General features: G+C 49.9%; 3 protein-coding genes and 1 non-coding gene across 4 annotated transcripts; 1 reads left to right on the top strand and 3 right to left on the bottom strand.

The window, feature by feature from the left end:
• Window positions 1-17,473: 17,473 nt before the first annotated feature.
• EI90DRAFT_3126495 (uncharacterized protein) lies at window positions 17,474-18,313 on the bottom strand (the record flags this gene model as incomplete). Its single annotated transcript, XM_039063922.1, has 5 exons — window positions 17,474-17,693; window positions 17,753-17,820; window positions 17,892-17,920; window positions 17,985-18,126; window positions 18,188-18,313. 5 exons carry the CDS (start codon window positions 18,311-18,313, stop codon window positions 17,474-17,476), a joined length of 585 nt encoding a protein of 194 aa, XP_038913825.1.
• A 4,402-nt stretch (window positions 18,314-22,715) lies between these two features.
• Window positions 22,716-24,880, top strand: EI90DRAFT_3126494 (uncharacterized protein; the record flags this gene model as incomplete). Its single annotated transcript, XM_039063921.1, has 4 exons — window positions 22,716-23,397; window positions 23,521-23,580; window positions 23,644-24,100; window positions 24,742-24,880. 4 exons carry the CDS (start codon window positions 22,716-22,718, stop codon window positions 24,878-24,880), a joined length of 1,338 nt encoding a protein of 445 aa, XP_038913824.1.
• A 15,128-nt stretch (window positions 24,881-40,008) lies between these two features.
• EI90DRAFT_t158 lies at window positions 40,009-40,082 on the bottom strand. Its single transcript has one exon. It is a non-coding gene; the product is annotated as a tRNA-Ala (tRNA).
• A 4,823-nt stretch (window positions 40,083-44,905) lies between these two features.
• EI90DRAFT_3017891 (uncharacterized protein) lies at window positions 44,906-46,534 on the bottom strand (the record flags this gene model as incomplete). The annotated part of the gene is made up of 7 exons (XM_039057157.1): window positions 44,906-45,036; window positions 45,201-45,290; window positions 45,345-45,479; window positions 45,585-45,737; window positions 45,791-45,923; window positions 45,987-46,209; window positions 46,416-46,534. The coding sequence occupies 7 exons, from the start codon at window positions 46,532-46,534 to the stop codon at window positions 44,906-44,908; spliced, it is 984 nt and encodes a 327-aa protein (XP_038913823.1).
• Window positions 46,535-71,628: the final 25,094 nt, after the last annotated feature.

The following is a 71,628-nucleotide window of genomic DNA, read 5'->3' as shown; positions in this document are numbered from 1 at the left end:
TCTTCGGTCACCATAGCAGGGGAGGCGGGGGAGATGAGGTTGAAGCCTTCTTCTGCTGTCAGGGACAGCTCCGAAAGCAGCGAGGTCCCTGTGCGTGGGACTCGGTGGGACAGATAGCGGCTGTGCGTAGCGGTGATCCCGTCGCGGGGTGAGCATCCCCGACCACTTAGGCTGAAGTGGGAAGTTGAGAAGAAGGCTGCTTCTTCTATTCCCACCCCAGGTGCTATTATATACATGCGGTCAGGGTCACATGGGAGGAGCCACATCATCCCCGCACACAGCCACACTCCCCTGGGTATCTCCGTGGGAGATCCCGGAGGTGTGCCGCTCTGTGAGCAGGAATGCGCACGGTGGGCACGGCAATTGGGGGAGCAGGGTTAGGTGTGTTAGTAATACATAGAGAAAGGGAAGTCGACCATAGAAGGAAATAGAGAAGAGATAAAGGGTGATAGTGGGGAAGCGGAGTAGGGCGGCGCGGCGCGGGGTCAGGTGGGGTGTGCCCTGACAGTAAGCGATTGAATGGATGAACAATATAGGCACTCGGCAAGGAATGAATGGTATGCCGCCGAGTGACAAGATGGCCAGAGAAAAGCAGAGGTCAGCACGCAGTGCCGATACAAGTCTGCAAATAAGCGGGGTCGGTGCGGTGCCGACACAAGTCCGCAAACTGTCAGAGGCCAGATTCGAGACGAAGGAATGTCTCCGTAACGGAGGGCTTCGGCCTCAGCGACTTCTGCCAAGAGCACTGTGCCTAGTGACACGTCCGTGCCCTAACTTACTGACTGGCAATTAGAACCTAGGGGGGTAACTCTAGTTGATTTTTCTACTGGGGCGTAACCTATGTACAAGTGGGATATATATATGGTTACAGTGGAGACGGTTCCGCAATTGGCGGAGCCGAATGGAGCGGAGCTAACGGGGTTTAAACATTAGCCGACTGAATATTACCGATGAGTCAGTTCGTGGGGTTAGCGGAAAGGCAGGTGTTAACCCAGAAACGGAAAGGAGGGATAGGCCCGAAGGTGGGCTCTGCAGGGCAGGCGAGTGTATTGCCCAGCGGAGGCGGGGGTGCGCTAGTGGACGTCGGAGCTGTCCGGAAGTCTTCGGGGCTCCGTACTTAGGGAGGCGTAGGTAATAAATTGAAATGAGGGGGTGGTGACCATCGAGGGGTACCGAGAGGTTTGCGGAATACGGGGGCTCCAAGGTTGGTGAGGGAGGAGCGGATTTAGAACAGAGGGATCGGAGGAACCGGAAGTCGATGGCCGGGGATGGATATGACACAAACAGAGGTTGATCTGCCAGCACTGTCACACAAGGACAGCATGAAGGCCAACAGAAGTACAGAGGGGAGTGGGAGTGTTGACCTGACCAGAGGTGTCAAGGGCAACCAGAAGTGGCCAGAGGGTCCAGAGATGGCCAGAGGGTGCAGAGTGGGCAGAGGGTGCGGAATGCACGGAAGCAGGGCATGGCTGTGACCACATAGCAGGAAGCGATGAGTGTGGTTCAGATGGAGACAAGGCAGGCATGACTGAATGCCAGGAGTGCCAAGGGCTCAGGAACTGGAGGTAAGGTCGGAATACCGGCAGGGTCTAGGTTCTGATTATTGGCCAAGTCTCACGCAGTAAGGCAGGGGGCCAGACATGAGGTTGGGGGCTGGTTAGGATGGGTTTCGGGTTGGCAGATTCGCCTATTGGCATTGATTTGCCACTGACGGAGCCCCGGGATTTGTTGGTTGTGACAGGGGTAGAGGTAAAAGGCTACCAGGCCTTTACAACTACTCTGAGGTATATATATGTAAATTACATATCTTGGCACAAATAAATAAAGAAATAATAGCATCACTATAATGGGAATTATAGTGAAGGAAGGTTAATCCCTTACAGCACAGTGGGAAGCTGTCCAGGGTGTCTGGGCCAGACAGGTTAACAGTACAGTGATACAAGGGAAAGTGGTCCATGTAAATAGAAGGAATAAACAAGAAGAGGGTGATGGGAAGAATGAAATAAAGGAAGGGGAAGAAAGAAGGAAAAGAAAGAAAAGAAGTGAAGGAGGGAAGAGGGGAAGGGGCACCGGGTGGAGCCGGGTGAGCAGGTGTGCCCTGACAAGGTGCATGTACACATGGCTCTAGACCCCCTTTTGATTCGCTTAGGAGATGGGGTGGGTATTTGTCAGAGACCAGATCCGAGATGAAAGACGATGTCCTGTGGCTGAGGGCTTTGGCCTCAGCAACTTATCCCAGGAGTGCTGTTAGATCGGGTGGGTTCAGACAACTCTGGAACAGAATCAGACACTTAGCGTGGAAGGACCTTGGCCTCAGCGACTCAGGCGGAGCACTGTGCCATTGCTGGTTGTCCTGGGGGTCTGTCAGGAACGTGCCAGAAGCGTATCCGGGTGACCCGTGAGGCGCGCGAGGTCGTCCGGGCTCGTAAGGTCGGAGGGGCGGGACTTTAGCTTCAGCGACTCGGGTGGAGCGCTGCGCTTCGTTCTTACGTTGGTGTCCCAATTTCAGACAGAAGCCTTATGATGAGGATAAGAGTTAGAGGGGGAATCCAAGTCGATATACGAACTGAGGTACATCCGGTGTAACCTACACGCGTTATAAACACAAGTAACTAAATGAGAGCGGCCCGGAAGGAGTGGCGGATCAAGCGCGATATTAATGAATGAAGAAAGGAACAATTAATCAATATCGGCAAACTTGGTCAACAAAAGGAAAGCAAGAAACAAAAGGAAGAACAATAGTCCGCAAGCGGACAAAAGAAAAAGAACCATCCGGCCGTCTAACAAGCCGTCCGGCTGGCGAGCGGACAACAATGAAGCGGGCAACCTAAGTTGGAGGGTACGCGCGCGAGGGAGGAAGTGCGGATGAGGGTGACGGGTGGACGGATGGGTGGACGGATGATGATGATAGCGGGAGGGACGGACCAAGTGGCACTGGGGCGCATAGAGGGAGGTGACGGATATGTCGGGTCGTGACAGGGTCCCTAATTTCAGATCTAGCAGAGGGGAAGTCTCTTAGGGGGGAATCAAGTCGATTTTGGACTGAGGTTACAAGTTACTAGGTAAATTGTATATAAGGAGGGTTCTGGAATCAAAAGGAGCAAGGGTACTCTGAAAGGAGACAAAGGGAGCTGGAAGGAGGAACAACATCAAGGGTCAAGGGTTTGACTCAATGGTGTTTCCCAAAGGAGGAGTGAAGGGCCAAGGCCCAAGGAGGAAGGAAGGAGGAAGGGAGTGGGGAATGGCTGGCTGACTGAATAGAAAGGAAGCAGTAGCCCAAGGAGAGTAGCAGAGATGAATAGGACAATGCAATAGTTGCAAGGTCTGAAGTAAGTCTGGAAAGTCTGAACTCAGAAGTTAAACTCCGGAATATTGGCAAAGGTAAATAAATGGAATTGGTTAACCAATACAATGGGTATAGGCAGAGGTGGGGTCAAAGTCCAAGGTTGGAGCTAAGACCAGAGGTTCCGGAGATGGAGATGCAAACAGGATTCTGGAGCAGAGGTCTGGAGTCAGGAGCATAGATGTTGTGTGCTCATCTGGAAGGTGTCGGGGTTGGGGTCAGTGTCATATCCATACATACCCGATCCTGATCCGACTCCCGGACCCTCATCTTCATCACCTCTGGAGTCCTACCCTATCTCTGTCTGCTCTGACATCCACCTTCAGACCAAACATCACTCCTCACACCACACTCCTCTTACTCCCTGTCCATCCCTCTCCTACCCTACCTCCGTCTGCTCCGATATTCACCTTCAGACCTGACCTCATTCCTCCTCTTCTCATTCTCCCCTCACTCCTCTCCTTCCATCACTCTTCTGCCAAACCTCTGCCAAGTTACAACCTTCCGCTGCAGTCCCATACCTCGTACTCGGACACCATCTGTACCTTGTACTCGGACACCGTCCATACCTTCACTCTGAGATTCCATCATAGTCCCAACCTTGGACTTTGACTCCACCTCAGCTTAAGTCCATTGCATTGGTGACCTCATTCTACATAAACACCATTGCCAATATTCCTTGGACTTTCAACCCTGCATCCATAACCTCCGTAAGCTCCACAACCTCCGAGCTTCACGGACCAAACTTGGCACCCCCACCGCTTGTAATGTATCTTTCGCGATTTCCCCTCATCCTTATTTGGACTACTGCTTCCTTCCATTTTGGCCAGTTAGTCATCATCCCCACTTCACCTCATCCTCCTGCCCCTCTGGGCTTCGCCCTCCCTATCTCCTTTCAGATGTACCCCAGAGTCCAACCCATGACCTTTGGTACTGCTCCGTTTCCATCACCCCTTTGTCTCCATTCAGATGCCTTTGTTCTGATTTGGACCCCCTTTGATTTCCTTGTGCTTTCGTCTCTCCACTATATACAGGCACTTGTACATACTCGTTTTAGGGCCTCAGTCTAAAATCGACCAGAAATGCCCCCTAGAGACTTCCTGCTCACTGCTTCTGAAATTAAGGACCAAATGGACAAACAGCAATGGCACAGCGCTCCGCATGAGTCGCTGGGGCCAAGGTCCCTCCTTGCTAAGTCTCCAGTTCCCCTCCAGAATTGCCTGCCCTCACCCAGTTCTAACAGTCAGACCTGGAATGTTCCGGAGTCGGACTGAAGGTGGTGTCAGAGCCAAAGGTGGGATAACCTCTTGGGAGTCAGCAAGGAGAAGGTGATGGAAAGGAAGTAGGGCTCCAGAGTCAGTTTTGGAGTTCCGGGAGCCCGGAGCAGAGGTCGGGATTGTATGGATATGACAAGTGCTGTGCCTAGTAACATGTTGCAAGTGGGAATGGACTCCTAGAGGGGAGAGAGGGTGAAGAAAGAACAGAGCACTCCAGCTCACTCCCTGACAACTCAGGGAAGAAGAGGGGGGGGGGGGCAAAGTCCATCGTACCAGGTTCAATGTTTTTAGCAAACAAACCAACTACTCAACTAAACCGGTGGAATTGCCCTAAGGACCAAATTTTTCCTTAGCTTTAGTTACTAAGCCTCTTGTCACACCCCAGAGTACACTGACTCCAAGCTAGATGTGAAGAGGGGGAATTTGCTTTTCTTTCCTAACTAAAGTACATACATATATCGAATTGCTACATTGTGCCAAGGAATAGTTCCGAAACAAATGGCTTTGGCTAGAGTAAGCCTCCACCACTAACGGCAGTAAGGTTTGGGCACTGTTGGCTTGAGTAAAATCCCAAAGAACAATAGAAAAATGAAGTGAAAATCAAAAACTTTGCCATATCATGCCCATCACTGCATCAAAACTTTGTCCCTTCATACCATCCGACTCTCGCTTTCAGATGATACCAATGTTGTGGAATTTGGTGTAGAATTGGCTAAAAACAGGAATTCAGTGGTGTGGGATCCTTGATACAATTGTCCATGCACAGGGAAACTTGGACTAAATTATCTCCCAAAATTCCAAAAGTTCCTTGACAATATCCCTTGCATTGCTCGCATATTCCTAGCTTGAATTCCTCTGGAATTTCGCTGAGGCTGACCCAAATGTGACCATCCAATGTTCTTATGTGGTTCCATGACATGTGTCAAGTCCAGGATCCAGGTAATTCCCTTGTTTTCTCCACAACTACTCTTCCATTCTGGATGAGATTCTGCGCTGGGTCTATGGGTATTATTCCACAATTAATGACCCCTAGATCATCCTCCACTGACGACTTTGACATTTTTCTGATTGAGTTTTGGTCAAGTGCATGGATTAAATGTAAGAGGATTCCTCTGCACAATTTCTCCACCAATTCTCAACTGATTCCTTCAGGGATGTGTTCATTTGGTTCGTATGAAAGCCCTTTCTTTTCTCTTTCTCGATCCTTAATAATGTACAAGGGTGAGCACCCATTTTTGATGTGTATATCGCAAAAAATTCCACATTTTGGAGTATGCCTGTCCTACCCTCATACAACATCCATGCCCTAATTTACTGACTGACAAGGAATTCTAGAAGCTGTCAAAAGAATGTTCCTTGGATAGGTCCAATCGCTATCCAGGCGACTGTTAGAGACCAGAAGCAAGACGAAGGAGTTGTCTCCATGGTGGAGGGCTTCAGCCTCAATGACTCAGACCAGGAGCGCTGTGCCTAGTAACATGTCCGTGCCCTGATTTACTTGCTGGCAACAAGAACTAAAAAGGGGGATCAACTCTAGTCGATTTTATCACTGGGGTGTAACCTATCTACAAGTTAAGTATATATATAGTTACAGCGAGGGCGGGCCCATGAATGGCAGGACCGAGCAGAGCGGAGCTAATGGAGTTAAACATTAGCCAATTGAATATTACCGACGAGTCAGGTTATGGGGTTAGCAGAGTGGCAGGCTATAACCCAGAAACGGAAAGGAGGGATAGGCCCAAAGGTAGACTTGCAGGGCGAGCAAGTGTATTGCCCAGTGGGGGCAGGAGTGTGCTAGCGGACATCGGAGCTGTCTGGAGGCCTTTGGGGTTCCATACTTAGGGAGGTGTAGGTAATACATTGAAAAGAGGGGGTGGTGACCATCGAGGGAGTCAGAGGTGATTGCAGAATACAGGGGCTCCAAGGTTAGTGAAGAAGGAGTGGAGGTAGTCCAGGAGGATTGGAGGTAGTGGAGGGTGATGGCCATAGATGGATATGACAGTGACGCTGTCTGGTGGAGCTTGGTATTCTGGGTCGTCCAATGGTGGGTCAGAGACAGACTGGAGGTGGGGCGGAGCTCCAAGGGTGACAGGGTGTTGAAGGGACTTGGCTTCAGCGACTCGGAATGGAGCGCTGCACCCATTAGGTTCTCATTGTCCCCAATTTGCTAGGGGAGTGTCAGGGCACGGCCCTTGACCCCACTCACCCTCAGACACCCTCACCCTTTCCCTAACCACCCTCTCCCCCCATTCCCCTATCCTTCCCCCCACTGTTTCACACAATGATGCATGCATGCGGACCTGTGGGAACGTTCTGGGCAAGCGACTTGCCCAGAAATGCACAGCCACAGCTGCGGGAACTTTCTGGGAGAGTAACTCGCCTATGACACGTGACTGTGGGAACATTCTGGGCAAGCAGCTCACCCAGAACTTTCCCACAGGTCACACCCATTATGGAAAGTTGGCAGCAAGCGGGAACTGTATAGTTCCTAGGGACCTTTTGTGTTGGCCTCACAGGGGGCTGAGAAGCTTACCCTTCTTCTCAGCTCATTCCCTGTGAAGGCTGAGGCTATGTCAGGGTCGTGCATGCTTGCAGTGAAGGATGCCCCAGAAACCTAATTGATATCAAAGCTAGTGTCATATCCGTGCATACCCGACCCCAACCTGACTTCCGGACCTCCACCCTCTTCACCTCCGGAGTCATAACCTACCGCTGCTGTTCCGATACTCACCTTCGGTCTTGGCAACACACCTCCTTCTACCCCCCCACGCCACCTCTACTCCTCCTTACCTCTCCGACCCTATCCCCGTCCGCTCTAATACTCACCTCGGACCGAACACCACCCCTCTTGCCACCCTCCTACTACTCCTCCTCCTCCTACTCCGCTCCCCCTTCACAACACCTCCACCCTCCCGTCATCCTCCTACGCTTCCCCCGTCCGCTCCGATACTCACCTTCGGACCTGACAACACACCTTTCCGCCACTCATTCCCCCTTACCTTTCCCCTCTCTCCTCCCTATGGTACTCCTCTGCCACCCTTCCGCCAAGTTACGACCTCCCACCGCTGTCCCATACTTTGTACTTGGACACCGCTCATACCTTTGCTCCGAGCCTCTGTCATAGTCCCTACCTCGGACTTTGACTCCACCTCGGTCTTAGTCCATTGCATTGGTGACCTCATACTACGTAAACACCATTGCCTATATCCCTCGGACTTTCAACCCCGCCTCCATAACCTCCGTAAGCTCCGCAACCCCCGAGCTTCGCGGACCACCTTCGGCACTTTCACCGCTTGTAATGTATCTCTCGCATTTACCCCTCATCCCTATTTGGACTACTGCTTCTTCCTATTCTAGCCAGTTAGTCATCATCCCCACTTCTCCTCGTCCTCCTGCCCCTCTGGGCCTCGCCCTCCCTACCTCCTTTCGGATGTATCACAGGTCCTGCCTGATGACCTTCGGTACCGCTCCGCTTCTTCTACCCTTTGTTCCCATTCGGACGTCTTCGTTCCGATTCGGTTCCCCTTTGTTTCCTTGTGCTTTTGCCCCCTCCATTATATATATCGGCGCTTGTACATACTCGTTTTGGTTCAGTCCGAAATCGACCTGAAATGCCCCCTAGAGACTTCCTGCTCACCTACTGTGAAATTAAGGACCAAATGGACAAACAGCAATGGCACAGCACTCCGCTTGAGTTGCTGAGGCCAAGGTCCCTCCATGCTAAGTCTCCGATTCCACTCCGGAGTCATCTGTATCAGCCCCATTCTAACAGCTGGGGACATGCCCATCCCAGTACATGGTCATATATACACGATAGAGGTGGCAACTAGTCAACTAGCTAATAACTGGTAGTATCGGATCAAGAATGATAGAAGATCATGCGGCATCATAGCCGACAGCCACAGATCGGATCAGATCGGAGATGAAGAAGAAGAAAAGAAGTAGAAGCTGATGGAGATATGGGTCATGTGGCAATGCACTACTTACGCTAGCGACCCGAAGGCGTGCCCTGACAGGCTAGTCCCCTCAGCGACTTCGAGGAGTTAGCAGCTGGGGAGAGTACCCCAGCTTCCACACCCGGCCTTGCCCTCCAGCCACTCTCAGTTGGGGTCTGGATCCTGACAGGGAGCTGGTGATGGAGGAACCAAGGCTGCCAGCAGAAGGGGGCTGGAGGCCCCCCCTCACTACTTAATGATGGAGGCATTAGCGAGGGTCAATTGTTCATCACATGATTTGTTTGGGTTTTATACCAAGGCACCTTTAGACATGCCTGTTACTCAGTTCTTAGTTCTGGGTAGAGTAGAAGACAAGTGGGATGTGATAGACGTCCTAGAGGAGGTTTTTCAAGGACTTAAGACTTCTATATTATAACTGGGGGAACCATTCACTGGAGGGGTACATGCATACATATATCAGAACAGTTTGGATCTGAAAGTAAACAAAGGTTACCAAGGGGAAGGAGAAGTAAATAGAAAGAATCCACAGGACAAATAAGGAATAGGTGAAAAGCCCAAATTACGTCTGAGGTTTGTGGAGTGGGAGAATTAAAAGCCAACTGAATGGCAAGGCCTGGAACCGTCTAAGAATAAGCAGGGGACTACAGAGGAAGATGTCTGGAAAGGTCCGGAGCCTGGAAGTTGTAGTCCAGAAGATTGGGGTTGTAGAAAATATCAAATGATAAAACAATAAAGGTTATCAAGACTGGAGGTAAGGTAGGAATGGGGAGGTACTGGAGGTAAGGAGGTACCGGAGGTGCGGAGACCGGAAGTAAGAAGGAGGGTGGATAGGCAAGTTGAGGTTTATCGGCGATGAGCAGGTCCATCTCCTTTGAACGAGGGGTCCAAGGAGGTGGAGGTGTGGTAGTGGAGGTCCGGAGGTGATGCAGACGTAGATGGGAGGCAGAGTGGGAGAGAGTTGAAGGAGGAGGTAGTCCTAGGGCCATTGGCATCGACTGGAGGCAGCAGAGAGAGGTTGGGAGGGCTGGTGGAGGTCATAGGAGTCGTATAGGAATAGGGCAGAGGGAGGTGGAAGATCTGGGATATGACAGAAGTGGGGAAACTCTAGTCGATTTTATCACTGAGGTGTAACGTATCTACAAGTTATGTATATATAGTTACATAGAAGGCAGGCCCATGAATGGTGGGGCCGAGTGGAGCAGAGCTAATGGAGTTACAGGTCAGCCGACTGAATATTACCAACAAGTCAGGTTACAGGTTTAGCAGAGTGACAGGCTATAACCCAGAAACAGAAAGGAGGGATTGGCCCGAAGGTAGACTTGCAGGGGAGGCAACTGAGTGCCTGGCAGGCATGAGGGTGTGCTTGCAGATGTCAGAGCTGCCCAGAGACCTTTGGGGGTGGAGGCATAGGTAATATATTGAAATGAGGGGGTGATGACCATCAGGGGAGTCAGAGGGGATTGCAGAATCTGGAGGCTCTGGGGTTAGTGACAAAGGACTGGAGGCAATCTGGAAGGACCAGAGGTGGTGGAGGGTGATGGTTATGAATGGATATGACAGTATTGTGCTGTCTCCAATTGAACCTTGTTCCATAGACACAGTGGTAGGGTCTGTGTCAGGGCATGCCTTTGGGTCGCTAGCATAAGTAGCGCATTGCCACATGACCCGTATCTCCATCAGCTTCTACTTCTTTTCTTCTTCTTCATCTCCAATCTGATCTGATCTGTAGCTGTCAGCCATGATGCCACATGATCTTCTATCTTTCTTGATCCGATACTACCAGTTATTAGCTAGTTGACTAGTTACCACCTCTACCGTGTATATATGACTGTGTGCTGGCATGGGCATGTCCCCCAGCTTTGATATCAATTAGGTTTCTGGGGCATCCTTTGTTGTGAGCATGCATGACCCTGACAGTCTGGGTGCTGTCATGACCCGGCATTCCCCGGAGTCAGATGACCTCCTCCCTGACCTTTTCCCATGCCCAAACACTCACCGCACACTCCACTCACTGCCCATCACCATCCAACCACTCCCCACGATGGCTCTATGTCCCCTCCTCTAATTGTTGTTGAACGACTCAGCAGTGCAGAGCGCCACGACCTCTTGTTCCATGTTTCACCACACCTTGTTATCTCATGGTGAAGGTCATGGTTGACCTTCGCTGTCTTAACCACGTGCTTCCTTGTTTGTTTTCCTCTTTCTTTCCTCCACCCGCAATCTCCATGAGATCTGGCAACTTACTCTCTATTCAGTTCTCTAGCACTTATATACAGCCTGTAACTATTGCTTGTACAGTAGTTCGAAATCAACTAGAATTCCCCCCCTAGCTGTCAGGGCACATACCCTGACTAGCCTGGACCCGGACTCGCATCCGGACCCACTATGCTTCCCATGCACATTCCCATGCCGCATGCTCTGTGTGCCACATGATCCGGCCCCAGATCCTGCCCTCATGTGACTTCCGGGTATCCCCGGAAGTTTTTGCCATATTGGGGCCACTGTGGGAAAGTAAGAAGTTAACCTTCTTCTCACTTTCTTACCCACAGTAGTTGTGCCCTGGACAGGGCTGTTCACAGGTTAGACTGTGGGCCATAGAGATGGGTCATGGGGACCTGGGGTCCGTCCCCTGACACTAGCTTACCTCTGTCCCCCGTAAGACCTCCACCATCTGAAGTATTGGGACTGTATTGAGAACAAGGTGCAACGCTCCTCCCTGAGTCATTGAAGCTGAAATCCTGGCCTGCTCACCTAAGCACCCTCAGCCTTGAGATCAGTGAGGTTGATCCTCACTAAAGCTCAGTTGATAGTAGGAAGCCTACATCGTTAGTGGTCAACACTTGGTTGCCGATGGCTACAATCAGTGAGACCTCATGCGATTCTGACAGGTGCTTCCCTTATGTTTGTGGGATGCCGGGATGATGGCCATTTTCCCAACTGCTCTCCTTACTTCATTTTCAGGTAACACATATTTACTGATGTTGCCGTTCCCATCCAGTGCATAGTGTAACACCTCATGCTTCAGGTACTCATCTGGTAAGCCCATACCCATCAGTCATGTGTTCCACCCTTAAGGTCTGCACTGGATCTGTTGGAATATGGGATGGAGTAACCTCCCTGGCATAATGGGCGAGTAGTGTATGGATGCACGCTAGAGGTCCTGGGTTCAATACCAGGCATGTCCATTTTATGTCATTTGTCCAGTCACCTGGTTTATATCATTTGGATATCATGGAGTAAGTCCAGGAAGGCAACATGCAATTTCTTCAGGATCCTCATGATTGAACTGTAACATGCACCATGCAGTTTCATGTGGGGTCCAATCACATGGAAGCCCTCTGTTTAGGCATTGAACAACTGTGATGCCAACTGGCAAAACAGAGATGGTGTTCAAGCAAGAATGGAAGTATGTTGACACCTCTCCAGTTGTGCCCAAGGTCCATTATGCCTGTTGCCTCCTCTACAAGTAGACATCACCAATGAGCAAAGCAGATAGTGCCACAAAAGTAGGACATACGAATCATGGCTTTGAGCTTCCCAGCACAATCAGTGTGGCGAACAGTATGCACCCCATATGCCCAGTCTATAGTGCTCAGGCCTTCCTTCATCTTCAATAAAGGTGTGTGATAATCCACATCCTCTGCATCACACTCAACCTCTGATTTTGCAGTAGTGTTACCCAAATATCAGTCCAGATCATCACTGAAATGGGTGCTTTGCTTTGCATGTGTCACAATGGACTTCTGTCAGGGCACAGCCCCTGACCCCACACACCCCCAGGTACCCTTCCCCCATTTTCCCTATTTTTCCCCTCACTATTCCACAATCCCACATGCATGCTGACCTGTGGGAAAGTTCTGGGCGAGTTACTCACCCAGAAACCATCACAGCCACAACCGTGGGAACTTTCTGGGCAAGCAGCTTGCCCAGAATCTTCCCATGGGGGGTGCCATTTATGGAAAGTTGGCAAAGAGCTGAAAACTGTATAGTTCCCAGCTCCCATTTGTAGTGGCTTCACAGGAGGTTGAGAAGGTTACCCTTCTTCTCAACTCATTTCCTGTGAAGGCTGGGGCTAGCCCCCTCAGTGGGTTTGAGGATCTTGGACTGGGACTAGATACCCCAGCGACTAGGAGGATCCCCCTGGGCCCATCATGGAACAAGGGCCAGGCCCTGACAACTTCATGAGGCCAGAGGCCCCAAACACCTCGCTGGTAGACATTTTGGAGTTGTTAAATGCTCCAAGATGATGAAGGAAGTATCTGCAGCAATTTTAGCCTGTGCAGACTGCAAGGAGAAGTCACTCATACCACTGTTTGATGGCATCAGGTTGATATGGGCTGAGGGGTATACAAGTAAGCCAACAGTACCCTTCTAAACATAAACCCATACCTGAAAGCCTTTATTCCATCATAAAAGTTTCTCATCGCTAATCCGGCATCCTCTGCAAGGGGCAGGCCCATAGCTTTGACCATTTCCACAATCATTGGAGAGCTAGTAATAGCAATAGTTGAGTCTCAAGGGAAAAGTGTGTCATCTGCTATCAATCCCACTACAGCCACACCAATGGGGTGAATGGTGCTGAGTGTGGCAAGCTACCACAAAGCCTTAGTTGAACCAAATCTAGTAGTCCCTAGAATCCTGTCCACTGTACCTGAGTGGCGTACTTTCTGGTTACCTTCTGCAACAGATAGAGGCCTTTGTTGGGTTTAGTATCCTTTTCATCCTTTGACAAAACAATGTCTCCACAATGTATCAGGACTTTTTCATAAATGCATTCACTTCTGCCTCACAATTGGGGTAGTGCTTCTCAACAGCTTCTTGGTGTGATTTACGCAGCCTTGCAGCCTCTTGACTATCAATTCCAGCTGGGAAACAATTAGTCCCAAATATGGGCTGTGTCAGAGTCTGGAGATTATTGTCAGAGTTGGAAGTATCGTCAGAGACAGATAGAAGACGGATTGGGTTCTGTCTGAGTTGAGGTCAGAGGTGATGCAGAGGTCTGTTGGAGCGCTGAAGGAGAGAACGAAGGAAGGTCAGTTGGGAGGTTCAAACGAGACCACCACCAAGCTGTTCCCTGGTTCTTTAGTTAGGATGGGGAAGTGTACTGGTGTTATTTATTGTAAATATAGTACCAATCCGAGTGTTTTGGCTAATTCTATTTTTATGGGTTAGTTTTAAAGTTCCTGGGAATTGACTTACAGATAAACCGAGCCCTGCGGAGCTGTTTCTTTATTGGAATTTATTAATTTGTCTAGGTGTAATTCTGTGTAGCGTTGTTTAATTTGGATTTAAACTTGAATTTAATCTTCTACTTGGTGAAGTTTCAAAGATTCTATTCAGTTAATGAATTTGGATTGTATCTGGAGTGTCCCTTGGGTTTATTTTATTTTTGTCTTATTTTATTGCTTGTTTTAACAGTAGCAAGATAACTGTTTTGTGTTTACACTTTGAAATCTGGAGTGTTAACCAGCTCTCCTGTTGAAATATCTACTTAATATTTCTCTCCTTGATTGCTGCCTTTTACTACAGTGGCAATCTTAACTGTATATCACTTTTTCGCACTGGAGTGACAACCAGAAATGCTTGAGAAAAATAATACTCTATTTTCTTACTTCTCTAAGGGGGGCAAAAAGTCGCAGAAAGGGTCTCCCTTTTATACTCCTTGGGTCGCCTTCCTTTTTCACGCTCTACCTTCTATTTACAGGATTTATTTACAGTGTATTTGTCTCAAACTAAATAAAAAATGAAATTTTCACGCTATAGTTCTACTGCGCTTTTGCTGCGCTGAACTGTGGTTCTACTGCAGTCAGACTGCACCTAGAATCCTTATTGTCCTCCCTCACCTAAGCTATTTTAATGGTTAATTAGAACTTGGCTGTGCTGCATTTGCCGCAGTTACCTATTGCAAATTCCCTATATATACCATTAAATTTGCTATGACTCGATGATTCTGAATTCAAACTTCGCATTACTATGCGTACGGCTGTGCTGAGACCTTCAGCTGATTTATTCCATTTTTATTTAGTGACATTTAGTTAAAATGAGACTGAAATGGTAAATGAGTGAATTATTCTTCAGGTTTAAAACTGAAAGAAAAAGTTGCTAGTAGTCAAGAATTACTCAAACAAATGTGTTATAGCTCTCCACCTCATTAGAATATCGTTCCCTAAAATTCCTGCCATGGTCCGTCATAGTTTAGTGGTTTTCGTGAATTTCGTTCATATTCCCTGATTCCCCTTTGTATTATCACATCCTAATCCTCCATATGTATTGTTCGTTGTTATAGTAGGTCGTCCTTGAAGATATCATATTTTTATGTATTTTATTTAGGACTCTGGACCTCTTGAAGCTGTTTTCCCGCGCGTTTTCAGGTTTCTAACTTCATGTCCCTATATCTCATTCATTTCTGGATGTTTTCTCACGTCTTTGGTATCATAAATTTTCATTTATTCCCACCTTTCCAATGGTACTAAGGTTGTGTCCTATTTCCTGGTATTCGTTGAGTTAGAAAAAGTTCGCGCACACATTCGGTAATCACATGCGTCATTCCCATAGTCGTTCGTATGCGGGCGCCATTTCTGTTCAATTGTTCGGGATTTATGATATGCACGGGTTTTTATTTCTTTCATATGGGCTTCTGTGATTTATTTCAGATTTTTCCCTCATGATCTAAGGTTGTTTTGCACTTTCCGTGCTTTGTTTTGACTGGGCTCTTCCTTATTTGGACGGAAATTGGTCTTCGCAATCTGCGGATCTCGGTTCCGACGGCCGGTTCCCTGTGCATCGCCACCCTCACGTGTCATTACACATGATGCGGATTTCTATATTCCTGTCATGGGTATAACTTCACAACGGCTGGACTGTTTGGGCTGAAAATTTGCATAACTATAGTTCCCCATTTTTAATAATTTCCGTGTAAATTTCGTTGTATGTTTTAATTACGGATCCTACGCAAACATCGTCTTTTCCCTGAGCTCGGACTTTTGATGTCGCTATTCCCGTTATTGGATATCTTATTAATGCATGATCCTTTTATTATGAAGATTTGGGAGGATTAAGATTAGATCCCTTTCCTTTTAATGGCCTATCAAGCTTGTCTCGGTCGTTACTGGTTAATTTTCGTGCTTGCCTTTTAGATATTGTCCTCGTTTTGCAGGAGTTTTAGTCATATCTCCGTCGTTTATGGGTAGTTTCCCCTGTAATTACTCTCATTGGGTCCGTTTGGGGGACATCTACATTTCCTATTATAAACACGACTTTGAATTTTGCATTAGTTCCTGAGGAATCCTTGTTCCGTGGTACTTCCATCCTTGGCTACGTGTGCAGACGTGGGAAAGTAGTTTCCGTGGAGGTTCTCTGATTGTTTTTATAGTCAAATCTTGGTCGATTGTCCTAATTCCCTTTTTAATATTTGCTATAAATTCCCCCAGGAATTCCGTCTCGTTGATGGTAAGCTTGAAGTATTTTTGCTATTTTTCTTTCTTTTGATTTATCGTGTATAGTCATAATAATTCGTAAAAATTCGTAAAAATTCGTGTCCTTCAGTTTTCTTATATCTACTTGTTGTATGAGGTTTTGTGATTTATCTGGCATATTTCCATAATGGGTTTCCATAGTGTGACCGTTATTTCTCCTACAGCGCACGCACAGATATGTGGGCGGAAATATGCGGCACATCTGGAAGTGCTGTTCAAGGTTAGCAGAGTGGGATCGCGGCCTCAGCGACTCAGGTGGAGCGCTGTGCCCTGAGCTTGACATTTGGGGGAGATCCCATATTTATGGATTGACACTCACAGCGGACTTCAAACAAGACTTGCAGGTGGAGCGGAACTGTAGGAGGAGCACGGACTCAGAGGGGGGGGAGCCCCCTTTGCAGAAGGAGGGACTCAGACCGGACAGGGGGGTACTCTAGTTGATTTCAGACTAAGGTCCCTGAAAGTATTTACAGGATATAAATAGGCAGGAGGGAAACACAGAAGGACCGGTCAGTCCGGCGCAGCCCGGCATGGAAATAAGTGGGGATTGTCAAACTGAATGAAGGACAAGAGCCCGGGAAATGGGAGGCAATGAACTAAACAAAAGCGGATCAAGTGCCAATATTGGCAAGTTAAGCAAATGAATGGATGAACAATATAGGCACTTGGCAAGGAATGAATGGTATGCTGCCGAGTGACAAGATGGCCAGAGAAAAGCAGAGGTCAGCGTGCGGCACCAATACAAGTCCACAAATAAGCGGGGTCAGTGCGGTGCCGACACAAGTCCGTGAAGGGACACGGAAATCAGCGCGGTGCTGACAAGTCTGCAACAGAGGGTGGTCCATCAGTGCCATCACAAACAAGGGCAGCATGATGGCCAGCAAGGTCAGAGGGTGTCAGGGCATGCTGCCGTCGCCGCCGCTGCCACCTCCTTTCCTTTCGTCTCACCCTCTCTTTCTCTCTTCTTTCCCTCTTCTCTTTTTCTATCTTTATACAGACGATCTCTCTCTTTCTCTCCTACACTTGTAGCACGGACGCACCCGACGCTGAGCACCCCGTAGGGGCACCACCACGCCGGATGCGCCGCACACTCCTACTTGTACTTCCCCTCCAACACTCGGGATCGACCGCGGAGCCACCTGCAGTAACCCGGCTTCGTCCGAAGGTGATGTGGCACTCCCACATGACCCGTTCACACATGTATATAAACTAAGCCGAAGCAGGACCGAAGAAGTAACCTTCTTCTCATTTCCCGCTTCAGGCAAGTACCCTAGTTTAGTCTAGCTTCCCACCCTAATAACAATACATTTCCCGCTTCAGCCTAAGAAGCCACACAGGGATGTAAGCCCAAGTAAGGGCTATCCACTATACGGTCTCACCGCCCCGCCACCGTCCGGGCCGCTAGCGCCGAGCGTTATGCCGCTACCTCTCCCTTCCTCGAGCCGTCCCTGACAGAGGGGAGTGTTGGCCTGACCACAGGGTGTAGAGGGCAACCAGGAGTGGCAGAGGTCCAGAGGGTGTGGAGGTGGGCAGAGGTACAGATGTGGGTGGAGGTCCGGATGCGGGCAGAAGTCCAGATGCGGGTGGAGGTCTGGATGCAGTGCATGGTTGATAGGGCAGGGGCCAGACATCGGATTGGGGGCTGGTTAGATTGGGTTTCAGGTCAGCGGATTCACCTATCGGCATTGATTTGCCACTGACGGAGCCCCAAGATTTGTTGGTCGTGACAGGCTGCAAGTATTATGGCTAGACTTATGGTGAAGCTTGAGCTATGCCTGCCAGGCCATTTGGAAGGATTGTGTAATCAGAAACATTTCATGACTTCTTGGGGTGTCCTCACCCTTTTCTTGGCATAGCCTGTGATGCAAGCTTCCAAAAAAACTGTGCAGTGGCTTCTAAGTATTTTTAAACATTCCAATAGGTACAAATGTACCTTCAAGGCTCAAATCATCTGTGACATATCCATTCTCTAGTATCTCACCAACATCAACTGTCTGAACAGATGAATGACCCCATATCTTCTGCACAATCTCCTTCAAAATTTTCTCTGGGGGGCAAGGGGTTGAAATTGTGGTCTGTTTGCAATTGAAGTATGCTGCATAACTAGCTCTTTCAACTATGCAAATGGACCCTAACTCTGAAGAATTCATTGGCAGTGGGAGCTGTTGTCAAAAGGGTGAGGCCACTAGAAAAGTCGGCCTGAAGGGTGAGGATTGATGCGTCAAATGTGCTAGAAGACACATTCTGCAAGGGGGAGGACATTCTGGTGATCTCTTGTATTAGCAGCTGCTAGGTCAAAATTGCATCCAATCCATCAAATTAATCAAGCTAAACAAACATAAAGGTAGCTGCCTGTATCCCCACCCTTTCACCCTCTCCTGCCCTGTTCAATACACCCTGTATACTGCAACATTGTAGACACAAACACCAAATAAAGTATTTGCCATTCTGCCCATCCCTGCCCATTATGTGGGCCACATCCATCCGGAACCATCCAGTAGCCGATTTCCACCCCAGCTCCTTGTTTGACTTGCCTGGAGTGTTCAGTGCCCTGGGTAGAAGTTCTAGGTGGCACCCAAGAAATTAGGTAGGTGACAATCAAAGCCGACATTTGTATTCTGAGAATGTCGGGGATTTGATAAAAATATTCTATGTGTGCACAATATTGCTCATGAGTCCTGCCCATGTGAGTTGATACAGGCCATCTGCCATGGGGAACATCTTTCAATGAGCCAAATGGTGGGATCTGCGGAAGGCCTGCATGCGGTCAGCCTAAAGTGCGGTGGCAGTGCTACCGCCATTTGACCACATTCATACCCCATCACTCATATATCATGCGACCACATGCATTCCGGGACAATGCCGGCTGGGGAGTGGCTAGTGTTGTGAGCACAGGGTACTGTCTTAGCTGAACTGGGAACACAATCTACCACTCATATTAACCAGCCGGCATTGCCCCATTCGGAGGGAATGCATGTGGTCGCGTGATAATTCAATATGGGTTACTGATCAAATTTCGCGAAATTCCAGTATAAAATTTCCCTGCATTATTGCAGGTTATGGGTTAGGCAACAGGAACCATACCGGGTCCCAGAAATTTCTACGGGTAATGGCAGGTCATGCGTTATCTTGGGCATGGCCTACCACGGTTTCAACTGCGATATTAATCATGCCTGTGATATGTGCGATATCAGCAACATTAATGGCATACTAGCGAAACACTTGGGAATTTCCACTAAGCAAGAAATATTGAAGAATATTTCATTCCTCAAAGATTGAGAAGAATACCGCTTATATACCACTGGAAGAGGCCACCGGCATCCCTCCATTTTCTGCGCATTCTGCCCCAGACCGAGGTTGGAACTCCTTGATTCCTGTGGCGTAAATAGCTACTCACGCCACGTAACCTACTACCAGCATAATAGTTCAAAAATCTCGATGCGATTCTGGAATACTTTGGTCCTAATTGGTCTACTTCCTGTCATTGCCGCTGATTTCCACCTTGGACAATGGATTCAGGTGGGGACCAATAAGGGGTGGCTTCAAGCATGGCAGGTTCTAATCCCATCAGCACAAGGTGAACCGAAGTTAGAAATGAAATTTGCTCCTATCTAACTAATGGTTTACCCAACAGCCCAGTGCCCTAAGATAAAGAGCGTGGTACATTCCTCCTCTGCCGCTGCCATAGCCTTCGGGGGGAGGCAGCCCTGGAGGCTCAAATTTGCGGTGGTATGGTTACGGTTTCTTATGACCTTATGCGGTGGAACAACACCAATGCCAGCGGAAAGTGTACCCAAATCAGTGAGGATCCAACTTTGGATGTGGGTGTGTGCTACTTGGATGATAGCACCTGGCTGTACTTAGACCTGGGCTATTGCTCCTCGGAGCTGTGTGCATAAGGGCCACTGGCCGAGCTGGATGCAGTGACCAATGCAGGGGTCGGGAGTCTTGGTCAGGGGGCTAGCTGTACGAAGCTTAAGAATTGTAGTGCCCTCGAAACGTTCATTGCTGCTTCAACAAACTTCGGAATTCAGAAATCGTTCTTCAAAGTATTTGCATGCCGGAAATGATGACATGATGTTGGTGTTGGAGCAAATTTGTAAGGCGATACCGCTATTTCCCTCTGTACATAAGGCCAGAAACGAACGAGTTAGATGGTTTAGGGATCCTCTTGTACATATCCACCTGCGTGACCGCTCGATTGTCGGCATCGCCCGACCTGAAGAGCTCACATTTTTTCACTCCACACACAACTTGATTCACCCTTGATCTAACCTCTCTCTGTTGATCGGGTTGGGACTGGCCACCCCAGTCTCCCTACTCCTTCCACGAAACACGTTTCAATATGATGAACCTACGGAGCCGACGGAATTACATGCCACTGGTAGTGATCTGTCTCTGCTAATACCTTAGCCCCGGAAACGCTAACGAAACAGGAACCCGTGCACATCAGAGGTTTGTCGGTGGATGCCACCGAGTTAGTCAAACCCAGAATAGCCAACACCGAAGCAGCGAAGAGTGCTGACGAGTACGGCGTAGCGCAAGTAGGAGACCCTGACGGATCTATGTGAGATCCGGTGAGTACTTCAGTTTACTTCGAGAGCGATATTCCGCTCGCGGACTTAGTTCTGTTATTCCCACCCGACCGGTCGAGGAAGCCCTCATAGCTGAGGATGGAAGCCATCCGATCACCAGTTTGTACAATGAGTGTTGGATCAATATTATCGAATCAAACTTTTGGACCACGGATTCAGCCGTGATACTGGTGAAATATATGAGCTAAAGGTAATTGCTATGAACGCCGAATGGGCAGGTTAATATGAAGAAAGCTGTGGAAGAGGCCATCTCTGCTCAAGTGAGCGCGAGAAGATAAATGTCCACCCTAAAATATGAGAACTCAGGCCAAAGTGTTGAGAAGGATGACAGAGTCTGGAGGGCACAAGGTCCAGACACGCTCGGAAGGAAAGCCATGAGTCACATGCCAAGGGCCTGTGCTTTAATTGTAAGCAGTCAGGGCAACTAGCAAAAGATTGTCCCATAACTAAGGATGGCCTGAATATAAGCGCTTCACACTGTGAATGTGGAGAATCTGGAAAGTATGATAAAGGAAGAACACACCGAGCCCATACTGTGGTGGTGGTGGTGGTGGTGGTATTTCATTTTTAACTATGCGTGCGTGCCGTAGGCATATGACGGAGCGGCCAGTGGAATACAACACTAGTAGTACCAATTAGAAAAGCCCAGAATCTTCCAATGCCAGCTCTCTGACTGCCAACTATTCAGTTCCCCATCTATTCACCCATTACTATCTCTACCTGCAGTTGCTGGTTCCAATGCTCTGCTCAGTGGCAAGTGTTAGAAACCACCTCCGCCTAATGCAGGCATTGAGTTCATGTACAACGGGACTGAGCAACAACATCGCTAGTCCATCTTTTTGTCTTATAGGTTACGAGCCCCATTCACTAAACTTCATCCTATCTTGTGAACTCCATATCCCCTTCCTTCCCAATGTCCAACACCTCTGCAACCGCTAGTGCAGCCACCAGTTCCCCATCTCCCCAGACAGCTCCCGGTTCCCCATTAAAGTCTTAGACAATGAGGGCAAGAATTACCGTATGTGGGCATCTAGAATGAAGTTGATACTTCAGATAGGAGAGGTTTGGGAGGTCATGCAAGACATGTCAACAGGCAGCGTTGCCATGCCAATGCAAACAGGTCAAGACCTCACAGACTGGTTGAAGAAGGATATGAAGGCATTAACGTATATCAAGTGCTATATAGGTGAGGAACCTTGTAACACATGGGCATTTAGTGTAATGGTAACACACTCTAGGTACCTATGCAGGGCTCTGCGGTTTGACTCCCAGAATGTCCATATTTTATGCATTAAGGTTCCTCAGACCATGTGTACAAATTCCAACAGCAAGTGCCAGGGAGTTAAGAAAAGGGGGTTAGTTGTTCAGTCCGATTGTGGCCAGCTCCCACAGTCACGTGAAGCCAAAGCCAGTTAGCCTCAGTATAGCCACCAAGCCACCTGCTGTCATCCCTGCATGACTGCAATAGCAACTCAGAGGGCAAGCACAGCAATGCCTGTGCAAAGACATTTTGGGATTTAATCAAGTACAAGATTAAATGAGACTTGTGTGCTTGTCATGACCCAGCACTTTCCATGGTCAGGCAGTCACTCCCCAGCCTTTTCCCACCTCCACTTCAACCCTGTCTACTCTGCTCCCTGCCTGATGCCCATTACCCATCCCCACCCTATGTACCCTTTTCACAGCTGGAAACAGGCCTATCATATCAGCAAAATATTGTTATGCTCCTGAGTGCTTGTCAGGGCAACCACACCTGACCATACAACCCCAGAACACCTTCCCTGACCTCCCCCCACTTCCCTTATCCTCCCATCTTTACACACCTCTCACAACTACAGCCCGCATGCAAACCCGTGGGAAAAATCACGTGGGTCAAGGCAAGCAACTCGCCTTAACCCATGTGACACCTTTTCCACATTGCAGGAACATGCTTGGCTTCTGCCCATAGTCACATTACAAACTGTACAGTACATTTCCCTTTTATAGCAGCCAAGCGGGGAATAGGGAAACTTACCCTTCTTCTCAACTCAATCCCTGCTTAGGCAAGTTGTAGCTACCTTCCATAATACATGACAACTCAATCCCCACTTAGTGAGTTTGAGGAGCTTGGGATAGGATCCAGCACCTGGCTGCCTGGGACACCACAAGTGTCCAGCTCTGAGGTAGGGCCACCCCCAGACAGAGGCTGGGCCCTGACAGCAGAAGAAGGGTTCAACCTACGTCCACACCCCCTGATGTCACTAGAAGAACAGATATTAGAGCTGACCCGCCAGCTCCAAGACCTCCAGACCCAGCTGGCTACCCAAAGGCAGCCTGCCCCCCCCCCTGCTGCTGCTCCCGCTCCGACTCGCAAGCCACCCAAAGTAGCTACCCCCACTCCCTTCTCCAGGTCGCAAGATGACCTGGACCGCTTCAAGGCAGAATGCAGGCTCTACATGAGCATGCACCATGCTGAGTTCCCAGATGAATACAGCCAAGTTCTGTTCATCCTGTCGTACATGAAGGGAGGTGCTGCTGGCCCATGGGCTACCCAGCGCATCAACTCCCTCCTTGCCCCCGGTGCCCCAAGGATCGCTTTCGATGACTTCACCCAAGAACTAGACTCCATGTTTGCTGACCCCAACCATCAGGCCACAGCTTGGCAGAAGCTGGCCTCACTCCGGCAAGGCAGCAAGTTGGTGGACAAACTGATCCAGCAGTTTGAGCTCCACGGACCTGTGTCACGGATGGGAGATGTTGCCCTGTGTCAGAGTACACCCACTTCCGGCCACTTCCAGCCTACTTACCATCATGATCTGATTCCATGATCTATGATCGCCCAGATTCCATGATCCATGATCCCTGTACAGCCTTATGATCTGATCCCACTCCAAGATCCATGTTCCATGATCCGTGATCCAACACAGCCAGACAAACCTGGATCATTGATTGTTGGTATGTACAGTGCCTCGTAGATTAGCTGTGTGTGTGGGCTACAGTATATTACACCCTGAGTAGCGAGCAGGAAGACCAGCTTTCTTCTCTCATTTCCCCTTGCTGCTCAGCTGGAGCCTGTGTCGCCTAGCACACCTCGCAGTTCTCCTATTGAGACTGACCCAGACCTTCCTAGTCTTACCTCCACTTCCACTGGATCCCTTGACCTTAGCTCCGAGCAGCTCGGTATCCTGACACCCTGGTGGACCGTTTCGAGTAGGCCCTCCACCCACACCTCCGAGAGAGCATCTACCACCTCCACCCGATGCCTGCAACCTGGGCCGAATGGAAGCATGAGGCCTCCGTCCTTGACAACCAGTGGCAACGTTTCCAAGCCACCCAACCTCACACCATGGTGGCAAAACCCTCCCCATTCCTCTCTTGCCCCACCCCTTGTCAGGGACATGTCTGGGGTAGAGGGGGTCCGGATGTATCACCCGGCAGAGAGGCCCTCACAGGGTGTGAACTGGGCATGCGTACTGTCAGGTCTGGGAAGGGACGGCAGTCCCTGGCCACTCAGACTGAAGTGGAGAATGTGAGAAGAAGGTTACTTCTTCGGTTCCCACTTCAGGTACATTTATGTACATGCGGTTTGAGTCATATGACGAGTGCCACATCATCCTCAGAGACAGCCACAGCCATCCGGGTGTCCCCATGGGGGATCCCGAGAGTGTCCGCTGCGTGCGCGCATGCTGGGCACAGTGGGAAGCTGTCCAGGGTGTGTGGGCCGGATGGGTCAATGGTACATTGATACAGAGGAAAGTGGTCCGTGTAGATAGAAGGAATAAACAGAAAGAGAAAGATGGGAAGAATGAAATAAAGAAAGGAGAAGAAAGAGGGAGAGAGGGAGGAGGGGGGAAGGAGAGGGATGGACAGCAGGGAGCGGGTGTGGTGTGGCCGGGTGGGTCCGGGTGGACCCGGGTCAGGTGGGTGTGCCCTGACACCCCTCCCCTGGCACCGTCTACCACTGCTCCTGCTGCGACCCCAAAGCCAGACCCTCAGGCAATCGATCTGGACTGCACATGCTCCCCCTGCACTGAGCAGAGACACAGTGGGCTCTGTTTCAACTGCCACCAACTGGGGCACATAGCCTGTGACTGCCCAAGGCTGAGACCCCGCCAGATCTGTTGGGGCCCTCCAAGAAGAAGGCTCCAGAACCCCATCCCAGCTGGCCCCAGAGGACCTTCGAGCGATCATTGACTCGTTGAGAGGCCATCACGCAGTGGAGGCCCCTCCCCCAGAACTGGAGAAGATCCAATAGGGGATTTTCTAGAGGGCGACCAGTGAAGAGTGTGCCCCAGTCGCCTGATGAGAGCAATGTACCCACCTGTAAATACCGCTGTAGGAGAAATAATGGTCACACTATGGAAACCCATTATGGAAACATGCCAGATAAATTGCAAAACCTCATACGACAAGTAGATATGAGAAAATAGAAGGACCTGAATTTTAACGAATTTTTACGAATTTTTACGAATTATTATGACTATACACGATAAATCAAAAGAAAGAAAAATAGCAAAAATACTTCAAGCTTACCATCAACGAGACGGAATTCTCGGGGGAATTTATAGCAAATATTAAACCAAGAATTAGGACAATCGACCAAGATTTGACTATGAAAACAATCAGAGAACCTCCACGGAAACTACTTTCCCACGTCCTGTTAGATACTGATCCGGGGTCGGGCACCGAAGGTCGCCGATGCGGACCGCTAAGGGCCGCGATGGCCGCGATGCCTCAGACAAGGCCCGAGGGTAGGGCATTTGGCCTCAGCAACTCTAAAGGGAGTGCTGTGCCCCCTAGTTGTCTCTTGGCCCTCATTTCGAACTTACTGGGGCTGCCTTGTTGGGGTCAGGGCTTGGGGTCATGGTCAAGTCGATATTAGAGCTAAGGTACAATAAAGTATCATACAGGATATATATAGGAAGAAGAAATGAATGGAAGCGGACCCGGGCCGGAGGCCGAAGGGTCCGGAAGCAAACAAGAAGAAGGAGCGGGGTTGGCTGCATAGCGGCCGGCAATGACCGAGGGTCAAAACAAACAATAATAGATAAATAAAGGAAAGAGCGTAGGGCTGCGATAGCGGCGATGGTATCGTAGCAGCGCTGGACTCGGAGTTGGGCCGGAGTCGGGCATGGGGATGATAGCGGCCCTGTAGGGGCCAAGTGGGCGGGGTAGGGGAGTTGCGCTGGGCACGGTGCCGGAGGCGGACTCAGGGTGGGGAGGTTGGTGCAGCAGCGGGGGAGTCGGCCAAGTGTAGGGGAGCCTAGGGGCAAGCGGGGAAGTGAGCAGGGAGTCCTCAGGGAGGATAGGGCTGAGGTTGGGGCTCGCGCTCACGCTCGCATAGCGGGAACGGGCTCGGGTGGCATCGGGACGGGCGGCTAACGGGCCGGAATGCACGGCCGTGACACGTCCACACATGTAGCCAAGGATGGAAGTACCACGGAACAAGGATTCCTCAGGAACTAATGCAAAATTCAAAGTCGTGTCTATAATAGGAAATGTAGATGTCCCCCAAACGGACCCAATGAAAGTAATCACAGGGGAAACTACCCATAAACGATGGAGATATGACTAAAACTCCTGCAAAATGAGGACAACGTCTAAAAGGCAAGCGCGAAGAATAACCAGTAACCACCGAGACAAGCTTGATAGCCCATTAGAAAGGAAGGGATCTAAATCTTAATCCTCCCAAATTTTCATAATAAAAGGATCATGCATTAATGTGATATCCAATAATGGGAATAGCGACATCAAAAGTCCGAGCTCAGGGAAAAGACAATGTTTGCATAGGATCCATAATTAAAACATACAACGAAATTTACACGGAAATTATGAAAAATGGGGAACTATAGTTATGCAAATTTTCAGCCCAAACGGTCCAGCCGTTGTGAAGTTATACCCATGACAGGAATATAGAAATCCGCATCATGTTTAATGACACGTGAGGGTGGCGATGTGCAGGGAACCGGCCGTCGGAACCGAGATCCGCAGATTGCGAAGACCAATTTCCGTCCAAATAAGGAAGAGCCCGGTCAAAACAAAGCACGGAAAGTGCAAAACAACCTTAGATCATGAGGGAAAAATCTGAAATAAATCACAGAAGCCCATATGAAAGAAATAAAAACCCGTGCATATCATAAATCCCGAACAATTAAACGGAAACGGTGCCCGCATACGAATGACTATGGGAATGATGCATGTGATTACCGAATGTGCACATGAACTTTTGCTAACTCAACGAATACCAGGAAATAGGACACAACCTTAGTACCATTGGAAAGGTGGGAATAAATGAAAATTTATGATACTAAGAACGTGAGAAAACATCCAGAAATGAATGAGATACAAGGACATGAAGTTAGAAACCTGAAAACACACAGGAAAACAGCTTCAAGAGGTCCAGAGTCCTAAATAAAATACATAAAAATATGATATCTTCAAGGACGACCTACTATAACAACGAACAATACATATGGAGGATTAGGATGTGATAATACAAAGGGGAATCAGGGAATATGAATGAAATTCACGAAAACCACTAAACTATGACGGACCATGGCAGGAATTTTAGGGAACGATATTCTAATGAGGTGGAGGGCTATAACACATTCATTTGAGTAATTCTTGACTACTAGCAACTTTTTCTTTCAGTTTTAAACCTGAATAATTCACTCATTTACCATTTCAGTCTCATTTTAACTAAATGTCACTAAATAAAAATGGAATAAATCAGCTGAAGGTCTCAGCACAGCCGTACGCATAGTAATGCGAAGTTTGAATTCAGAATCATCGAGTCATAGCAAATTTAATGGTATATATAGGGAATTTGAAATAGGTAACTGCGACAAATGCAGCGCAGCCAAGTTCTAATTAACCATTAAAATAGTTAGGTGAGGGAGGACAATAAGGATTCTAGGTGCAGTCTGACCTCAGTAGAACCGCAGTTCAGTGCAGCAAAAGCACAGTAGAACTATAGTGTGAAAATTTCATTTTTTATTTAGTTTGAGAAAAATACACTGTAAATAAATCCTGTAAATAGAAGGTAGAGCATGAAAAAGGAAGGCGACCCAAGGAGTATAAAAGGGAGACCCTTTCTGCGACTTTTCACCCCCTCAGAGAAGTAAGAAAATCGTTTGCTTCCGGACCCTTCGGCCTTCGGCCTGGGTCCGCTTCCATTCATTCTTTCTCCCTATATATATCCTGTATGATACTTTATTGTACCTTAGCTCTAATATCGATTTGACCATGACCTCTAAGTCCTGACCCCAGCAAGGCAACCCCAGTAAGTCTGAAATGAGGGCCAAGAGACAGCTAGGGGGCACAGTGCTCCTTTAGAGTCACTGAGGCCAAATGCCCTACCCTTGGGCCTTGTTCCCAGCATCACAGCCATCACAGCCTATAGCGGCCCGCAACAGCGACCCTCGGTGCCGACCCCGGACCAGTGTCTAACAAGTGGTTTTCATGGATTTCGTTCATCTTCCCTGATTCCCCTTTGTATATTTTTATGTATTTTATTTAGGGCTCTGGACCTCTTGAAGCTGTCTTCCCATGTGTTTTCAGGTTTCTAACTTCATGTCCTTGTATCTCATTCATTTCTAGATAGTTTTTCACGTTCTTGGTATCATAAATTTTCATTTATTCCCACCTTTCCAATGGTACTAAAGTTGTGTTCTATTTCCTGGTATTCGTCGAGTTAGCAAAAGTTCGCATGCACATTCAGTAATCATGTGCATCGTTCCCATAGTCGTTTGTATGCACGCACCATTTCTGTTTCATTGTTCGGGATTTATGGTATGCATGGGTGTTTGTATCCTTCATATGGGCTTCCGTGATTTATTTCAGATTTTTCCCTCATAATCTAAGGTTGTTTTGCACTTTCCATGGTTTGTTTTGACTGGGCTCTTCCTTATTTGGATGGAAATTGGTCTTTGTGATCTGCCAAAGTGCGGATCTCGGTTCCGACAGCCGGTTCCCTTCACATTGCCACCCTCACGTGTCATTAAACATGATGCGGATTTCTATATTCCCATCATTGGTATAACTTTACAACGGCTGGACCGTTTGGGCTGAAAATTTGCGTAACTATAGTTTCCTATTTTTCATAATTTCCGTGTAAATTTCGTTGTATGTTTTAATTATGGATCCTACGTAATCATTGTCTTTTCCCTGAGCTCGGACTTTTGATGTCACTATTCCCATTATTGGATATCTCATTAATGCGTGATCCTTTTATTATGAAAATTTGGGTGGATTAAGATTAGATCCCTTCCTTTCTAATGAACCATCAATCTCGTCTCGGTCGTTACTGGTTATTCTTCGTGCTTGCTTTTTAAACGTTGTCCTCATTTTGCAGGAGTTTTAGTCATATCTCCATCGTTTATGGGTAGTCTTCCCTGTAATCACTTTCATTGGGTACGTTTGGGGGACATCTACATTTCCTATTATAAACACGACTTTGAATTTTGCATTAGTTCCTGAGGGATCCTTGTTCTGTGGTACTTCCATCCTTGGCTACATGTGCAGACATGGGAAAGTAGTTTCCATGGAGGTTCTCTGATTGTTTTTATTGTCAAATCTTGGTCGATTGTCCTAATTCTTTGTTTAATATTTGCTATAAATTTCCCCGAGAATTCCGTCTTGTTGGTGCTAAGCTTGAAGTATTTTTGCTAATTTCCTTTCTTTCAATTTATCATGTATAGTCGTAATAATTCGTAAAAGTTCATTAAAATTCAGGTCCTTCTATTTTCTCATATCTACTTGTCGTATGGGGTTTTGTGATTTATCTGGCATATTTCAATAATGGGTTTCCATAGTGTGACCATTATTTCTCCTATAGCATGTTGTGGGCGGGTCAATAATACATAGGTATGGGGAAAGGTCGTCCGTGTAGATAAAGATAGAACAAAGAACAAAGGAATAAAAGAACAAAAGGATAGAAAGAAGAACAAGAGTTGAGGAACCGTGATGAAGGGTGGGGAGTAGAGGTGAGCGGGATACTGGGTCAGGGCGGGTGGAGCCGGGTCAGGCGGGTGTGCCCTGACAATGTTCCAGTGCTGCTTTTGCCTCCTCTTGCATCTTCATCATCCTAGATGAGAAGGCATTGGCAGCTTCCACCTCGGACGTATGTGTGGGCTCTGTCCCCATCCTGGGGTGCTGTCCAGTGTCGAGTTCAAAGGGAGTCCAGCAGGTGGAGTGGACTCGGTTGTTGTTGAACTCTGCTAGCAGGAGCCAATCCACCCAGTCGTCTTGGCGGTGGTTGATGAATACCTGGAGATAGGCTTCGATCTCTTGGTTGACCCGCTCTGTCTGTCCATCCATCTGGGGGTGGTAGGGTGTGGAAGGGGTTAGCTTGACTCCCAGGAGATCTGCGAGTTCTTTCGAGAAGTGCGAGATGAAGGTGCTTCCCCTGTCACTGAGGATCTCCTCAGGGAGCCCGTGGTGTCTCCAGACGTGCTCCAGGAAGAGCTGGGCAATCCCAACCGAGTCTACGGACATCACAGTGGGGACCATGTGGATACGTTTTGACAGACAGTCCACTACGACCAGGATGGCATTGTAGCCTTTCGAGTCTGGGAGCTCTCCCATCATGTCCACTGAGATCACCTGCCAGCGATGGGTGGGGACTTTGTTTGGGGTGAATTTTCCAACTTTCCATGTGGGGAAGGATTTGATGCGGTTACAGGTGTCGCAACCACATACATACCACCTGACATACTCTGCCATCCGAGGCCACCAGTAGTCACGGGAGACGAGTTCCAGGGTTTTCCATCATCCTGGGTGCCCCATCGCCCACGCATCATGGTGGAGCCGTACCAGATCATGGGAGAGTTGTGGGTCTTTCGGAATGTACACCCTTCCCCGGTAGAGGACTAATTCTCCTTGTCTCTCCCACTTGTCCGACCTCAGCATCCCCTCCCCTAGTTCTCTCATGGCCTTCACCACCCGCTCATCATGATCCTTCGCTTCTCATATCCTTTTCAGAATATCCGCTTCCTCACCCTCTACTGAGACTGCCTCTGTTGCACAGGCCTCAAACCAGGCTGGTTGGAGGAGTGTCAGCCCCTTTTTGTCATCTCTTCCCTTCAGGTGGTCAGGATGGCGAGAGAGTGCGTCCAGTTTCCCCATGAGCTTCCCTGGGCAATGGACGAGGGTGAAGTAGATGCGGGAGAGGAAGAGGGACCAGTGTGCTTGACGTCAGTTAAGTCTCTGGGCTGTGCAGAAGTACCCCAGGTTGCGGTGGTCAGTGTAGACTTCGACCTTCTCCTCGGCACCCTCTAGGAAGTGCCACCATTCTCCAAGGGCCCGGACGATCGCAAGCATTTCCTTGTTGTACACCTCATAGTTCCGCTCTACGTCCGTAAAGCTCTTGGACATAAAGGCTACCAGGTGGAACTCTCCATCTGACTGGAGCTGGGAGAGGACCGCACTGGTCGCAAAGTTGGAGGCATCACATTCAAGCCTGAGACAGTGTCAGGGACGTGTCTGGGGTCGAGGGGGCCCGGGTATAGCGCCCAGCACTGAAGACCTCGCAGGGGGTAGATCAGGCATGCATGCTGGCAGGCCCGATATGGGACAGCTGTCCCTGGCCACTCAGACTGAAGTGGAAAAGGTGAGAAGAAGGTTACTTCTTCGGTTCCCACTTCAGGTACATTTATGTACATGCGGCTTGAGTCACATGACAGATGCCACGTCATCCTTGGAGACAGCTGCAGCCATCTGGGTGTCCCCATGGGGGATCCCAAGGGCATCCGGTGCAGGCACGCATGCTGGGCACAGCAGGGAGCCATCTGGGGAGTCTGGGTCGGGCGGTTCAATAGTACATTGATGCAAAGGAAAGTGGTCCATGTAAATAGAAGGAATAAACAGGAGGGGAATGATGGGAAGAATGAAATAAAGAAAAGGGAAAAGAGAGAGAAGAAAGAAAGAAAGAGGAGGGAAGGAGGGAGGGAAAGGATGGGGAGCAGGGTAGCGGGTGAGGTGTGGCCGGGTGGACCTGGGTGGGCCCGGGTCAGGCAGGTGTGCCCTGACATCACCCCCTCCTTAAGCCGCTTCGCCTTGAAGCAGCTAGGCAACACACTCTCTCTCTGCCTGGGGCATGGGGGTGTGCCTGATGGAACTCCTCAATCCAGTCGGGGGCGTGGGTCAGTTGGTCACGGGGGAGCCATTGGTTTTCTGTGTTGGGCCAGCCCGCAAACTTCACCAGGTACAGGAGTTTTCAGCACAGCCATTTAGAGTCCAATACTTTCTCGACCTCATATTCTTCCTCTCCATCTACCAGCAGTCCATGGGGAAGGAGAGGACAGGGGCGGAGGTGACAGCTTTTTTGACGGCATGGAAGGCCCGGTCCTCATCCAGGCCCCAGCTCCAGGCTTGGGTCTTTCAGGTCAGCGAGTGGAGGGTCGTGCTTTCTCAGAGAAATCCTTAATAAACCGATGGTAGAAATTCACAAATCCTAAGAAGGATTGTACCTCTTTCACCTTGGTTGGGGTTGGCCAGTCAAGGACTCCACGGATCTTCACCGGGTCCATTGCAACGTTGCCCTCAGAAATGACAAGGCCGAGGTATTCGATCCTTGTCCGCTCAAACTTGCACTTCTCAGGCTTTAGAAAGAGTTTCCTCCTCCGCAACGTCTCTAGGACCTCCCGGTGCTCTTCTAGGGTGGCAGTGAAGATGAGGATGTCATCCATGTAGCAGATGACAACCTCTCGGTCGATGAAGTCCCAGAGGATGTCGTTCATCATTGTCTGGAAGGTTGCAGGGGAGTTGCACAGGCCGAAGAACACCACCATGGGCTCGAACAGCCCTCGGTTGGTTGCAAATGCTGCCTTCCACTCATCTCCATCCTTGACCCGGACGTTGTTGAACCCCCAGTGGAGATCCAGGGCTGAGAAGTACTTAGCTTTGCGGAGGCAGGCAAGGACGTCCGAGATGAGTGGGAGCGGGTACAAGTTCTTCACGGTGATCTCGTTCAACTTCCAGTAGTCCTGGACCAAGTGCAGCAACCTGTCCTTCTTTTTAACGAAGAAGACTGGGGCCCCCATTGGGGACTTGGATGGTCGGATGCGTCCGTTCTGTAAGTTCTCGCATAGGAACTCATCCAGCTCCTTCTGCTCCGGGCGGGAGAGGGGGAAGGTCTTTCCTCAGGGCAACTTAGCATCCGGCACCAGGTCTATGGCGTGGTCCCAGGGCTTCCGGGGGGGCAGTTGGTCGAAGGCCTCCTTCGAGAACATGTCCCGGAAGTCTTGGTAGTGGTCTGGTACCAGCTCTTCGAACAATGCGGGTTCTGCATCTGGCTCGTGAGCTTCCTGGGCCATCCGCTGGGAGGGTGTCGTGGTTGCCCTCAGGTCATGGCCCCATCCTGGGGGGATGATTGCCGCGTAAATCCCATCCCCAGGCTCTAGCTCAGGGTTCTGATCGTCTAACGCCTGTGGTAGCTGGCAGGATGATGGACAGCGGGACATGGTGACTTTCTGTCGTGCCCAATCCACTTCCGGGTTGTGGTGGAGCAGCCATGAGTGTCCTATGATGAGGGATTGCCATCCGAGGTTCACGACAGCGAAACGGGCTCGCTCTGTGTGCCGTCCGAACGTCAAGAGAGCCTCTAGTTCTTCAGTTATAGCTCCATTTTCATTTGGGGTCCCATCAACATTGCGGACGAGGATGGGCTGTGGGAGCGGGGTCGTTTCAAGCTTGTGTTCCGGACGAACTCGGGGCTCACAAAGTTCCCAGTGGCTCCTGAGTCCAGGAGGGCAGACACAGACACAGAGGCCAGGGAGGTCAGGGTAGTGAGCTTCACGGTGAGGTTAAGCGATCTGGGTTGGGCTACTTGCCACTTCAGGTGCTACCTCTGGGTTTCTCTCACTTCTGTGTGCTGAGGATGCGATTTTCCTCTTTTTCTTCGTGATAACTTGGTGGAATCTTGGCATTGGCACTGGCTTGTGTGTACTGCGGTATTTACACAGGTTATCCACTATGGGCGGCCAGGACGCATCCCTCACCGGTCACCTTCCTGAGAATCCCCTTGGGGTCCTGCCTCTGGCCCTTTCTCCTCTATCTCTGGTTCCTCGGTTAACTGCCTTCTCAGTCCCTCCATCAGCACTCGAAGGTCCTCGGGGTGGAGACGTCATACCCGGTGGACCTTGGGGTGGGGGCAGACCCGCGCAACATGCCCTGGGGCGTTACAATTGTAACAAACCCCGTTCTGCCTTTGGTCGACTCTCGAGTGATCGAGGTCCATGGGTTGGGGGCCTGTCCCACTCGTGGGGCGGGCTGCCGGAGTTGGGGGTGGAGGCACGGGTGAGGGTCGTGGGGGTGCGGGCGCAGGGTGTGCGAGAGGGGGGGTTGTAGCGGGCAGGGGTCGTCCGAGTGGGAGTGGGGGTCTGGGTGGGGTAGCACAAGGTTGGGTTGCTTGGAAGCGTCTCCACTGGTTGTCGAGCAGAGTGGCTTCGTGTTTCCACTTGGCCCAGGTGGTGGGCATAGGGTGGAGGTGGTAGATACTTTCACAGAGTCGGGCATTAATTGCTTGCTCGAAGCGGTCGACTAGCCCGACATCCCCCAACTGTGAGGCGGGTCCCAGTATCTCGAACTCCTGGATGACTTGATCCATGGAGTCACTCCCCTGTCAGATGTTCGCCAACTTCTGCCAGGCTGTAGCTTCCCGGTTTGGGTCTTGGAACATGCCATCGAGTTCCGTGTTGAACTCGTCCATGGTGAGTGCAGGGGAGCCGGCCATCAGCAGCACAATGGTTCGTTGTGTGGCCCATGCTCCTGCAGTCCCTCCTTTCATGTACGATAACACAAAGAGGATCTGTGAGAGGGTGCTAGGGAACTCGGCCGCCCGGATGTGGAAGTAGTTCCCACATTCGGCTTTGAAGCGGTCGAGATCCTCGCTGGCTCCTGAGAAAGGGGTGGGAGGGGCGACCTTGGGCCCTTTGGGTCTGGGTGCAGCCGCAGGTGCAGGTGCAGGCACAGGCAGGGGGGCGGGCGTGGGTGCAGGTTGGTTCAGGGCATGGCTCTTGACAATGGCCTGCAGCTCTTGAAACCGGGCTAGCAGTTCGTCATATTGCTCTTCTGTCACCATGGCAGGGGAGGGGGAGAGGTGGAAGGGATGAAGTTGAAACCTTCTTCTGCTGTCAGGGATGCATCCGGGGTCGAGGGGGCCCAGGTATAGCACCTGGCGCTGAAGACCTCGCTGAGGGTAAATCAGGCGTGTGTGCTGGCAGGCCCGATATGGGACAGCTGTCCCTGGCCACTCAGACTGAAGTGGAAAAGGTGAGAAGAAGGTTACTTCTTCGGTTCCCACTTCAGATACATTTATGTACATGCGGCTTGAGTCACATGACGGATGCCATGTCATCCTTGGAGACAGCCACAGCCATCCAGGTGTCCCCATGGGGGATCCTGAGGGCATCCGGTGCAGGCACGCATGCTGGGCACAGCAGGGAGCTGTCCAGGGAGTCTGGGTCAGGCAGGTCAATAGTACATTGATGCAAAGGAAAGTGGTCCATGTAAATAGAAGGAATAAACAGGAGGGGAATGATGGAAAGAATGAAATAAAGAAAAGGGAAAAGAGAGAGAAGAAAGAAAGAAAGATCTGTGGGGAAGGAGAGGACGGGGGCAGAGGTGACGGCTTCTTTAAGGGCATGGAAGGCATTGTCTTTGTCCGGCCCCCAACTCCAGGCCTTGGTCTTCTGGGTCAGCATGTGGAGGGGTCGTGCTTTTTCGGAGAAATCTCTGATGAATCGATGGTAGAAGTTCACGAACCCTAGAAAGGATTGTACCTCCTTCACCTTGGTTGGGGTCGGCCAGTCAAGAACTCCATGGACCTTCACCGGGTCCATTGCAACACTGCCCTCAGAAATGACGAGACCGAGGTACTTGATCTGGGTCCACCCGAACTTGCACTTCTCCGGCTTCAGGAAGAGCTTCCACATCCGCAATGTCTCCAGGACCTCTCGGACAACCTTCTGGTGTTTGAGTATGTCATCCATATAACAGATGACAACCTCCCGGTCGATGAAGTCCCAGAGGATGTCATTCTTCATCGTCTGAAAGGTTGCGGGGGAGTTGCACAGGCCAAAGAACATCACCATGGGCTCGAATAGCCCCTGGTTGGTCGCGAACGCTGCCTTCCACTCATCACCATCCTCAATCCGGATGTTGTTGAACCTCCAGCATAGGTCTAGGGCCGAGAAGTACTTGGCCTTGCAGAGGCAGGCAAGAACGTCCGAGATGAGTGGGAGGGGGTATGAATTCTTTACCGTGATTTTGTTCAGTTTTCGGTAGTCTTGGACCAGCCATAGTGACCCATCCTTCTTTTTGACAAAGAAGACCGGGGCTCCCATTGGAGACTTGGTTGGCTGTATGCACCCATTCTGTAGGTTTTCACGTAAGAACTCGTCTAGTTCTTTCTGCTCTGGGTGTGAGAGGGGGAAAGTTTTTCCTCTGGGCAGTTTGGCATCCGGCACCAGGTCTATGGCATGGTCCCAAGGCTTCCAGGGGGTAGTCAGTCGAAAGCCTCTTTCGAAAACACATCCCGGAAGTCTTGGTAGTGACCCGGCACTAACTCTTCAAACGATGTGGGCTCTGCATCCGGCTCACGAGCCTCCTGGGCCATTCGCTAGGAGGGCAGACACAGACACAGAGGCAAGGGAGGTCAAGGTGGTCAGCTTCACGGTAAGGTTGAGTGACCTGGGGGACTGCTTCGAGAGGATGTAGATAGCGGGTGGGGATACCGCTACTTCAGGTGCTACCCTTGAGTCTCTCTTGCTTTCACAAGCTGAGGATGCATTTTTCCTCTTTTTCTTTGCGATAACTTGGTGGAACTTTTGCATTGGTGTTGGCTTACATGCGCTGCGGTATTTACATGAGTTGTCCGCTATGGGTGGCCGGGATGCATCCCTCACCGGTTGCCCTCCTGAAAATCCTCTTGATACAGTTAAGATTGCCACTGTAGTAAAAGGCAGCAATTAAGGAGGGAAATATTAAGTAGATATTTCAACAGGAGAGCTGGTTAACACTCCAGATTTCAAAGTGTAAACACAAAACAGTTATTTTGCTACTGTTAAAACAAGCAATAAAATAAGACAAAAATAAAACAAACTCAAGGGACACTCCAGACACAATCCAAATCCATTAACTGAGTAGAATCTTTGAAACTCACCAAGTAGAAGATTTAATTCAAGTTAAATTCCAAATTAAACAACGCTACACAGAATTACACTTAGACAAATTAAGAAATTTCAATAAAAGAACAGCTCTGCAGGGCTCAGTTTATCTGTAAGTCAATTCCCAGAAACTTTTAGACTAACCCATAAAAATAGAATTAGCCAAAACACTCGGATTGGTACTATAATTACAACAAATACTATTAGTACACTTCCCCATCCTAACTAAAGAACCAGGGAACAGCTTGGTGGTGGTCTCGTTTGAACCTCCCAACTGACCTTCCTTCGTTCTCTCCTTCAACGGAGTCACTCCCTTGTCGGATGTTTGCCAGTTTCTGCTGGGCTGTGGCTTCCCGGTTTGGATCCTGGAACATGGCATCGAGTTCTGTGTTGAACTTGTCCATGGTGAGTGCAGGCGAGCTGGCCATCAGCAATGTGATGGTGCGTTGCGTGGCCCATGCTCCTGTGGTCTCTCCCTTCATATAGGAGAGTATGAAGAGGATCTGCGAGAGGGCACTGGGGAACTTGGCTGCACAGAGGTGGAAGTAGATACCACATTCAGCTTTGAAGTGGTCGAGATCCTTGCTGGCTCCCAAGAAGGGGGTAGGGGGGGGGCGACCTTGGGGCCCTTGGGTCTGGGCGCGGGTGTTGGGACAGGCTGGGGGGCAGGAGCGGGTATGGGGGTGGGTGCGGGTGTGGCCCGGTTCAGGGCATGACTTTTGACAATGGCCTGTAGTTCTTCGAACCGGGCCAACAGGTCATCATATTGTTCTTCTGACACCATGGCAAGGGAGGAGGTAGAGGAAGTGTAGTTGAAACCTTCTTCTGCTGTCAGGGACGCGTCCAGGGTCGAGGCGGTCCGGGCATAGCGTCCGGTGCTAAGGACCTCACAGGGGGTAGATCAGGCATGTGTACTGGCAGGCCCAATGTGGGACAGCGATCCCTGGCCACTTAGACTGAAGTGGGAATGTTGAGAAGAAGGTTACTTCTTTGGTTCCCACCCCAGGTGTGTTTATATACATGCAGCTTGGGTCACATGAGGTCTGCCACATCACCCCGCATACAGCCACAGTCACCCAGGTGTCCCCATGGGGGATCCTGAGGGCGTATGCTGCATGCACATGCACTAGGTTGTGCCCTAGAGCCGTCCGGGGCGTCCGGGGCTAGGCATGTCGTGTGTGCATCATGGGCAGGTCAATAATACATAGATATAAGGGAAAGGTCATCCATGTGAAATAGAAATAGAAATAGAAATGGAAATAGAAGTGGAAGAGGGATAGAGGGGGAAAAGAACATGAAGGAAGGGTGCAGGGTGAGAGAAGAGGTACCAGGTGAGGTGGGCCCGGGTGGAGGTGGGTCAGGCAGGTGTGCCCTGACAGAGGGTCCCTCTGCCAGGCACTACATCCAGGCCCCCTCCACCCTGGATGTGTCCCTGACAAGTTCCGACTTAGGCTGTGTTTATGTACATGTGGTTGAAGGTCACGTGGGGGGCGCCACATCATCTATGTGCACAGCCGTATCCGCCTGGGTATCTCCGTAAGAGATCTCAGGAGCGTCCGGTGTGTAGGGTGTCACCCGGTGTGTCCGGGTCCGGGTGTGTTGCGCGGCCTGGTTAATGGTACATCGATGCAAGGAAAGTCATCCGTGTAGTAGAAAAGGAAAGAATAAAGAGGAAGGGAAAGAAAGAAGGAGAGAGGAGGGAGGAGAGAAGGGAGGAGGGAGGATGGAGGCACCGGGTGAGGGCAGTGGGATTGGGTGGGGTCGGACCGGGTGGAGTGGGGTCAGGCAGGTGTGCCCTGACAGGAGACCTTCTACCCTTTTGGAACTTTGCACCTTATCACAGACTTTCGATGCATGCTATTGGGAGGGCAAATCTGAAGTAACTCATCATGCAAAACCCTCCACCTCCAATGTCTTCAACAAGACCACTACCACTTCCCACTCCGACCCCGACCCTTCCTCCTCCTCGTTCAACTCCGCTTCCGGTAGCAAGCCTCTGAAGGACAACAAGAAGTCTGAGGCCAGCTCCGCTAAGCTGGATCTTTCATCAAAACTCGGAGACAATGACAAGCTGCCACAAGAGCATAAGCATCATCTCAATGGGAAACTTTGCATGTTCTGTGGTCAGTCTGGCGATATTGTTAGAACCGGGCGGATTCAGACGACTCCGGAGTGGAATTGGAGACTTAGCGTGGAAGGACCTTGGCCTCAGCGACTCAGGCAGAGCGCTGTGCCATTGCTGGTTGTCCTAGGGGTCCCTAATTTCGGATCTAGCAGAGGGAAAGTCTCTTGGGGGGAATTCATGTCGATTTCGGACTGAGGTTACAAGTTACTATGTACATTGTATATAAGGAGGGGTCCGGAATCAAAAGGAGCGAGGGTAGGACAAAAGGAGACAAAGGGAGATGGAAAGAGGAACAACACCGAGGGTCAAGGGTTTCACTCAATGGTGTTTCTCAAAGGAGGAATGAAGGGCCAAGGCCCAAGGAGGAAGGAAGGAGGTTGGGAGTGGGGAATGGCTAGCTGACTGAATAGAAAGGAAGCAGCAGCCCAAATAGGAATGAGGGAGAATAGCGGAATTGAATAGGACAATGCAATAGTTGCAAGGTCCGAGGTAAGTCCGGAAAGTCCGAACTCGGAAGTTAAACTCTGGAATATTGGCAAATGTAATTAAATGGAATGAGCTAACCAATACAATGGGTATAAGCGGAGGTGGGGTCAAAGTCCGAGGTCGGAGCTAAGACCGGGGTTCCGGAGACGGAGACGCGAACGGGATTCCGGAGCGGAGGTCCGGAGTCGGGAGCATAGGTTTTGCGTACTTGTCTGGAAGGTGTCGAGGTTGGGGTCGGACCCGGAATGTTCCAGAGTCGGACCGAAGGTGGTGTCCAAGCCGGAGGTGGGATAACCTCTTGGGAGTCAGCAAGGAGAAAGTGACAGAAGGGAAGTAGGGCTCCGGAAGTCGGAGTTCGGAGTGCCAGGAGCCCGGAGCGGAGGTCGGGATTGTATGGATATGACAGATATGGTCAAGGACTGCCCTAAGTCTTCTTCTTGCATGTCTAAGGCCCACATGGCCCAGACCCTCGGGCCTTGTTCATGGCATCACAGCCATCACGGCCTATAGCAGCCCACAATGGCAACCCTCGGTGCTGACCCATGTCTAACACTGAGGCCGAATGTGTTGGAATTTACACATGGTCTTTTAGGGAAACCTAAAAGTTGGACATACTGGGAATTGAACTCCAGTCTTCTGGATCGCGAACTCAGTGTGCACAGCCATTACACCATATGCCCTGTTAGGCTGAGGTGGTTATTTCAACATATAAGATGAAATGTTGGACTAGTGATGTTGTCGCTCAGTCCCATTGTACATGAACTAAAGGTATATTAGAATAATCACCTAGCGATGTTGTCGCTGGTGTACAAATATTAGATACACATTTTATGGATGATGAACAAGAGATAACCAACACACCTCAGTCCCATTGTGTCAGGGCACATACCCTGACTTAGCCCGGACCCGGACCCGCATCCGGACCCACTCCACTTCCCATGCACTTCCTGCACCGCACGCTCTGCACACTGCATGATCCGACCCCGGATCCCACCTCATGTGACTTCTGGGTATCCCCGGAAGTTTTTGCCATATTGGGGCCACTGTGGGAAAGTGAGAAGTTAACCTTCTTCTCACTTTCTTACCCACAGTAGGTGTCATATCCATACAATCCCGACCTCTGCTCCGGGCTCCCGGAACTCCGAACCTGACTTCCGGAGTCCTACTTCCCTTCCGTCACCTCCTCCTTGCCGACTCCCAAGAGGTTATCCCACCTCCAGCTCTGACACCACCTTCGGTCCGACTCCGGAACATTCCGGGTCCGACCCCAACCTCGACACCTTCCAGACAAGTACGCAAAACCTATGCTCCCGACTCCGGACCTCCGCTCCGGAATCCCGTTCGCGTCTCCGTCTCCGGAACCCCGGTCTTAGCTCCGACCTCGGACTTTGACCCCACCTCCGCTTATACCCATTGTATTGGTTAGCTCATTCCATTTAATTGCCTTTGCCAATATTCCGGAGTTTAACTTCCGAGTTCGGACTTTCCGGACTTACCTCGGACCTTGCAACTATTGCATTGTCCTATTCAATTCTGCTATTCTCCCTCACTCCTATTTGGGCTGCTGCTTCCTTTCTATTCAGTCAGCTAGCCATTCCCCACTCCCATCCTCCTTCCTTCCTCCTTGGGCCTTGGCCCTTCATTCCTCCTTTGAGAAACACCATTGAGTGAAACCCTTGACCCTCGGTGTTGTTCCTCTTTCCATCTCCCTTTGTCTCCTTTTGTCCTACCCTCGCTCCTTTTGATTCCGGACCCCTCCTTATATACAATGTACATAGTAACTTGTAACCTCAGTCCGAAATCGACATGAATTCCCCCCAAGAGACTTTCTCTGCTAGATCCGAAATTAGGGACCCCTAGGACAACCAGCAATGGCACAGCGCTCTGCCTGAGTCGCTGAGGCCGAGGTCCTTCCACGCTAAGTCTCCAATTCCATTCCGGAGTCGTCCGAGTCCGCCCGATTCTAACAGTATTTCGGACTGCATGTTGCTGTTGTCCAGCTCCGACTTCTAGCACCTGGCGTCCGACTGCGATTCCACCTTCCGCAGTCGACCGCACCCTCTGCTCTGGCTTCGGGTAAGCCACCAGCACCTCCCAGCCACTTTGGGCGCCCCTTCCGAAGTCCTGGAAGCGGGTTGACTAGGCACCACTACTCCTTTCTTTCTAGGTGGTGCTTGCAGCGTCGTCCTTCCCCCTTTAGGTCCCTGGAAGCACCCTCCATCCACCCATCCTAGGTTCCCTTGCAGTCCATCACTTCCATCAGCGATCTGATCCTTTTCTACATCTGCCCACTGATGATTGCACCTACCCGGAACCTCCGACCTCACCTTCCGCTTCCATACCACTTCACCCTGAGGCATCTGAGATGCACTCGGACCCCTCTTAGGTCATCACACATCGACCTACCCCACTCTCCTTACCCTCGGTTCCTGGAGTTACCCTCCGGACCACACCCCCTGATGGATGCAACATACCCAACTCCCTTGCTACCATCTCCTGCGAGACTCTCGCACCTCCGACTTCAACTCCGCCTACCTCTCATACACCCCTATCCCCGGTTATCAAGGCCCATCCTTCGGTAACACCTCCGATTGGATCTGCGGTTAAGTCCGGCCCCTTTGGCTGTTGATTTACTTCAAGTCCTTGTTCTCTGTTAGAACGGGGCGGAAACAGACGACTCCGGAGTGGAATCGGAGACTTAGCATGGAGGGACCTTGGCCTCAGCGACTCAAGCGGAGCGCTGTGCCATTGCTGTTTGTCCATTTGGTCCTTAATTTCACAGTAGGTGAGCAGGAAGTCTCTAGGGGGCATTTCAGGTCGATTTCGGACTGAAACCAGACGAGTATGTACAAGCGCCGATATATATAAAGAAGGGGCAAAAGCACAAGGAGAACAAAGGGTGACCGAATCGGAACGAAGACGTCCGAACGGGAACAAAGGGTAGAGGGAGCGGAGCGGTACCGAAGGTCATAGGGCAAGACCTGTGATACGTCCGAAAGGAGGTAGAGAGGGCGAGGCCCAGAGGGGCAGGAGGATGAGGGGAAGTGGGGGTGATGACTAACTGGCTAGAATAGAAAGAAGCAGTAGTCCAAATAGGGATGAGGGGAAATTGCGAGAAATACATTACAAACGGCGAGAGTGCCGGAGGCGGTCCGCGAAGCTTGGGGGTTGCGGAGGTTACGGAGGTTACGGAGGTGGGGTTGGAAGTCCGAGGAATATTGGCAATGGTGTTTACGTAGTATGAGGTCACCAATGCAATGGACTAAGACCGAGGTGGAGTCAAAGTCCAAGGTAGGGACTATGACGGAGGCTCGGAGTAAGGTACGAACGGTGTCCGAGTGCGAAGTACGGAACAGCGGTGGACGGTCGTAACTTGGCGGAAGGGTGGCGGAGGAGTAACGGAAGGAGGAGAGAGGGGACAGGTAAGGAAGAGGGAGTGGCGGAAAGGAGAGTAGTCAGGTCCGAAGGTGAGTATCGGAACGGACGGGGGAAGCGTAGGGGGATGACGGGAGGGTGGAGGTGTTGTGAGGGGGGAGCGGAGTTGTAGGAAGGGTGGCGAGTGGGGCGATGTTCGGTCCGAGATGAGTATCGGAGCGGACAGAGAAAGGGTCGGAGAGGTAAGAGGAGGGGTGTGTTGCCAAGACCGAAGGTGAGTATCGGAACGGCAGCGGTAGGTTATGACTCCGGAGGTGAAGAGGGTGGAGGTCCGGAAGTCGGGTCGGGGTCGGGTATGCACGGATATGACAGAGTACCAGTGTGTCCTAGACATTAGACAAGGTCCATTTGACAAAAGTGATGTAAGAACATCTTCGGAATTGATGAGGGAAGGTATGTGTCAACCAGCGGTGTGAGGTCCGAAGGCTAACGGAAGAGTAAGTGGAGGTGGATGAGTTGGGTTGTGGGTTCTGGAGGTCTGGACAAGGTAAGCTCAAGACTATCGCTCAACGGAGCGCATAGGAGAGACAAGTTATGCCATGAGACATCAGAACCAACAAGCCAAGTCAGCCAGGGTGGCGTAGAAACGTCATCGGAAGAGTGGAGGACGAAGTATCAACCATCGGGATGAGGTCCGAAGGAAGATGGGGGCCAGATGGGAAGGAAGCGGAGCATGGCTCGCTATCCTGGAGTAGAGTGCTCAGCATTACTGATGGAATGCCAGGCAGTGGGGAGTGCAACGGGGAATCGGGTGGAAGCGTCTTCCATAGGACAAGGAGCCCAAGTGGAGACTGGGGGGGTGATCACGGAAAGGCAGACTGGGTTGTTCCAAAGCACAGACTAGGTAACTGCTCTTAAACCCCTCGATCAACGGATCGAAATTGGGCGAGTCAGTAGGTGTCCCAGAACTTAAGGGACAAGGACCATCTATGAATGACGAAAGTTCATCCAGGTTGATTCAGACCGAAGCGAAGTGGATGGGGTGAGCCGAAGGCCTGTGTACTGGTGTGCCAGCAGTGCCTAATCGACAGTGGGGTGATGACCAGCAAGGAGCCGGTGCATCGGAAGGTGATGGGTGTCAAGGACCGAAGGGTCCGAGACAGAAGAGGTGAGGTCCGGAAGGACCGAGAATTCTAGAATAAACAGAAGACATATTAAAGGAGGAACCGAAAGTTAGAACCAAAACGGAAATAACAAAGCAGAGGAAACAGATCTAAATATGAGTCGGAGAGTCGGAGTTATGAGTACAGAAGGCAGGAATTGATGATATATGACAAGGAGGGAAGTGATAGTGGAGGAACGAGATGTTTTGTTTGGTTTTATACTTAGAGACGAGAAATATAGACCATTAAACAAACAAAAAAGGAAACCGAAGAGAGGAAACAAGAGAAAGAGGGAGCAGACTATTTGTGTGTCTCCGAAGAGACTTCCGGTTTGATTTCCGGAGTCGCAGACCTTGGTTGCTCAACCCGAAGGTGCGGGAGAATGTCATATCCGTGCATACCCGACCCCGACCCGACTTCCGGACCTCCGCCCTCTTCACCTCCGGAGTCATAACCTACCGCTGCCGTTCCGATACTCACGTTCGGTCCTGGCAACACACCTCCTCCTTACCTCCCCGACCCTATCTCCGACCTGAAATGCCCCCTAGAGACTTCCTGCTCACCTACTGTGAAATTAAGGACCAAATGGACGAACAGCAATGGCACAGCGCTCCGCTTGAGTCGCTGAGGCCAAGGTCCCTCCATGCTAAGTCTCCGATTCCACTCCGGAGTCGTCTGTTTCCGCCCAGTTCTAACAACAGGGCTGGTTACACCACAGGCTGTGGACCATAGGGGAGGGTCATGGGGACCCGGGAGTCGTCCCCTGACACCATCACAATGAATGCATCCCAAATGATGAAGAAAAAACATAATGCACCCAGAGAGTGCAGTGACAATGATTAGTGGTAAATAGGCAACTTGGGTGATGGCTTGGTCAGACTGGTGTGTTCCAGTTGTATTGAAGTAAATAGGTGACCAAACTCCATGCACCATTCCAGAATCATGGAGCAGTGTCCTTCGCCAATTCATAACCAAGACACCATAAGGCAGAATACAAGCTGAGTTGGGTCTCTAATCTTGAGAGGCTCAAAGACTGGTTGTGGGGGCATAGTGAAGTTGAGATGGGATCCAAAGGTGTAGGTTGCACCAGTGACCACTGTAATCCCATGGAGGTCATGTACAGCATGTAGCTGAAATATTTTTCCACATGGCCCACTGGACTTGACTTGCGCTCAAAAGGCATATCAATGACCCTTGGTTGGGAATTGTATCTATGTTTACCCAGGATTTCCACCAGTTTGTGGTTGGACCCTGACACACATGTGGTTAGATTTTGTGTGTACATTGCACATCCAATTGGCCATATATTGAATGTTATGTTGATGGGTTCCAAGGTGATATTGGACTTGCCTTGATAAAAGAGAAGAGTCAGCATATCACAACCCATATGATGGAATGACACACTTGTGTAAACTTGGACCTCTTTTGTGAGATGCACAGGGGAGCCTTGCCTTCCACCACTCAAGATATAGTCCTTTGTGGTCACAAGTGCTGTTGCAAAAGCACCAGTCTGGGAGGCCTCAGCTGGGGAAGATAAATCTAGAAGCATGTCATTAACTTGATGGTCCAAACATCCATTAGATAGTTGAAATCAGCAATTTGTAGGTGCAACCAAGGACACAAATGCAAATGTGAAACATGTACACCAGAATTGGGGTGGTGCAAATGAAATTGATATCTCATGGCCAAAAATGGGATTTGGGGTTCCATAGAGCACTGTGGTACCAGGAATAGGGGTGAACCTGGGTCGCACATGGAATGATATAGTTCCGCTGTCTGGATAATCATTTATTGACCCTGCAAAACCACAAGTGAGAATCAACCAGATATCTGAGCATTAAATGATGTACCCAGTGAGTAGGAGAAATCAAAAGAATCGCCAGAAGCACGAGGAATGATTCCACATCTTACACTCAAGTTGAGGGCAGTGTGATCTTCAAACTCCACACCTTCCATTTTTTGATCCTTGTACCGAAAAGAATTCTGAGCAAAATCTAAGCAAACAGCAGCCTAAAACCCCAAAAATGCAACATACGTATCATTTACTCCAACAAGGTCCCTGACAACAATGGATTTCCCCTGGCTGTATAGATAATGAGTCATGGTATATGACAGAGCATCCTGGGAATAGATCCAGTGGCTATGGTCCTCCATGGTGCTCATGATGTTGCCTGGCATGGAGTTGACAGTTACTAGCACCCTCTGTTTCACAGTTACCACCTTCACTGAGAACAAAGAGGGTGTGGCTATTTGGAACACAAAGATAGAACTGTAAAAAAAGAGAGCATGAAATAATTGAAGGCGGATGGGGAAAGTGTTGTTTCTACTATGCCAAATAGCACGAAGTGATGACCCAAGGCCTCGCCAGGCTTCAACATTGTCATGAAGCACAATGCAAGGAGAGCTGTTACAACAAGTTGTGAGACAAATGACAAATTTTGTGTTGCAGTTTTGATGTGCTCAATGCCAAATTACCGATGTTCCAGAAAGGAAGAGAAGACCAAGAAGTCAAGGACACCAAGGAAAGCTAATAGACCTCCAGAAGCAAGGGCACATGCTACTGCATGAAGTCGTAGGGCCTTGGGAATGGCCATGTTTGTTGATGTGTTCAACACCCAGAAGCAGCCTGAGATTGGTGAGGCTGCTCATAGCTCCAGACTTATGAAGGTGAGGATTGGAAAAGGGATCTTGCTGATCAGATGGTAACAATGTGATGATGGTGATGGCAAGAGCTCGAAGTTTAAGCCACACAATGCACCAACAAAAGAACAAATTGCAGGATTCAAGTGAGGAAGCCACCAGCGATTCTCAGTGTGGTAAGCCTCCAAATAGTTCAAAGCTTGCCAACAACAGATCATCATAATAACCTATTGCCTCCTGGTCACTCACCACAGTGGAAATTTATGTGCCACTTTGGGTCCCTGTAGTAACCGAGCTGGTAGCACATTTGCTAGGCATAAACCGCACACAGTGACGATTCCATTGTGGCATAGGGCAGTGCACTCCATCAGCAATTTTTGATATCCTCACACACATACAAACACTGCTGTATGTTCTTGAGAAAACAGGAGATGGTGGCTGGAGTTTATTGGCTGGAAATATGCACTTGTCAAGACACTTCCTTTCATCCCTGCCCCAGGCTTCCTGGATCCTCAAGTTGGAATGTAATCTTGCAACTAGGAGACCAGCATGACTACACAATGGCAGCAGGGTTAATGTGCCAGTTGAAGGTTGTTGAGGATCTACAGTCAGGGCATTGCATAATTGGGAACTGGACTGGTCATACTGTGAATGAGTGAATTTTTTTTTTGACCTTGATGCCACCAGCATCACAGAACAACTTTGGATGGAAATCAGAACAGTGGGCAGTGAATCCACATACTAAAAACCTCCAGTTTGTTGAAGTTGGGATACATCATGATGCTTAGATAGAAATGGCAGTGACTGGATTTGGAGGTTCTGTACACATGCTGGGTGTCATATCCATCCCCGGCCATCGACTTCCACTCCCTCCGATCCCTCCGGTCTACCTCCACTCCTTCTTCACTAACTGTCAGAGACCAGACTCGAGACGAGGGAATGTCTCCGTAACGGAGGGCTTCGGCCTCAGCGACTTCTTCCAAGAGCGCTGTGTCTAGTGACATGTCCGTGCCCTAACTTACTGACTGGCACTTAGAACCTAGGGGGGGTAACTCTCGTTGATTTTTCTACTAGGGCGTAACCTATGTACAAGTGGGATATATATATGGTTACAGCAGGGACGGTTCCGCAATTGGCGGAGCCAACGGAGCGGAGCTAATGGGGTTTAACCATTAGCCGACTGAATATTACCGACGAGTCGGTTCGTGGGGTTAGCGGAAAGGCAGGCGTTAACCCAGAAACGGAAAGGAGGGATAGGCCCGAAGGTGGGCTCTGCAGGGCAGGCGAGTGTATTGCCCAGCGGAGGCGGGGGTGCACTAGCGGACGTCGGAGCTGTCCGGAAGTCTTCGGGGCTCCATCCTTAGGGAGGCATAGGTAATAAATTGAAATGAGGGGGTGGTGACCATCGAGGGGTACCGAGAGGTTTGTGGAATACGGGGGCTCCGAGGTTGGTGAGAGAGGAGCGGAGTAGAATGGAGGGAACGGAGGGACCGGAAGTCGATGGCCGGGGATGGATATGACACTAACCTCAGAGCTCCCATATTCCGCAATCACCTCAGTACCCCTCGATGATCACCACCCCCTCCTTTCAATTTATTGCCTATGCCTCCCTAAGTATGGAGCCCCGAAGGCTTCCAGACAGCTCCGACGTCCGCTAGCACACTCCCACCTCCGCTGGGCAATACATTTGCTTGCCCTGCAAGCCCACCTTCGGGCCTATCTGTGAGGTCTCTGGGTAGCTCAGCACACAAGGCTGTAAGTGATACAAGTATGTGTATTTTACAGTGGTGTGTAAGCAGTTACCCGGAGGTTCCCGCTTACCCACGTGACTATATGTATCTAATTACATGTGGCTCGGGGTTCGGGGCTATTGCCCTGACATTCTCCCCCCTTGCGTTGCATTTGCGATGCATACAAGGTTGATAGTGAATAAAACAAAGTTTTAATAATTGATTTACATTGAGTTTGAAATTATCAATGAGTGTTTTGTTGTCGCCACTTTAAAGTGGGCGATTTTTGTACATGTCGGTGAAGGAGAGAGAAAGGGTTTAAGGAATAAGTGAGTGTGGGCTGTCACTTTGAAGTGAACAGTGATACATGGGTATTGCAGGGAGAAAAGTAGTGGAGTTTGTCGAAAATGAATTTTGACCCAAAGGTTGTATGTCTTTGGTGTTCCTCACTTGTTCCGTGAGGGTTCGTGTGTAAGTGGTGTTTACACATGAGTGGTGGTGGATGTGGGTCTTTTGACGGAGTAGAGATTTCCGCAATTGTTACTTGTGGTTCCTCACATACAGTATTGTGTGCGGGGCCTCGAGTTGGGGGAAGGTGTTTTCATGGGCGCCTCAATGGCGTATTACCATGTCACTTTCCCTTTTCTCAAGGGTGGAGTCATTGCCCTGGAGGGTTTTCCTCCGGGTTGTTCATCTGGACATCCAATTGCTGCGTCGGATGCGATGACGTAGCCTGGGCTTCATTGTCGGGCTGTGGGCTCGACAAAGTGGGTGCTCCCTGGGTGGGAGTGGGTTGTTGTGTTCCTGAGCTACTTGGCTCAGGTGTGGAGTATGGTAGGTCTACCGTTCTTCCCATGGGGAAGGGTGGTTGTTGGGCTGGTTGTCCAGCATGGAGACTTGCATCTCTTTCCCGGTATTTGGAAGCTTTCGCTTCCCATTCCACAGTTCTTGCGGCACGTTCCTCAGGAGTCCTGAGTGGTTTGAACTGGGACTTTAGATAGGCAGCTTTGCCTAGACTTTCCCAGGAGATTTTTCCCTTGTTCTCTGGGGAATTATACTCCTCTGCGAGTCTTGCAATACTCGGGAGTCCCAAGAAGTATTTCTCGGTTTCCTTCGCTTTTTCGCAAAGGGTTCTGTGTACCTTGCCGCTTTTGAAGGCAGCTTCGGCCTGTTCATACCAGTGTACGAATTCTTTCCCACTCATGCTTGTCCACCAAGTGTATGCGGCGTCGTGTGCTGCTTCTGACCCCGCTATTCTCCTCATGGGGAAGTTGGGGTTGATTGTTACGTCGACTGGAGCTTCAACTTTGCCAAACTCATTGAGTTCAGTGGTCTCGTATAGCATGTGGACACTTCCCTGCAGGGTAGCTTGCCCATAGGGTGCTGAGGTACTCAGCGGCCTGCCGCCTCTGGCAGTGGTCCTTGTTTTAGGGTCTGCTGTCGGTTGCCTACCGCTCTCCCTCTTCCCCTCAACATGGGTTTGCCCTTCTGAGGGCGGGCCCTTATGCAACCCGGACAGGGTCGCCTGCCCACAGGGTGGCGGGATAGTCGGTGCCCCACCCCTTGATGCGCTAGTCCCCATGTGGGGTCGCACCTCATGAGGCCCGGAACTGTATCCCCTCCCCCTGACCTGGGAGGCCCCTGTCACAATGGGTTTGGCAGCGAGGTCTGCCAGTGCACGTGCCTCTCTGAGCTCGCATTTCAGTAATTCGATCTCCCTTTTTTTGGAGATCGACCTCTCTCTCTGTGTCTTTCAGAGAGTCAAAGATGCCCTCAGCATCTCTTTGTGCTCTGTTGTATTCGTGCCTCCAGTGGGCGCAATGGTCGCAGGCATCTTCTGATGCCCTCGAGTTATCAGACCATGCCCATTTGGATGGTCTGGATGAGGAGCCGCTGTCGCTCCCTCGTCTCCCTCCTTCATCTCTTTCAGCTCCTTGCGGAGCTGACCTGTCTGAGCAGCTACCGCTGATGTGATGGCTGATTCCCAGCCTGCATTTGGCTGGGGTGTTGTTGGACCTGGGCTGAATTGGCCAATCCAGGGGTTGATCTGGCCAGGGAAGTTCCCTGGGGAGTATGCCTGGGGCTGCAGCAGCAAATGCTGCCCCTGGAATGGCGCTTGTTGCGCCATTGGTGCAGTTTGCACCGCATATGGTTGGAAGCCCCTCTGAGGAGGCTGGGGGTATGCAGTGCCTGTTAGCAATGGGGGTGGTTGTTGGTTCGTGGCACTCATTTGTGCTGCGTGCATCGTGTAGTCCATGGCGCTTATCTGCGCCTGGTGTTGTTGTTGTTCCAGGGAGCCTTGCTCCCTGGGTTGTCATATTTCGATGTCCGGTGGCTTGTTTGGATCGAACCAAGGGTTGCCTCCCCTAGAGAATGATATTTCATCGTTATGTTTCTCGTGGTGGTGGGAGGGGTGTTCATTCTTGCGTGTGTGGGATTCGCTGCAGTTGTGTGTTCTTTTGCACATGAGCCTGTGGTTCACATGGTCTAGGCAAGTTACTCGCCTGGCCCATGTGATCTCTAGTACATGGTGTGGCTGTCCAGGCGAGTTACTCGCCCAGAACTTTCCCACGCTCTTGGCTGTGGGCCATCATCCCTCGGCTTTACTTCCTCTGCCTCCGTTTTTGGGGGCGTAGTGATGCCGAGAGTTCCCTGTCTTCTTTGATAGGGAGTTTTTCTGGTTCCCTTACATTTTGTAAGGTGAGGTACTCGTCCAGGTGGATGAGGTCGTTGCAATTTCCTAGGGGTTCCCATGTGGTGTCCCCTAGTTCCCATTTGACCATAAACCAGAGTTCATTGTGAACCCACACGTTATTGTAAACCAAGCTCTCACAACCTCTGCCACATTATCTATAGAATCATCCCTATGCTGACCCCCTATGCTGCACCCAAAACCTATGGAAATGGACCAATTCAGCCCCACTGTTCTAACATTTATACAGACTCCTGTTGTCGGAGACTGGATTCGAAAGGGAGGTATGACTCAGTGTTCAGAGGGCTTTGGTGTTAGAACTGGGCGAGGGCAGATGATTCCAGAGGGGAACTGGAGACTTAGCAAGGAGGGACCTTGTGTCAGGGCACACCTGCCTGACCCCGCTCCACCCAGCCCAACCTGACCCAATACCCTGCTATCCACCCCTCCTCACCTCCTCCCCCTTTTCCCTCCTCTCTCCTCATCCATGCTTCCTCACCTTCCCCCTATCTTACTTCTTTATTTTCTCTTTATTCTACATGGACGACCTTCTTTGTATCAATGTACCATTGACCCATCTGCAGCATGCCCACCATACACCTGACCCGGGCACCTCAGGCAACTTCCCGCTGTGCCCAGTACCCACACCTGCACCGGATGCCCTCAGGATCTCCCATGGAGACACCTGGGTGGTTACGGCTGTGTGTGAGGGCGATGTGGCACCTGTCATTGTGATCTAAGCTGCACACCTCAGGCAACTTCCCACTGTGCCCAGTACACACACCTGCACCAGATGCCCTCAGGATCTCCCACGGAGACACCCGGGTGGTTACAGCTGTGTGTGAGGGTGACGTGGCACCTGTCATGTGATCTAAGCTGCATGTATATAAACGAACCTGAAGTGGGAACTGAAGGAGTAGCCTTGTAGCCTTTGTTGGCGAAGAATGGAGAGATGCCTGTGGTGGCATTTGGAGCGTTGTTGTATGCAAACTCTGTGAGAGGTAGGAGTTTGGACCAATTGTCCTGCTGGTAGTTACTGTAGATGCGCAGGTACTGCTCGAGTGTCTGGTTCATCCGTTCGGTCTGACCGTCTCCTTCCGGATGATAACTGGAGGTGAAGTGGAGGCAGATGTCGAGGGCCTTACCAAGTGAACGGAAAAAATGAGAGACAAACTCCGGACCCCTGTCGGAGGTGATGTGGGAAGGAACTCCATGCTTGGAGAACACATGGAGGAGGAAGAGCTTGGCCAGTTCCAGAGAGGTAATGATATTGTGGGTAGGAATGAAAATGCACTGTTTAGACAGGTGGTCCACGATGACCAAGATGGAAGTGGAAGAGGAGGGTAGCTGTTTGATGAAATCCATGGAGATGGAGTTCCAAGGACGTTCGGGGATGGGGAGTTGTTTGAGCAAGCCGTAAGGCTTATGATGGGGGACTTTGGCACAGTCACAAGAAGTGCAGGAGGATACGTAACTCTTGACGAAGTTACGGATGCCCGGCCAGGTGTACTCATGACGTACTAGATCCAGAGTCCGGTTTTGACCAAAGTGTCTGGAAAGTTGGTGGTCGTGTTTGTCTCGCAAAACGCGGAGACGGAGATCGTTGGAATCCGGAATGTAAATGCGGTTGTCCAGCCTTAACAGGCCTTCGGCATCAATGGACCAGTGGGAATTGGGGAGGTTGGGGGAAGTGAGATGAGAAGAGATTGTGGTATTGGAGGAGAGAGAGGCTAGAATGTCTCAATGGAGAGCCTCTGTGTCGATGAGTATGGCTGCTCGGATTACTGTGGCAGCTAGGAACGTGGCTCGTAAGGACGCAGTGAGCTGCTCCGAAGTGAAGACTGGTTGGAAGTTCTGTGGGTTGACGCAAGCATAGTCCATATCCCCTTCTTTGGGATAGACGTTCCAGCGTCTAGTCAATGCATCTGGTTTTACTCCGAGTCTTCTGGGATGGAATCGGACAGTCATGTGGAACTGGGAGAGGAACTCTGACCAGTGGGCTTGCCGCCGGGTCAAGAGTTTGGTGGTGGAAAAATACTCGAGGTTCTTGTGGTCGGTAATGACGTTGATTGGAGTTCCTGAACCTTCAAGGTAGTGATGCCACGATCGGAACACGTCATGGATGGCGAGCAGTTCCTTATCATGGGTGTCGTAGTTGAGCTCCAGCACCGAGAGTGTTCTAGAGTGGAAAGCGATGGGGTGAATCTCTCTGTCATCACAGCGGATGGACAGGATTCCGGAGATCACATAATCGGAGGCGTCAGTTTCTACAATGAGGGGGGCGTCGGGTAACCAATGTGTCAGGATAGGAGCAGAAGTGAAGGCTTCTTTCAAGGTGTTGAAAGCAGAGTGACAGTCGTCAGAGAATAACCAGGGGGCTCCTTTACGTGTAAGGCGCGTCAAGGGGACCACAATGTCGGAGTATTGGTGAATGCCGATAGAAGTTAGCAAAGCCAAGGAAGGACTGGACATCCTTGAATTTATGGGGCTCAGGCCAATCTTGGACAGCTTTAATCTTCTCGATGGACATGATGAGTCTGGAGGGAGAAAGGCAGTATCCGAGATATTCTGTAGTGTCCGTATGAAATTTGCATTTCTTCGGATTGGCATATAGGCCATGTTTGCAGAGTCTCCTAAGAACTTCTCAGACATGCTCCTGATGTGAAGCCATGTCTTCTGAGTAGGTAAGGATGTCGTCTAGGTAGACTACCACAGAAACGTCCAAGAGGTTGGCAAAGGTCGTGTTGATGAATCGCTGGAAGGCCGCAGGTGCATTCGTGAGACTGAATGGCATGACAAGCCACTCATAGGAACCATAGCGCATGCGGAAGGAAGTCTTCCATTCATCGCCTGCTGCAATGCGAACCAGGTGGTAAGCATGCCGGAGGTCGAGTCTGGTGTAGACTGTGGCACAGCTAGGTGCGTCAAGGAGGTCAGAGATGCAGGGGAGTGGGTAGTGATCCTTTTTGGTGATCTTGTTCAGCCCTTGGAAGTCAATGCAAAGATGAAGGGATCCGTCTTTCTTGCAGACAAAGAGGACCGGTGCTGTGTGAGCGGAGGTAGTGGGACGAATGAACCCGGAGGGTGTCAGGATCCGGACCCCAGCTGGGAGGGGGCAGAGGGCGAGGCCGGGTGTGGAAGCTGGGGTACTCTCCCCAGCTGCTAACTCCTTAAAGTCGCTGAGGGGACTAGCCTCAGCCTTCACAGGGAATGAGCTGAGAAGAAGGGTAAGCTTCTCAGCCCCCTGTGAGGCCGACACAAAAGGACCCTAGGAACTATACAGTTCCCGCTTGCTGCCGACTTTCCATAATGGGTGTGACCCGTGGGAAAGTTCTGGGTGAGCTGCTCGCCCAGAATGTTCCCACGGTTGTGGCTGTACATTTCTGGGTGAGTTGCTCACCCAGAACGTTCCCATGGGTTCGCGCACGCATGTCATTATGTGAAACAGTGGGGGGAAGGATAGGGGGAATGGGGAAATGTGGGGAGAGGGTGGTTAGGGAAAGGGTGAGGGTGTCTGAGGGTGAGTGGGGTCAAGGGCTGTGCCCTGACAGAGGGCCTCGAGTTCCAAAGTAGAGAGAGAGTACATAGTACCCAAGGGTGGGGAAGTGCCTTCCTCAAGGTTGATCTTCAGGTCGTGCTCACAGTGTGGTGCCAGCGTTGAGGCTTTGCTCTTACTGAACACATCCGCAAACTCGTGATACTCCTTCGGAACGGCTGAGAGGTCAATGGAATCGGTGTGGGATGAGGCAGCCCTTGAGCAGCTGTCCTCGGAAGGGATGGTTAGGCTGAAGGATACTGATCCTTCAAGTCAACAAGCCTTCGCAAACGCGGAACGGCTGACGAACTCGATAAATGGTAACAGAGGAATGGGAGCCTGTGACTGAGGTGCTGGCGGAACATCAGATGGTTGGATGTCGGACGACGGCAGTGGTGCCAGAGACAATGGGGGAGAGCTCGGAGTAACTGTCTTGGTAGGTTCGGGAGTTTGGAACGTAATACTGCTTGTGACCCAGTCAATCAACGGATTGTAGTGGGTAAGCCAGTTGTGTCCTAGGACTAGGGAACATGATCCATCCAGCAATGTGACAAAGAAAGTCGTGGGGGTGATGTTTCTGGAAGCGAAGTGGAGGGGAATATCAACGGCACAGGTTATGATTGAGTTGGTGCTACTGTCAAATAGGCGTAGTTGTAGGGGTTTAATGTGATATGTCTTCAAGGCCAGCTTCTTTATGAATGTGTCATTGATGAAGCAGTCCGAAGACCCAGAGTCTATGAGTGTGGGTACGTTCTCATAGGAGCGGAAAAGTTTATTTTGTGTCCTATCATCGGACAGAGGAGAAGAGAAAGAAGAGAAACAGAGAGAGGTGGATCAATCTATGGAAGTAGTCGGAGGGGGCAGAGGAGAGAGTGGTACATCAGCAACACTATCTACAACAGGTAGAACATTAACCGAAGGGTCAACATTGAGAGGAGAAAATAGACCATTTGAAGAAAAAGAAATGGGAATATGGAGGGAGGATAAGTCAGAGATGGAAGATGCGTTTAAATGCACTTCTTTGAGCGCACAGAGGGAAGAATCGCAACCCCTGGTCTGTGCGGAGTCCACAGGGGTGTGGACTAATTTTTTGCTTCTGCAGAAGCGGATCCTTGCTCCTCGGTCTGGGCCGAATGGGCCTTAGATGCATGAGAAGAAGACTTGGGACAGTCTTTGACCATGTGGCCAGACTGACCACAGAACATACAAAGTTTCTTGTCGAGATGACGCTTACGCTCTTGTGGTGTGAGCTTGCCATTGTCTCCGAGTTTAGATGAAAGGTCCGGTTTAGCGGAGCTGGCCTCGGACTTCTTATTGTCCTTCAGAGGCTTGCTACCGGAAGCGGAGTTGAAAGAGGAGGAGGAGGAGGGTTTCGCGTTACATGTAACTTCAGATTTACGCTCCCAATAGTGCACATCGAAAGTTTGCAACAAGGTGCGAAGTTCCGAGAGAGTAGAAGGTTTACCTACTCTGGCAATATCGTCCTTGATACGTTCCGGCAATCTGTTATAGAAAAAACGATGAAGCGCGGCTTTTCCATAACCATGAAGTTGAGGGGCGTGTCAGTTGAACTCGACAATGTACTTATTGATGTGGTGCCCGTCCTTCATGTCCAGGGTCATTAATTGAACTTCGGCATTGCCCACAGGATCGTGAGGGCCAAAGTTGGTTTGAAGTTCATTGACGAACTCTTGATAGTTATTCATCCATCGCAGACGAAGTGTAGAATTTTGATCGAATAATAGATCTGGCTCGAACCAATCAAGGGCCATTCCCTTGAGGTAGGGCTGCATGAAGATGACCTTAGCGTGGTCACTAGCAAAAGCGAGGGGACGGTCCTGGAAATTGAGTTTGCATTGGACCAGAAATACTCGGAGTTCTTGGGGATCTTTCCCATCGAACTGTTCTGGCTCACGGACCTTGGTCCGGAGAGTGGAGGATGGTGGACGTGGTGGACGTCCGGTGTGACGAGCCAAGCTGGCAATGGCTTGGGCTAGTTGTGCAATAGCCACGTTGGGGATGGGTTCGGCATCGTCGGCAGTTGGGACAGTGGGGATGGGAGGATCAGCAGGAGGAGGGTTGATGAAGTCGGGGACCTCGGAACCGAGTCCAAAGAAGTGAATGGGGTCTATGGGTTGTTCTGTGGTGTCTCCGAAGTCGGAATCTGCAACTGGTGATCGATTCCTAACAGGACGCATGATCGGAGTTGATGGGAGAGGGGTTTCTAGATTAGAAAAGCTGCGAAACTCAACTGGGTTTCTCGCCAATCGACTAGGACCAGGCTGTGAGGGTTCTGGGGATGGTGAGGCAGAGTTGGGAACTAATGTGTGTAGTTGCGAACAAGTGCGAGGGGCTTTTGGTGCCATACAAGATGTGTACTAGTCAGGGAGTCATAAAATACTGTCAAAGACCAGGTTGAGACGAAGGAATGTCTCCATGGTGGAGGGCTTTGGCCTCAGCAACTTATGCCAGGAGCGCTGTGCCAAGTAACATGTCTGTGCCCTAACTTACTAAACTGGCAACCAGAACTGAAGGGGGTAAACTCTAGTCGATTTTATTACTGAGGTATAACCTATGTACAAGTTGAGTATATATATAGTTACAATGAGGGCGGGCCTGCAAATGGTGGAGCCAAGTGGAGTGGAGCTAATGGGGTTAGACATTAGCCGATTGAATATTACCGACAAGTCAGGTTACAGGGTTAATGGAATGGTAGGTGATAACCCAGAACTGGAAAGGAGGGATAGTGTCAGGGCAATAGCCCCGGACCCCGAGCCACATGTAATTAGATACATATAGTCACATGGGTAAGCGGGAACCTCCGGGTAACTGCTTACACACCACTGTAAAATACACATACTTGTATCACTTACGGCCTTGTGTGCTGAGCTACCCAAAGACCTCACACTTTTTTAAGTGTATGAGGTGTGTTTTACAACACAACCCACAACAACTATCAAATCTTAACATCTGACTCGGTAGCGCCTATGGCACCTAAACACGCCCACAAGGGCAAGGTCGCATCTGCAGCGATGCTAAAAAGAAATGAGCGGTTTATTAAGAAACCGCAATCTCCCATCATGGGAGATTCAAACCAAAAGCTGTCATCAGACGACGATGAGGATCAACACGATCCGGCATTAGCAACCACCTCAGGGCTGGCCCCTGTGTCAGAACCGTGCGAATCTTCGCCGAGGGTAGCCGTAGGCGACCGAGCGTTGCCCGCTAGTGGAATAGGCGTCCTACACACGACCGAGCTTTAGCGAGGAATAAACCCCACCGATCTCGAGGCCGAGGCTACTTAGGCGAGAGAGCCGGGATTTCGGCTTCAACGACTCGAGGGGGAGCGTTGCGCCTCGTTCTCGACGCGGTCCCGATACTTCAGAAAGTCAGAGGTCTCACGGGGGACAGAGGTAAGCCTAGGGGGTGTATTCTAGTTGATTTCGAACTACAGTACAGGCATTAGTTACAAGCCGTATATAAGCGCTAGGGAACTGAATGAGGAATAAGTCGCCAGATCTCGCGGAGATTGCGGGCGGAGAAAAGAAGCAGGAAAACAAACAAAGAGCACGTGCTCAAGACAACGAAGGTCAAGCGTGACCTTCGCCGCGAGATAACAAGGTGCGGCGAAACATGGAACAACGGGTCGCGGCGCTCTGCGCCGCTAGGTCGTTCAACGACAAAGAGGGAGGGTGTTGTGGAGAGGTGGCGGGAAGTGGTTAGACGGCGACGGGCGGCGAGCGGAGTGTGCGGGGAGTGTTCGGGCGTGGGAGAAGGTCAGGGAGGAGGTCGTCTGGCCCCGGGGAACGCCGGGTCGTGACACCCTGAAGGTTTTAGAAACTTACGTGGAGTAAGTGCGGGGCCTAATACCCCCAGAACTCCATGACATACCGATCTAACCCAAGCTGGGGAAGATCCCTCACCTCCTCACGAGGTGATCGACTTGCGCGATAAACGCGTAAGCGCCGAACGATCAGCCCAAAAAGCTGATTGGATAGAGTCGCAGGAAACTCCAGGGCCCAACTATCCCCTGGAGTCCCCCCTCACGTCCCCAAGTGAAGCCCCAAAGGCAGACAAAGGGAAACAAAGGGAGGAGCCCCCACGTTGGCTATCCGAAAAACTACTGGACTTGTTCCAGGTTCCATTCGAATGGAGGACAGAAAGCGAAGACCAACTTCTTCTCAGGCTGAAAGCCCAAGAAGGCATGAAGATACACCCTGAGAGCAGGATCTCCCAGAGTGTGGAAGCTCCAAAAGAACTTCTGCTGTTTACACTCCCACATGCCATGCCAGGCAAGGCAAGGTCACCAACCTTGGAGGAGGTCTCCGAGATAATGAAGAGGAGGTGAACTGAAATGAGGGAGTTTGCTGAGGAAGCCTTACAGAAAAGTAAGGAAAAACTAGCGAACAGACCCCTCTATGAAAGGGAAGCACCCTCCACAACGGCCTCACCTAAACAAAGCGAGCATAGAGTGTTCACTCCAAGAACCCATTCTGGAACCCCCAGAAGTGGTAATGTCAACTGGGGAGAGTCACTGTTTGCCCAACCAAACTTCCTCCTGGAAAACCAGGAATCGTGCATAATAAATGCGATAAACTTGATCCAAAAAAGATTGAGGAAACGAACCACAATAGTACGGCTCATCTAGAGATAACTCTAGAAAGAATGGCCAACGCAATCGACGCATTGACTGAAAAAATCAGTGAACAGACAGACTTGCTGAAGGAAATAAATTTCTCACAAAAAAGTGAAGAAACAAATAAACACCCCTGGACCATGGTCCAGGACAGAAATAGAACTCGTGAAAAATTCATGAAATGAACCACCAGTGAAAGCACATTGGAGTATCACATCAGCGACTCGACAGAGACGCTAAGGAGATCCTTCTCCCAAGGATAGGAGAAGACGATGCCGAAAGAAGGCATTGTTCAGAGATTAGGAGGAGAATTGGCACATACCAAAGGTTCGTCCAAACGTCCACTTATGACAGACCTCTCGAACAGAGAGGTAACTCAAACACACACTCTCAAAACAATGAGAGAATCCAAATACAACTTCAGGCGAATTCGCCTGAAACCAAAGAAATGCTGCGAGGAAGATTTCCCCCAGCGAAAACCCTTCCAAAGGAGAGATCTCCATTGGATAGCGACCCCGTGAAGGCAGGGGAGCAAGAGGAGTACCTGGAGAAATGGTACCAAAAGGCCATAAGAATGGCCGAAGTGAGAATACTCACTCCTTACCCAGAAGGAGTGAAGCCTGAAGCCCTAAAAAATGGGCCAGCATTCCCTGACAAGAAATGGTCAGGGGAGAATGACATGGAATCGTTCTGGCAGTGGTTCACAGAACTACTGGGATTCCTTGCTTCACGAGGATGCAAAGGTCCCCAATTCGACAAAGTCCATCTGGACTGCTTGATTTGTGGATTAGGGGGGCCCGCATTCGACCTCGGAATAAGACTCCAAGACGAAACTCTCCTCAGAGGAGACGAGGGCATGTTCCTCAAAGTTCTCAACATATTGATGAGAACTTTCATTAAAGCCTCTGCTGCATTGAACGCGACAAAGAAGTACCACAACGTCAAATACGAAGTGGAGAAAGGCCTAAAACAGTTCTACCTAGAACTGTCCAAAGCAGCGTCCCAGATGGTGACGCCACCAGACCAGGCGTCCTTCAATGCCAGGTTCCTAAACTACATTCCCCTCGAATGGAAGAGGGAAATGATTGCTCATGATAGAATCAGAGCAGACTTCTCCTCAAACGAGGAGATGTTAAAAGCAATATCTCGTGTAGATGAGATAATCGACGGGCTGAAGATGTCTTCAGCCTACAAATCAGGTTACTATACCTGAACAACTACCATGGCAACCACAAGCCACAGTAGAGCCCTCCCATCAGGAAAGAAGGCTGAAGAGCTGAAACCCAGATGGAAAGAGGATACATCCTCGAAAAACTCGAGGAAAACTGACCAAAAGTCAGTTCCAATTTGCGGCAAATGCAGCAAAATAGGGCAAACAAAAGATTGCCCAAGACACAATGTAACGAGTGATGAAAAACCAAGGCGCATAGCTGCCATGGAGATTGCGATCTCAATGGAAGAAGAGTTGAAAGACTCATCAGATGAGAAACCAGAGAACAACTCTGGTAACTCCGAAGCATCAAGCTTTGAAGTAGAGGACCCATACGAAGGACCTCAATACTCACCTGACTCAGAGGGTGAGGAAGTCAATGTTGGGACCATAAGGATGGGCCCAATGTCAGGCGTCGATCATGACGACATAAATTACAAAATCAATCTGGCAGTAGCACGCCAGTTAGAAAACATGGCAGACAAAAAAGTCACCGAAGCCTTGGTGGAAGCACCAAGAAAAGACGCCTTGGGGAAATACACCAAAGTACCCAAGGAAAACAAGGACAAAGGGAAGAAGGACCAAAAGTCCATCAAAACCCAGTCCCCCTTGTTTGATGAGAAATTCCGCATCTCAAAAGACGTGGAAAAATACCCGCAAACAGACCGCTCTCAACAAAGAGAACGCTGACAGCTCACATAAAAATAGCAGGCATAAAAGCCTATGCGCTATTCGATAGTGGAGCCAAAACGGACACTTTATTGCCGGACTTTGTCTGGGTGGTCCACATCCCAATTCTCCAATTGGAGAACCCAGTCGTCCTTCAAATGGGGATGAAAGGAACAAGATCACAGATCCTGTTCGGAACAAACATGGACGTTGAGATTAACAGCCATGTAGAAAAACACTACTTCGATGTAATTAACATCGATAGATACGATGCCATATTCAGCGCCCCCTGGTTAAACAAAACCAGGTAAGCTTAGACTTCCGGTCCCACAAAGTGAGAACGGTGAACAAGGGCAACATAGACACCCTTGGAATAAGCGAAGACCGTGTGACAAGATCACACAGATGGAAAACTCGAGCAAGAGCTCGAGAACAACCAAAAAAGAAGCCCCCCTGACAGGGAGGCGGGATTGAAACACACCTCAGGGTAATCCAAGGAAAGTACCCTGAAGGTTGGCCCAATCCTAGTCCGGAAGGACTAGAATTTCCAGATGTACCACATCTGGAAGGTCTCTCCATGAACAACCCCGAGTTCAAAATACTCAGGGAGTGGTGGAGAGAGAAATTCGAAACCGTAATGGTGCCAGCGCCATTAGAAATGCCTCCCTTGAGGGAGGTGAACCATCGAATCCTGTTGAAGGATCCGAACAAGAAATTTCGGGAAAACACCCCAAGATGTCCTGCAGCACTGCAGGAAGCACTAGCGACCAAAATAGATTGCTATGTAAAAGCAGGATGGTGGTATCCCACAAACAGCGATCGAGCATGCCCACTACTGTGTATCCGCAAAGCAGATGGATCTTTGTGCACGGTAATAGACACGAGGAATCGTAACTCAAACACGATCCTCAACATCACACCAATGCCAGACATGCGACTGATCCAAGAATCAGTCGCCAGAGCAACATACTGATCCAAGATCGATATGTCGGACACGTACAAACAAATACACATGGATCCAGACGATGTCCATAGGACGACATTCTCTATGCCCCACAGGACGTACAACTCGAATACAATGCAGCAAGGAGACTGCAACGCTCCCTGCACCTTCCAGCGCGCACTGACCTGGGAACTACAAGGAGAAGTAGGCAGATGCCTACATGTCTGGTTCGACGATATATTCACCAGCACAAGCTTGGTGGAGAACCACAATAAAGCATTATTGTGGTTGTTCACTCGCCTAAAGGGGGCAAAATTCTACATAAGCCGGAAAAAATTCCAGCCATTTGCCCCAATCCTAGACATTCTAGGAAGCCGTGTGGACGAACAGGGCATCCATGCTCAAGCAGATAAAATGGAAAAAATCCGCAACTGGCGAGAGCCAGTAGACCACACAGGAGTCCTAAGATTCCTGGGAATGGTAGAATATCTATCGATATTCATGCCAAACGTCAGTGGCTACACAGGACCACTGCACACAATCTGCTCAAACAAGCAGACATTCAGGTGGACACCACTCCACCAGAAATGCTTCGACGAGATTAAACGTCTAGCATGCAGGGCTCCGATCCTGAAGCCCATCCAGTGGAATCCACCGGAAAGCCTCTCAGAAGAAGAGAGGACCAAACTCCACGTCTGGGTCATAACAGATGCATGCCCAGTGGGCATGGGTGCATTAATTGGACAAGGCGAAAAGTGCCAGACTTGCCACCCGGCCGCATTCATGTCCAAAAAGTTCACCAACACACAACATAGGTACTTCGCCTACGAGCTCGAGGCACTGGGTGTCCTTGAAGCACTCATGAGATGGCAAGACAATCTCATGGGAGGCTGTGAATTCACAGTAATCACGGACCACAAAGCTTTGGAATATTTCCAAGCGAAAAACCACAACTCAGGTAGACACCTGAGATGGCAAGCCTTTTTTGCAAGCTTCAATTGCAAAATAAAATATGTGGAAGGCCACAAGAACAAAGTGGCAGATGCACTCTCATGGTACTACGACTTGTCAATGGACGAGGATCTGCATTTCGATGACTATGTGTCGGCGGACATCCATCTGGACAAAAATGCAGAAGATATTATCCCCGACAGAATCGAGGAATACAAAGAACTGCTACTAAGCAGTACCCTGAGCAAAAACTCAGACAGAAAGAGACTTGCAGCGATATGTGCGAGAAATACCCTAGAGGAAGCTCTAGGGGGGAGTGCCCAAAATCTGGAAGAAATCATAATTCCAGAAGAGAACCTTCGAAAACAATTCGAAGAGAAAGGCCTCGTTGAGGCAATAAAATCTGGATACTTGAAAAGCCAGATCCACCGGGAAATCCTAGAGAACCCAGGGAACTTCAAAAACTTCTCTGTAAAAGATGGGCTGATAACCCGACTTGGAGAAGGAGGAACGACCCAAATTGTCAAAAACCCGTCGGTTATGGAAGAGGGGGTAAATGCGTGAGTCCGAATGCAGGCGGGGCTCAACTAGAGGGGGGTCCGAGGGCTCCGGTAATGAACCGAAGCTTCTCAGGGAGCCCGGTTCTGCTGGATGGTACAAGAGGCTCTAAGAAGGACGCGGCCTCAGCGACTCGGAGGGAGCGCTGTGCCTCCGTTACGTCTCTGTTAGTCCTTGTATTTCTTATGTCTGAGGTGTCTTGTAGAACAGGGACAGGAATCACTCAGAGGGACTTTGGGTGGCATTTTAGTCGAGATTAGAACTGAGGAACTACAGGTTCTAATCTACATGTATTTATAAAGGAGGATGGGGAGGACTTTAGTCAAAGCCCGAAATGACAAAACGGGGAAAACACCGAAAGGTACCGAATGATACCGAGAGGTACCGAAAGGTTCCGGACGATATCTAAAACGGGGAACCGAGGTGTCAGGCCAAGGAGGGCGGAGTTGGAGGCCGGAAAATGAATGGGGAAGACAAATGGGGAAGGGGGGTTAGCCGACTGAATGGTAGTAAGAAGGTAGTCGTGCTAAGAATGGAAGATGACTAATAAGTGATAGCGTGAAGGAGATCACCGAAGGATGCGGTTAGCTCCGAAAGCGGAGTTGCGTGTCTGAAGGATGTTGGGTGACTCCAATAAATGAAGTGGGTGAGGGAATGGTTTAAGGGCATGTCACAGGATGTCGGAGGTCCGTCAGGATATCAGAGCAAATCCAGGGTCTCCGAATGTTCCGACTCGGGACCGAGGTTCCGGGATGGGAGTAGCCAAGGTTCGGTGTGCCGCAACCAGACCGGAGCTGAGACAGTCAGGAGGGAAGGTGACTTGGAGAGTGGGGAGGCATGGTGTAGGGGATGGTGAAGTTGTTAGGAAGGTGTGATGTGGTGGGAGTGCGCGGGGTCGGGATTCCGGGATATGACACAAATAGTAGTCCCAAAAGGGAACTACGAAAGGAAGTCCATTCAAGGAATAATCCTCGAAAACATCCACGAAACACTTGGACACCTAGGATCCAAGAAAACAGTGGAAACCCTCCATCAACACTTCTGGTGGAAGTCGATGAGGAAGGATACCCACAAGTTCTGCAGGTCTTGCAGAACTTGTCAAACAACAATGAAAAGCACCAGGAGAAATCCCGGAATGCTTCACCCACTCCCGACCCCAGAGACACCATGGTCGTCAATAGCTATGGACTTCACAGGTCCATTCCCAACAAGCTTGGGATATGATTACCTCTGGGTAATCATTTGTAGGTTGACGTCCAACGTCCACCTAATTCCAATAAAGACAACAACGAACGCACTAGAACTACCATTCATATTTCTTTGTGAAGTTGTAAGACTCCACGGTCTACCACACTCGATCATATCAGATCGAGACTCGAAATTCATGTCAAAATTTTGGCACGAACTACACTGAATACTTGGTGTGCAGTTGAAATTCACAACTGCATCTCACCTGCAAGGCAACGGCCAAGCAGAAAGAATGATACAAAAAGTAGTACAAATACTATGCATGATGGTTAGACCAGATCAACATGACTGGGCAGCGAAACTGTCAATGGCGGAATTTGCGATCAATGCGAGCTCGAACACATCGACAGGATTTGCCCCGTTCAAATTAATCTACAGCCATATGCCAAAGATGTGCCTAACAGCACCACTCTCGGACTACCCGGGAGTAAATGACTTCACCCAAAAAGCGAAGGAAAACCTCATGGCAGCACATGACACGATAATACACAATCGTGCTGCTCAAACAATCCAGGTGAATAAGAAAAGACACCCGGACCTGCCTTTGAGAAAAGGCGAGCTTGCATACTTATCCACGGATAAGCTGAACCTACCCAAAGGAAGGGCAGGAAAACTAAAGCCCTTATACATAGGGCCTTACAAAATTCTGGAAACATTTCCAGAGACGTCAAACTATGTCCTCAAGTTGCCACCACAACTTGAACAATGCAGAATCCACCCAAGATTCCACGTATCACAGCTCGTACCTCACGAGCCGAATGACCAAGAAATCTTCCCAAATAGGGAAGTAAACATATTCTACGATTTTGGGGAAGACCCTGATCACGAAGCAGTAGTTCACGAAATCTTAAACCTGATGCCGTGATCTGGCTCCGACTTCGCTCAATTGGGCAGTAGGCACCTAATAGCGTCTACTCAAGCCAGTCCTCGATTTATATTTCGCCAGTGTTTCCGGTGCATTTCTGAGGTCTCTTTCCGTCACCCATGTATCTTCCTGCGCTCCATACCCTTTCCACCAAACTCTGAATAACATTTTCCCCTTTCGTCTCCTGTGCCCCACCACATCGTCCACCTCGAACTCTTCCGAGGCTCTAATGTCACCTCTAGGGTTGGACAGGTGGGGCCGCGAGTCGCCTCCTGCAGGCCGGTATGGCCTTAAGTGAGCCACGTTGACCACATTGTGCATCGGGTAGGAGTCGGGGAGCCTTAGCCGATACGCATTGTCATTAATCACCTCCGTTACCTTGAAGGGTCCTATGTGTCTCTGCATCAGTTTGCACCCTTCCCCTTTTGCTTCCAGGAGGTTTAACTTGTGGGGGTCGATGAGAACAAGGTCGCCTACGCTGTATATAACTTCCTTGCGTTTAGAATTATAAGCTTTAATCTGTGATTGTTGGGCATTGAAAATGGCTTCACAGGCCCATTTTCGTCGAAGGTTTAGGCCTTTCACCCTCTTCTCTGCCCTGACATTGGGGCCTTCCTCCAGGACAAGGAATGAACTGGGAAGACGGGGTCGGAATCCCATGAGCAGTGAGGCCAGGGTCTCGCCTGTGGCTGTGTGAGGGCTGTTGTTATATGCCAACATGAGGATGTCCAAATATTCGTGCCAGTTGTCTCGGTCCTTATTGACGAAGGCTCTTAGCATGACTTCTAGTTGTTGATTCATGACTTCCATCTGACCATCTGTTTGGGGGTGAGCAGCGGTGGACATCGCCAGTTTAGTATCAAAATGACGAGCTAGGGAAGTCCAGAAAGTTGAGAGAAATCTTGGGTCTCTGTCGCTGACTATGACCGTGGGTAGTCCCATATGTTTGATGATGTGGTGCTACAGCAGGTCAGCCGAACCTTGCGCGTCTACTGTAGTAGCGCAAGGGATGAAATGTCCATATTTGGTGAGCTTGTCAACTACCACTAGGATGGCATCGAGACAAACATCACTCTTTGCCGCTGGGAGACCCATTATGAAGTCTAGCGTTATTGTGTGATATGGTAACTGAGGCACTGGCAAGGGTTTCAGCAGACCGGGGGCCTTGCCTCGGTCATGCTTGATTTTTTGACATACATCGCACGTCTCCACATACTGCTTAGTATCCTTTCTGAGGTCCTTCCAATAACATTTGGCCTTCAGACACTTGAGGGTTCTCTCTACCCCCGCATGAGCAGCCTCATGGAGTAAGTCATGGAACTCCTTGAGGATCAAGGGTCCCAGACGAGCCAGCATGCACACTCGTCGGCTGGCTTGGGGGTCGTCTCACAATAGCAAACCGTCATCCGAGATCTGGTGTGCCCCACCACCCAAGGAACCCTCAAGCAACTTTCTGTAGGTATCGCTGAACTCTTCATCTGAGAGATAGGCAAGTTGAAACTCCTTTGCGACCTCCGGGGCAAGGCTCATCTGGAGATTGGAAACTGGACCTTTCTCCCCTTGGCTCCCCACATCGGGGTCGCTGGATAGGTCCAACTTCTCACTTGCAATGGACCTTGATCAGGTGACTACGAGGGTCCTCTTCGCTTGGTCCTTACGTAAATAGTCCGCCCAGGGCTGAGTTATGTCCCCTTGTGCTAGACTCTTCTCTAGGCTGGGCAACCCTTCCACTTCAGGGCTGATTGCCTCGGGCGTCCGGGACAGTCTTGACAGCGGGTCCACATTAGAATGCGCCAAACCGGGGAGGTGCACTATAATCATGTTTGGGAATGCCGTGAAAACTAATCCCCAAGCCGCTAGACGACGGTTATAGTTCTCGAAGGTCCTGGCCCACTGTAGGGCCGCTGTAGGAGAAATAATATTCAAAGAATAAAACAATGATCTATCAGAATAGTCAACGAACAGGTGACAAGTTCAGACGTTTAACAGATCTCATGATCTTTATGAGACTGGACAGACATTAGATCATTATAAATTATCTACACCCATGTAGTATGAGATTTAATCTACTACAATTATGCCTAGAACTTGGCATAAGTGTAATATTCAAAGAATATAACCCTACAACAAGAAAATAGCACATAGACGGCAGAATAAGAAGGAACATTGGGAAAGAAATGTGAATATCTCGGGAACCAGTAAACTTTTGACTGTAATCTTTTTACCATCTGAAAGGACTGTTTCTTAACTTTATCCACGGTTTTGTTTCATTCTAAAAGCTTCAAAACTGACGGAGATATCGCTCAAACGGCGAAACACCTTATAATTCATATATATTTATTTGCTAATTCTTACAAAAAGTAATGTGACTCAAGGGAAATATATTGGCGCCCGGAAGTCTGGCGGACCGAATACCATATGATAGAGTATTCCCCGGCGCGGGCGGACAGTTTTTGATCGCATCAGAAGAGGAGAAAATGCTAAAAAACCGGATCTTGTATATTGTCTCATGATTCATCAAAACTTTTTGATTTTAAGCTCAAATAAATCGGAACAAAGGAATGATTGATGATCTGGATCTCGGATCATAAGCATGAAGTGATTCAGAAGTCCGCGGATGAGTTAATTAATTGGGAAGGCTCTAGAACATTAGTAATGATGAGGCTTCACAAAAAGGGGCCAATTAGAGAACAGTCTAGAAAGTTCCTTTATAGCCGAGTCATTTCTAAAGATAACCGTTCGTAATTAAGGTGGTGTAGAGCATAGCTTCAGCGCTACAAGATCCCGCTAAGATCGGCCCAAAAGACAAAGAAATGAATTACTTATTGCTGAGTCATGACCTAAGTCCATTATTAAGCTTACACAGCCCAAGCCCCTATATCATTCTAGAACTATCTATAATACAAATGTAGCACATGTAACTAGTGCGAGGCGTGGGAGTAGAGAGGCCTCTGAAAAGCATAAAAGGCCGCCGCTTCTGCCCCCTCTCAAACCTCAGGTAGAAATAAAAGTTTAATTCTCCTCACCAGTGGTTGGTTCATTTGCTCCAAAAGATAAAAGCAAATATTAGTTGTTAGCTAATATAAAACTAACACGTCACTCTAAGCGTGAGTTAGGGTCAGTTAGACACAGCTGAACAAAAGTGTCATAGTGAGAATTAGTGAGAATTTGGTGGAGGGACTTCTTAATTGAATAATCTCTCAGCAATTTTTGGTTATCACACCACAGGAGAAAAGTGAGCAATCCTGAACCTGCTAGATAACTAGCACGCACTCTAAGCGATAGAAAGAGCAGTTTGGTCACTCCTGTATTGAGTAACATTTATTGCGGAATTATTTTATCAGCAGTTTTCCTTCAGTAAATTATCAGGAAAATCACGTCCTACTGAAAAGTGGTAAATATAGGTGTAATATTGACTAGAAATCATAGTAAAGTCAATATAGAATTTTATCCATAGACGATCTATACGTCAGGTGAGATCGTTGGGGGGTGTTTATTGTTGTTTAGACAGTGAACAATCATATATTTGGCAACCAAAACACGGTCAGTACGCAAATCAGCACAAACTCTAATATCGTTATTGGATGTAGGAAACTGGTTACATAAGGTGATCCAGCTCCGCTCCTTCACCGCGTGGTCGGTGACCAAGAATAGTCTTTCACCCTCGATAAATGGTGTAAAGTGAACTAATGCTTCCTTGGCCACCAAAGCCTTGCATTCCGTGGCCGAATACCTGGTTTCTGGTCCCTTACAGGTGTGGCTCCAGTAAGCTATCACTCTTTCCACATGGACCGTGGATTCCTCAAAGTTAGTTGCCCAACCGATCCTTGGAGGACAATCGTCGTGTTCGTGTCAGGGCACACCCACCTCACCCGGCTCCACCCGGCTCCACCCGGCTCCACCTGGCTCCACTCCACCCGCTACCCCCTTCTCCCCCTTCCTATCTCCACTTCCCCCTCTTCCTATTTCTTCATCTCATTCTCTATTCTATTTACACGGACAACTTTCCTTGATCGATGTACTACTAACCTGCCTGTGACCCATGCATGATGCACCCAACCCCGGATGCTCCGGATGACCCCCAGGTACACCCAGCACACGTGCCTGCAGCGGATCTCTTCGGGATCCCCCATGGGGATACCCGGGTGGCTGGGGCTGTGCATGGGGACAACGTGGCAACTCTCATGTGACCTGAGCACCATGTATATAAACATACCTGGGGTGGGAACCAGAGAAGCAGTCTTCTTCTCACCATTCCCACTTCAGGGACACTTGCCTGTGCCGGACCCATCCCCATATGTGCCCGCTTCATACCCCACCGGGCCCTCAGCGCCAGGCGACATACCCGGACGCTCTCGACCCCGGACCGGTCCCTGACAGTTCGACACTCAGCTTCTTCACGAGGTGGGGCACTGGGTTCCCTAGGTCATGCGCTTGCTTCAACTTGTCATAGGTCCTGGTACCTGCCAGGTCCTTGACGAGTATGGGTTGTATCTGTTGGTGGGTTCCCGCCAACGCCATGTCAGAAGCGTCTGTATAGAGCCGGTAACCTAAACCTCTCGTCGGATGTCCCCTGACGGGGGCTGAAGCTAGTGAGTGTTTGAGCAGGGAAAATGCTCGCTTGCAGTCCTCGCTCCAGATCCAAGGCGCACCATCCTTTAGCATGTCAAACAACGGTCATGCTATGAGTGAGTACTGGGGTATAAATGCCGAAAAGTATACGGCCATCCCCAAGAACATGCATAGTGCCTTCCGGTTGCGGGGTTCTTCTAGTTTGAGTAAGGCACAGACTTTCTCGCGATGAGTGGATAGTCCAAGTCGAGAGACCTTCTGTCCCAACAACAGGAGACTCTGGTATCCCATGTGACACTTGGGTGGGGAGAGTGTGAGGTTAGCTGATTCTATCGCTCCCAGAACCTTATCCAAGTGTTCTAGGTGCTGGCGGAAGGAGAGCGAGTAGACCACGATGTCATCTATATACACCAGGGCGAATTGCCATAGAAAGGGGGCCAAGACCTCCTGCATCACTCTCTGGAACACTGGGGGTCCATTCCTCCAACCGAAAGGCATTCTGGTGAATTGGTATAGCCCTCTGTGAGTACGGAGAGCCGTTTTGTCTCTCAACTCCTGATCGAACTCGAGTTGTGTAAATCCAGACAGGGCGTCGAAGGTGGACATGTACTGGGCCCCTGACAGAGCCTGCAAGATGTCCGTCTGCCTTGGAATAGGGAATTCGTTGGGCATAGTAACTTTGTTGAGCTTGTGCCAGTCTATGCACAGCCGGTTCTTCCCCTTTTGGCTGACGATTATGACGGGAGCACCCCAGGGACTTCGTGATGGCTCTATCACTCCCAGTTCCAACCAGGAATCTATGTCAGAGACCAGATTCGAGACGAAGGAATGTCTCCGTAACGGAGGGCTTCGGCCTCAGCGACTTCTGCCAAGAGCGCTGTGCCTAGTGACACATCCGTGCCCTAACTTACTGACTGGCAATTAGAACCTAGGGGGGGTAACTCTAGTTGATTTTACTACTGGGGCGTAACCTATGTACAAGTGGGATATATATATGGTTACAGCGGAGACGGTTCCGCAATTGGTGGAGCCGAACGGAGCGGAGCTAACGGGGTTTAACCATTAGCCGACTGAATATTACTGACGAGTCGGTTCGTGGGGTTAGCGGAAAGGCAGGTGATAACCCAGAAACGGAAAGGAGGGATAGGCCCAAAGGTGGGCTCTGCAGGGCAGGCGAGTGTATTGCCCAGCGGAGGTGGGGGTGCGCTAGCGGACATCGGAGCTGTCCGGAAGTCTTCGGGGCTCCGTACTTAGGGAGGTGTAGGTAATAAATTGAAATGAGGGGGTGGTGACCATCGAGGGGTACCGAGAGGTTTGTGGAATATGGGGGCTCCAAGGTTGGTGAGGGAGGAGCGGAGTTAGAACAGAGGGATCGGAGGGACCGGAAGTCGATGGCCGGGGATGGATATGACAATCTAGTTGCTTATCAATGATCTCCC

The sequence above is a fragment of the Cantharellus anzutake genome (assembly GCF_015039405.1).
Source record: "Cantharellus anzutake strain C23 chromosome Unknown EI90scaffold_38, whole genome shotgun sequence".
NCBI lineage: Eukaryota > Fungi > Basidiomycota > Agaricomycetes > Cantharellales > Hydnaceae > Cantharellus > Cantharellus anzutake.
The sequence above is the reverse complement of the archived record's forward strand: the minus strand, read 5'-3'. Positions and strand labels throughout refer to the sequence as shown.